Source organism: Telopea speciosissima, chromosome 8 (assembly GCF_018873765.1).
Source record: "Telopea speciosissima isolate NSW1024214 ecotype Mountain lineage chromosome 8, Tspe_v1, whole genome shotgun sequence".
In the NCBI taxonomy this organism is placed as follows: Eukaryota; Viridiplantae; Streptophyta; class Magnoliopsida; order Proteales; family Proteaceae; genus Telopea; species Telopea speciosissima.
The window spans coordinates 61,310,592-61,371,539 of record NC_057923.1 but is presented as its reverse complement, the minus strand read 5'-3'; the positions used below and the strand labels follow the sequence as shown (position 1 = coordinate 61,371,539).

The following is a 60,948-nucleotide window of genomic DNA, read 5'->3' as shown; positions in this document are numbered from 1 at the left end:
TGCCTCCAATAGCTCCAAGTGTTAGACCACTCAGAAGTGTCCATTTGGGATCATTTATGGGCTAGGAGAATTTCAAACCACATCTTAGATGTGTTCCAATTCCAAATCCAAAGAAGAGTAGCATGGAAGTGGAAGAACTTGCAAATCACATTCGGGAGATCCAAGAGCACGTACGAGCCCATTTCCAAAGAACCAATGAATGTTACAAAGAAGCTGCCGATGCCCACCAAGGACATGTGAAATACTAAAATTTGAGGAGGATGACTTATTCATGGTATACTTGTGATAAGAAAGATTTTCTAGTGACACCTACAACAAGCTCAAGTACAAGGAGATCGGTCCATATTGCATTCTCAAGAAAATTAGACCAAATTCTTATCATGTTGAGTTGCTCGACGACATGAATATTAGTCATGTCTTCAACATCTCTGATCTCTACTCCTATGTAGTGACCCAAACACTTCAATGACAAACTCAATGATGAGTTCTTTCAAAGTTGGAAGGGGGGGGGGGGGAGAAGGGAATGATGCCCTCATGATGTGCTTAACTCTCCCCTTCCTCAACATCTCTTTTCCCCCTTTTCCTGAGAGCCTCCAACAACTCTTCCTCCCCCAAATCTAATGTGTTATATTTTTTCCCCTTTAATATGTATGGTAATTATTTTGATAGTCAATTTTGAGTTAATTACATTGTAACCATCGGGAGTGGTATTGAGCCACATGGCAAGTAATGAGGTCAAAACCAAGATAAATGAAAGCACTCCTAAAATAATGAGATCAAGACCAAGATATATACAATGGTAAATTTCCTTGTATTTTATTAATGACTTATATGTATTACACTATTAATAATAGATATAATTTGTACTTCATGACTTTATGTGATAATATTTATACTTCATATATATATATAGAGAGAGGGATGGGTATGCTAGCAGCCTATATGTCTATCTCTCTCTTTCTCCCCTCCCTTTGAAATGACTGTCTTACCCCTCAAAGGAAGGAAAAGAGAGATAGACACATAAGGTGCTAGCATACGGTATACCGCTAGCATACCCAACCTTTTACCGATGCATTCATTGTCTATTAGACTATCTATTATAAATGCATTCATTGTCTTCTTCCTGCTCCCACAGCTCTCTCCCTTTGGCTATTAAAATAGACAGCAGCAACTGGCAATCCGAGGTTGTAGAGCTCTGCAAAGTCTCTGGTGATGAAGTTTTGACGCCATCCTGGAGCATCGATGGTCTGCCTACCAAGTTGTCGGAACAATGCAAAAACAATTCGGTGAATCCCAACCGTTGGTCGTGGGCTCTCGTAGGAAACAATCTCTTGCCCTGTAACACCAATCAAATAACCGCACAACAGTATTATTCTTCATATATATATATATATGTATACAAATAATCAAATATTTATTCTTAAACATAAAAATAATTAAATATTCATTTCCAAGAAAATAAATAATCAAATATCCATCCACAAGCATAATAAAAATAATATAAACCAAAGACTTAAAAGGGAAATCTTCATTCTTAATCACAAGAATAATTCAAGAGTACTTCAAAATCCAAATCACCAACACCAATTAACATCCCAATAGGGGTGCAAGTTTGGCCTTGTCAGCCGATCCCACCCTGACCCTGGGATTGGGTCAAGGTTGGGAATTTCTTGCCTTGAACTAGGAAATAGCTCTTGGAACTCTAATAATAAGCAACTTCAAGATTGCATTTCCAAAGTCGTGTTCAGATTCATAGAATGGCTTTATTTTTTGAAAAAGATTCTTTTTAAGAGCACCCCCCAACCCCCAAAAAAAAAAACAACGTTAACTGGTTGTGTGGTTTTCGCACCCAAACATAGGACCACGTAAAATTACTGTTCAATCCCCATTGATTTAAAAAATCTCATTCAGTCAAATGCTCTGCACGCACTCTTATTGGCCCCTCTACTGGTGCAAACGCTACATGACCAGACAACGATCTTTTACTTAAAAAAAAAAAAAAACCCTTTTAAGGAGAATAAATTTTCAGTGATAAGTAGCCCCATTTGTATCAATACTGATACGAATAGGCCGTAGCGAATTCATTCGGACCATTTTGACCCTCAAAGTACCGATAAAGAATTTATTGGACCATTTTGCCCTACGTGATTCTGTCTCAGCCACATGGAGAGCGTGATCGAGATTCCAGTATTCCACTGTGATTATTAGATGGGCTTGGGTCTGACACATTCCACAATCGTGAAGCACTTTAGAGTTGACTGGCCCAATGGGCCTTTGATAGGAGATGATTAAACCCCAAAAACAAAACACCTACTTGACCGGCCGATGAATTGGCATTTCGGTAAACACCACTGGATGACTGGAAGAACCAATGTCTTGCACAGGTAGCAGTGCAAGTCATTCTAGCGGAAAAAAATCTTCTCCAATTTCTTAAAAGTGGAGTGCGGTGTAATTCGGGACTGAGAGCTCGACACGTGTAAGATTTTAAATCTATCGATGCCAAGCTTGAGAAGAAAAAAAAAACTGGATCAATTGAATTCGGCACCGTTGGATTTAACATTTTCCACATGTCAAACTCTCACCCCCAAACTGCAAGTAGGGCTGCAATAGGGTCGGAAAACAGCAAGTGGAAAGAAGAGGGTTGAACCCAAGACCTCCCAACAAGCAATGGGCTTTTATGCACCACAAACTATGAAGTGCGCTAGGCAATTGTTTATCTGGATAGTAACTTCTATTTTTCAATAAATAAAGAATTTTCTTCAGGACCAAAATCAGGGTCAAATTAAGGTAAAAAATCAGGGTCAAAATTAGGGTTGGGCTGAGCCCAAGGTCTCAACCCTGACTCAGGGCCAGGAATTTCAGGCCCTAACCCGTCCTCAGGGCCAGAAATCTTTAACCCAGGCCCTGTTAGGGCTCAGGTCGGGCCAAGGCGAGTTCGGGCCGACAGGACCAAACTTGCAACCCTAACTGCAAGCCATTCTACCTATACAATATTTTTTTTATTTTTCAAATCTAATAAATGCATATTCGATTAAAAAATTTGGATTTTTAATAAAGTAACCTAGGTTTCGTTTGATATGCATTCTTGAAATCTATTCTAGGTCAATAATTCATTCTAAAATGATAAAAACAGTATTTGATATGCATTCTCATTCGTAGGTCCTACAATGCACTAGAGACCGTGGCCCATCCCTCATTCTCCTTCTTACTTGATTCACTAATCATTAGACATGTAAATGGGAAGGCCTTGTGTTTTCTCATTTGATTCAGGTAAGCACCACGAGCATGGTTTTAGGTATCGGGATGAGTATCATATTGATGGTGGTATTTGAAATAGGATTTTTATTCCCTGCTGTAACTGCAGCGCTGCTGTACTCATCGTGCGGCGTTGCATGTGCCATGTGTGTCATGTGGGGCTTGCTGGACACACATGGCACCTGCAGTGCCGCACGATGAGTACAGCAACGCTAAAGTTACAGCAGCGGATTAAAGTCCGTTTGAAATAAAAGAGGGGGAAATGGTCCAACAAAAAAAATTATTTATCGGTATTTTGAGGAGTAAAATGGTCCAATCGATCTGTATCAATATCAATATCGGCAGTGACCGATATCAATGCACTAACACCCTGAACACAAGATGGCGGATCAAACCCAAATGTGGGGTAATTGCTATACAAGCGACGATAACACAAACAACCTCGTGAAAAACCCTTTGCGCAAAAGATAATAAATTAAGCATACCAACAAAAACGGTGGATCCATCCAAGGCTACGTTACCAAACACCGACCCTACAATAACTTCTTCATAAAACGCATTTGCTATCTTTAAGGTAAAGTGGCATTGTCACAAAAGTCAAAATGTCACAAAACATCTATTCTACCACGTGGACAAATGATATATCAATTCCGATTATTGAGGGAACATAGTTTAGAGATTAGCCGACCATATATCAAATTTCAAAGTGTAATTCATTAAAGGGAGAGGGTTGGATATGCGGTTAGCTTTCGGTAAGCTAGCAGGATACACCAATCGCATAGCTGGATATAGGAGGGGATGAGGGTCTTTCCCAAAAGGAGAGGAGAGAGGATGATACATGCTAGGCAGTTTGGCGATGTCTTGAGCCTTTTCCCTTCATTTAAATATCCCCGTTTATATTGATAAACATCCTTAATTTGTATGTCCATGCATGATTAGTTGCAATCAACATGTTTGGGTATATATATCCATACAATTGTGCACGAACAAAGTGATAGGTGTCTAGTGTGTGGTTTTTTATGATACCATTATAAAAAAAAAATGTTGCGTTGTGTCATGGGTTTAAACTCACATTGGGTGTGTGAATGTGATGTGTGTTGTGTATATCCGCTATTTCACGATTCTAAAAATTGATTAACCTTTTGAGATTGGTGTGTGATTTATGTGATATTATTAAAAGAAAAACATAGATAGACATTGTCTTTCCTGGTCTTGTTCTTGAAAAAAACATGAAGAAAAAACAACCTACAGAACAACTAAGAAGAAAGATATTTTGTATGGGGACTGTTGTGATAAGAACAACTGAGAAGAAAGATATTTTGTGTGGGGCCTATTGTGGTACCACGTCTATTTTATCTTATTCGTTGGTAGGCTATCAAACCTTATCCATCTTATTTATATGGTTGATCAGTTTACCTACCTAAATTCGTCGTGGTGCCTTCAGGAATGTTAATCACCAACCTGCAATGCAAATAGAAAACCTTTTAGTACTATGACGAAAATAAAGCTAAGAATATTCAAAATAAATTAATACGAAAAAATCCCCTTCTCAGTAATGTGAGGATATTTTGTTGAGGTTCCATGCAGAAAGCAGAAGTAATGATTTCACAGGAACGAGAACAAGGTTAACTACCTAAAAAAAAGGAATAATTCATTTATGTTTGGATTCATAAAATACCTTCATAAGTTTTAATATTTTTTAAAATATCTTCAAAGATTCTATTTTCTTGATTATAAATATAACAGCAAAATTTCGTCCCTTCCATGATATCTAACATTTTTTTTTGGATTGGAGAGAGGGAGAGGGAGGTGGGTGGTGGAAGAGTCGATACGGTGGAGGAGACTAGTAGGAAAGATATATTAAGTATATAAGACCGACATATATAGTAGCATTTTCAGATTCCAAATACAGTTCGTCAAAAGGTCGCGGTAAGGGGATGAGTCGGTTCCCAAATGGATGAGTCTTAACCCTCCAGTGGGCCACCCGGCAACCTCACCCTCATGACGATATCTCTCCCAATATTGAACCGATAGCGGTGCTCATTAGTGTTTCCTACGCGCATAGCCTCCGCTATGGGATAGGAAACAAGTTCGGATCTCAGTGTTTTCTATCCATGTAGTAACCTCTGTTGTTTTCAGACTTGAACCCATGACCACTTGGTCACAATGAAACAACCTTACCATTGCATCAAGGCCTCCCCTTCATGACGTGCATGGATCAATCCATATTATTTCTTTAAAGACGGATGTTGGGTATATTGCTAGTTTTCCAAGAGCTAGAAGCTCAACCAATAAGAGGGAGTAATGGGAGGGATAGGGGGGATTTTTATAAGGGATGAGCAGAGACGCAGACACACACACAGTGCTTGACACAACGTTAGCGTGTCCAATCTTTATCCATTCCTCAAATATCTAACAATCTAAAATTACTTTACAGAAACAAAAAATGGACGCCATGTTAATCTATCAGGAGAGGGATCAATAGTCTTATCGGATATCGAATAATAGGATACAAGAAAGGGATTGGCGATACACTTGCCAATCTACAGCAATTTGGTTATTGGCCCTGCCTTGAAAGGATGATTTATAAGATCATACGTAAATCAGTCGGAGGTGAAGGGAGGTAGAACGACCAGTGAAGGACTAGATCGATAGAAAAGTGAGTTCTTACAATTGGCATTCAAGACAGACTATTAATGTATTATATAGGTGGGGGCAAAAGAGTCATTTCAAAAAGGAAAATAAAGATAAACGCAACAGGTCGGCGGTAGCGTGTCCAGTCTTTTCCTTAAATCTCAAATTTACTTTATGGATAACGTACTGGGAATACTTTGTCCTTTTTAAGAAAATTCTCTCCGAACCAATCGGAAGTCGACAACAAAATTCGTAAAGTAAGGCGGTATTTGAAATACTAATGGCGGTTTGGATCTCTGGTATCTCTATATAAATACATGCACAAACCTGCGCATTCTCCACACTACACTGCTTACAGAAATCGTAACCTGCACAAAACCACCTAAGGTAACCCCAAAACCTCTTTCTCTCTCTTTCTCTGTTCTTCTTCTACATTTTCTTTATCTGGAAGAAAGAATCAAAGAAGAGAGAAAGAGACACAGTTCGATAGAAACCAGAAGCTCTGAAGCGGATTTCAGAAGAGATGAGATCCTCAATCGACTTGGATTTATTGGGTAAAATTTATTTTTCCTGAGTCTCTCATTTCCTATCGTTGATTTTTCTTCTTCACATTACTTTACTCTCCTGTAGGTTCTCTGAGAAATTTACGAAAGTCCTCCCCTTGGCACTATGGTCTGTTTGGAGGTGAATGGGTTTATTTTTATTTAGAAAAATAAATAAAATCCCTTGTGGTCTGAGAAGTGATGAAAACTTATACCCAACTGGGATTTAGAACCGCTTTCAGTAAGGTATAGCCATTGATTTTGATTTTCTCACTAAAAACGTCTTTGAGGTTTGGAATTCCATTGAACAAACTCTCCTTAAACTTAGGCTTTGTGAAGGTAAAGCTTAAAAAGGAAATTGGGAGGGGAGGGGAGGAGGTTCTCTGAACAGTAGCTAGAGAAGCAAACCAATATGATCACCAGTTGGTACGTGCAGAGGATCCATTCTCCTGAGAACGGTTTTTACATAGGAGGGCAGTGAGATCATTTTGAGGAAGGAAAGAGAGAGAGAGAGAGAGAGAGGTCGGGTGTCAACATACCCTTCCTGGCGGCTGAGAAAATCTTTCCCAAAAAAATAAAAAAATGAAGAGTAATATGTGGGGGAGCTTGGCTCCTTTGTGGGGCCAATATGAGCTTCATGTTGAAGCATCGATAGGGCAGGCATTTTCAGCCTTCCATGGTTGGTGGGGGCGGTCATTTCGCTTGCCTTCATCTGTATCTGGGCACAAACGTAGATCTCCCCATACCAACCATTTCCCCAAATAAAAATTAGGGCCAAAAGTTTTATGTATAGATGTGCACCATGCTTGGACGCATGGTCATGCACACAAGATTTGGATGAGAACCAATGAGAGGTCGAAGTGACCAAAACACAACACCCCTATTTGACAAATGGTTTGATCATCGTATGCGATCGTGCATGAACCCCTTCCCCGAAAAATTAGTAAAGGTTAGAGTTGTTTTGTGTTTTAACATGACGTTTACAAAAAAAGAGCACGCTCACTTTCGCTACTATAAGTTTTGGGAGGAGCAAATGTACACAATCTTACCCCCACTTTATGGAGAGGCTATTTCCAAGTTTCGAACCCACAACCTGATGGTTGCAATAGGACAACTTAAACATGGAGTTTAAAACAAATAATAAGAAAACTATTGTGGATACTAGAGATAGCACTGCGTAGTGAGAGTAAATAATACAAGAATTACTTAATTTAAAAAACTTGAATTTTCACATAATGAATAAGACCTTTTTCCTGCCCTAGTTCCTACATGTTTGTCCTAAGAAACTTTTCCTACGCCCATTTTAAATGCCAATAATTTCCATGTGATATCTCAGATTTGAACAATTTTTGTTTTTTAGCAGACAAACCCTAGTTTCTGATCAAATATCAAGTTTCAACTCTATAAGGGCTTTCTTTTACCAAAAACAAAAAATTCTATAAGGGTTTTCCAGGTTGCAAAGCAAAGTGTTGAATAACTAGGGGCTACAAGAGACTACATAATTGCTATTGTTGTCTAGTGGGCACGTATTAACATACATAGAAATGCATGTAATATTTGATTGAATCAATCTCTAAGATCTTGACATGTTGCTAATACAGATCATTACTTCTTTATCTAATGGCTAGAATAGCCACATCAGCTGTTCACATGGCAAAAGACAGTGGAGGTATGGGAATGAATTCCTGCCATGAGTGTGTAAGAACTACTTTCCCTTTTTCTTTTTCTTCTTTTTTGTGCTTTTTTTTTTTTTTTTTTTGAGTAGAGTGGAAGAGGAGGGGGGGGGGGGGGTAGGATTATTGAGTAGGGTAGAGTAGAACTAACCAATGCAAATATTCTCTTAGGTTTGGTTCACTTGGGCTTGGAGCATCAGGGTCTACCATAACCTGCAAGACAAGTAAAACCACATAAAATTCATCTCATTAATAATCTAAGAAAGAAGAGAGAAGATGCAAAGACAAAATAGGATAATAGTGGAAATATCAAGATATGATTTGCGTGGGCTGCTTTGTATCACACAAGGTTCTGATAAGAAAGGATTTGTGTAAAGAATCAGGAAGATCAGAGAAATGTTTTCTGATTAAAACCCATTTGAGAAAATATCAGAATTCAAACACAATTGACAGAATCAAAATGAAGTCTTATAGGAAACAGTGCATAAGAGACATAAGAGGAGCTTAACTAGGCCAACACAGTTCATCTTTAGGGATTTGTCTTCTCAACATAAGATCAAGTGGGGTTCTTCAAATAAGGGTATGGGTAGGTTTGAAGCATCAAATAGTGTAATTAAAAGGGTAGGAAAATGGCATGCAAGAAACTTTGGCTGTATTCTATTCCTTGGTTTTTGAGACTTTGTATCCAAACCTTGTGTAACTCATGTCGTTTATCTAAATAGAATTAAAAGGGATAGAAAGAAAAGTAATTCGAAAGAAATACCAGTGTGTATAAAATCCGAAGGTCATTGCCACCAATCTCAACCCTAGGTTGGTTGACCACAGCTGAGGGCCTGAGATCACATCCATTTGCTACCTCTCTACTATTGTAGATTACTCGAATTGATATTGATCTGTTGAAGTGGTCCAACACATCACCGATCACTCTACTAACAACCAAAGGATCCCTTTCTCTAGGCATGATGATGAACACTGAGTACTATATCAAACCTACTATATATCAATTTGTTTATTTGATATTAGTTAGGGTTGGATCAAGGTGGAACTAGAATAGCAGAGAGAGGACAAGAGAGAGAGAGAGAGGGAAAAAAAAAAAAAAAAGAAAAAAGAGAGAGAGAGAGAGAGAGAGAGAGAGAGAGAGAGAGACTAACTTATGAGTATTGGAAAGGTCTTGAGACGTGGTGTTTAAATATAGGGTGGCATCTGCTTTAACCTTTATTTCATGAATAGGAATCTACTTTTTTTGTTTTCTGAATCCCTAATCCCAATCTGCTATAACCGCCCTTAAAGCTGAGTGGGCCTGATATTCGGGTTAATCATTTGACTGGGTATTGGGTGATAAGATATCTCTCCTTTCCTCTACTTTGTTTCATGGATTTTAGGAGAAGTACTTAATTAAAATTTATCCTTATTCTTTAATATATTCTTTATTGATCTTTAACAAAAAAAAATAAAAAAAAAAATAAAAATTTGTTCCTAAATATTATATGTAGTTATAGTTATAATAGTAGTTCAATTCTCTGCAAAGTTTGATGTGAAACATTATGCTCTTATTCATATCATCACTACAGAGGACAGTAAAGCATTGGAGTCACTTTCTTGCCCCAGCCAATACTAACATTAAGTCTACATTTCAGTGACATATTCGATTAAACATCAGCAATTACATAATGTTTTACTCATTCAGTCGACGTCGCCTTCGCATTCGCCTTCGTCTTCATCTTTGTGATCTTCATGACTCCATGCCTCCATGTTTGTTATTTAAAAACTTTATTCCATTATTTGTATCATATCATGAATACAGAATGTCTTAAGCATCATTAATCCACAATTCTTTTTCACCAGGATTGATGTTATTCAGAAAGAACTTTTATATATGCTTATTAGATATGATTCTAAGGTTAGCAGACAAAGGGAAAATTTAAGAAACTTCATGCTAAGCAAAGCAGGAACAACAGCTGTAAATTGGATTCAGGAGTCCTGGTGCTTCGAACCAACACGTGGTGAATTCCTCCCCTCTCTCAATTCCCTCCCTTTGTCTGCCTGATTTTCGCACTTCCCATGAGTCGAACACTTGACCATCTTTCTCTGATACCATGTTCGTTATTTTCTTCACCTGAAAGCTTGAACTGTTAGGGAAAAGCAGCATCAATGTATACATCAACAGAAAAATTGATTTCTTTGATTAGAGACAAGGACTTGTATGTTTTGATTAGTTCTTTGTCACCTTACCTCTATAAAATTTATGCTATTGACTTGACAAGAAAAATCAAAATCTGCTTCATAGAAACATCTAATTCTAATCAAAATATGTGTGTTGGATCATGCAGGTAGGTCTGTGTCAAATCAAATGAATATGATAACAACTGCGTGTCATCCATATGCTGCAAGTCCAAAATTAAATCCTCATTTTTTATCATTCAGGGACAGCAAATCCAGCATGAGGGTTCAGCAAATTGAAGTTGTCGGATCCATAACTGGAGATTGTGCTAATCAGAAAAATCCATTTTAGGGGATTTTTAGCAATTCAGCCTATATATGCTTTGACTGAATTTAGCTGGATGACCATTTACTTGACTTTAAACCCCAACTGATGCATTGGTTTATTCAAATCCAAAGAAGGCAGTGCATCTCCTGGGAAAAGCAGCATCAATGTATACATCAACAGAAAAATTGATTTCTTTGATTAGAGACAAGGACTTATATGTTTTGATTAGTTCTTTGTCACCTTACCTCTATAAAATTTATGCTATTGACTTGACAAGAAAAATCAAAATCTGCTTCATAGAAACATCTAATTCTAATCAAAATATGTGTGTTGGATCATGCAGGTAGGTCTGTGTCGAATCAAATGAATATGATAACAACTGAGTGTCATCCATATGCTGCAAGTCCAAAATTAAATCCTCATTTTTTATCATTCAGGGACAGCAAATCCAGCATGAGGGTTCAGCAAATTGAAGTTGTCGGATCCATAACTGGAGATTGTGCTAATCAGAAAAATCCATTTTAGGGGATTTTTAGCAATTCAGCCTATATATGCTTTGACTGAATTTAGCTGGATGACCATTTACTTGACTTTAAACCCCAACTGATGCATTGGTTTATTCAAATCCAAAGAAGGCAGTGCATCTCCTGTATATATTTGCGCACATATCCTATTTAACCATTCAACCTGTTTAAAGATTTTTTTTGTCAGTTAAACATAAGGCTTATGTTGATATCCTGGATTTGGGATATTGTTCAATCTCTCGTACGGGTGCATGGTGGTGGTGGTGGTGGTGGTGGTGATGGTAAGACCATCGGGAGAAGAAGAAGGGTTTGCAGTTTTGTTTTTATTATGAAATTACTGTTTTACCTATCAAATTAACCCTTTGTGCATTAAAGAGCAAGAGTGAATGCAATTTTTCAATTTTGAAATTGAGAGAGTTTTTTTCACTCAGAGAAGAAGGGTTTGCAGTGTTTTGTTTTTAACATGAAATTACTATTTTACATATCAATTTAGCCCTTTGTGCATTAAAGAGCAAGAGTGACTGCAATTTTTCAATTTTGAAATTGAAAGAGTTTTTTCACTCGGAATTCGGAATTAGTGATATTTGATTTCTTTTTCACTTGAATAAGATGCAAAATCAAATCAAACAACTTTCCAAATAAAAACCATACTAAATCTTTTTTTTTTGTTGGGTATAAAATATCATACCAAATCAGGCTCAAGTAAAAATGAAATAATTTTTCCATTTGTTCAAATTTGTTGACTAATGGAAACTGATAATCCAAACATGATTGAACTTGCTTAATTGAGAAAACACTGGCCACCCATGGGTCCAAACATGCCCATAATTTGGTAAGACATTTGCCTCTCTCTCTCTCTCTCTATATGGCAACTGGATAGGTATAGGCAATTAGGTTTTGAACTGGGTTTGGGTTGAGAAATGAAAACCTAAGTTCTTCCCATATAGGTTTGAGTCGAGGACTTAAGTAAGTCTGAAACCAAACTGATCAGACCCAGATAAGAAGGAATCAATGAAAGATTTTAAATGTGGATGGTTAAAGTGTATTTTCCTTAAAAAGGCAAAAGGTGAATACAGATTAGGTCATTTTAGTCTTCAGGCGAGTTCAGGTTTATTTTTTTAAACTAAATTAGTCCTGTCTTGATTGAGCTCGACCTCCATCTAGTTCACAATCCACCAATTTCCCTTTATCAGAAAACAAAATCCAATTCCCAACCTAGGCCCACCGAACTTGCCCACCCCACTCCTTCTTTTAAAGTTTAGTAAAAAGAGCTAAACCTAGCAAAAAGGAAAATGGGATGTGGGCCTGGGGGGATGCTAATGGACCTAAGGGATGATGATCCCTTGCATGGTTTGTAATCTCGGGATTGGATTGGTCGATTCTTCTGAAGCGGATCTGTATTGGCCGAGGCCGATCCCAAATTTTGATCAATCCGATACCAATCTATTGGTACGATTCAAGGGTAAAAAAGTAATAAAACCCAATTTTTTTAACAAAAGCTGGGGGATTTTCGTCCGATCCAGACTGATCCAAAGTGATATGGTATTGCAAGATATTTTAGAAATTGGTTTTTATCACAAGAATTCTTTGGCTCTTCAGTGAGTCCTCTTTTGAAAATAGGAGGCAATCATCTACAAAAAGAATGTGAGAACCCGATGAGCTCCGACGACTAATCTTAAAGCTTGAAAAGGGACAAATGCTCTCAGCCTGAATTAGGAGGGAGGAAAAGATTTCTTGGCACACAATAAAAATGTACGAGCTAAGAGGACAGCCCTGGCGAATGACCCATTTAGGTTTTTTATGTTGTCAATAATGTTGCCACTAACCTTGATAAAGAACTCACTTGTTGTGACACTGCAGAAACCAATTTATCCATTTATCGGCAAAACCTATTTTAGATAAAGTCTTCTCAACGAAAGACCATTCTACTCTATCAAAAGTTTAAAAAGATCAAGTATTAAAGCCATGAGTCCCTTCCTACCCTTAAAAGAGTGCATGTGATGCAATATCTCATGCGCAACATAAACATTGTTAGTAATAGCATGGGAAAGAATAAAGGCGCTTTGTAAGGAACTAATAAGAGAATTAAGAAAAGGTTTAAGCCGATTAACCAAACATTTTGAAATGATTTTATACACAATAGTGCATAAGCTGTTGGGTCTAAGATGACCAACTTCTTGGGGTTGTGCTGTTTTGGGATTAAATCTAGTATTGTTTGGTTAAGGATCTTAAGCATATCACCATTGTCAAAGAAATGTTGAACCCTTCGAACAATATCCTCCCCAACTGTGTACCGGTTCAATTGGTAAAACATGTCTCAAATGCCTTTTGGCTTTAGGCTTCCTTGATGAAAAAATTGGATAAATATGTTAAAGCCTATGTAAGTCCGGATCTTTATCCCCTCAATTTGCTTGCCCCTCAATTTCCCAAATTCTATCTAATAGGGGCGGAAATGACTACCTTAACCCCCTGCCCGAGGTGGGGTCCACCTCCTTCTATTAGAGGGAATTGAGGAAATTGACGGGCAGATAAATTGAGGTGATATTTTTCCATGTAAGTCCATGATTGATATATTTGACTTTTTTATGTTTTTATCTAAATTAGCATATTTTGAAAATATTGGGATTCACATGTGTGGTGTTGCATATCAAAATTTGACATATTGATACATTTGAAATTAATTTATTGTGGTATCAATAAGTTGTGACATGCATGTTAGGCATTAGGCCTCCATGATATAAATTGAAATAATCATGTTGGAGCTTATGTAAGATCATGTGCTATGTGAATGACCTGTGCTAATTGGTATATTTTGGTATTTATGGTATTCACATATGTTGTTTGGTGCCTATTGATGAACTTAAATGAAAATCATTTTGAAAATGATTAAAATATTATTATCATGGTACTATTGGCCTTAGTAGCTTGTTATATGATTGGATTATTTTCTTGTTCTATACTATAAGTCCATGTTTGGCTTTAGACATCTTATATTTGAGTTGATATTATTGTGATGTTTATATAAGACCATTGTTTCGACAAAAAGAAGCATTGATTCGTATATACTTGAAAACCTATGTGTGACCAATTTTGGCCTAAGATTTGTTATTCTTATGGGGGATGTTAATTTCTTTTTTATAAGACCAAGTTTTGGCCTAAGCTTGACTCATCTTATGGGGGATGTTCCTTTCCTTATAAGGCCAAGTTTTGGCATTAGAGTGATTCATCTTATGGGGGATGTGTCTTTCTATATAAGTCCACCATCGGCCTTAGTAATCTTGTGCTTAAATGGTTATTTTCTTCGATTATTATGTAAGTCCATCCTTGATTTGAACTCTTTTATAATTGAGTTCATGATTGTGGCCTTAGATATCGTGTTTAATTTGGATTGGAATTAATGTGATATCTATATATGTATACGGTTAGCAATCTAAATATATTTATTTGTGATACAAGATGGTATCTTGTGCTTATTTGGCATTCCTACTTAAGTCTAGTTTTGACCTAGCAATCTTGTTTTTGATATTTGATTTATCTTATTGACTTACTATGTAATACCAATTATGATTTTTGAGTTTTCTATTCTTAAATGGTTTATCACGTGCACTCTTAATTATAAGACCATGTTTATGAGTATATTCTGTTATTCAATGGTACACCTCCCTGGTTCTTTTCTTTTTGTCGATGACAAAGGGGGAGAAAATTGAGAATTTGTGAGCATTAAAAGCTAACAATGTGTGAGAATATATGTATGCTTAAAAAGGTTTATATTGGCATAAATATATGTGGCTATTGAGACCCAAAGTTTGTGTTCTTAAATACAAATCATTTATGCATATTCTATATGTATATGTTATGATTGCTTTTGTCAAGAACAAAGGAGAGAAAATGTGGTGAATTGGTATAAATTTTGATTAAATTGTATATATCTTGTTGAAGCAAAAGATGCCATGAGTACAATCAAATTAATGGTTTTCATGTTTTTGTGATTACATTCTCTTTTGCGTATGAAAAAGCTATAATTAATGCTTTTCCTAGTGTTTTATAGATTATACGGTTCCAAGCATTGAGAAACGTATCCGGCCTTGAGCCCAAATATTACACTAGAAGATTTCAAACTGCTAAAGAAATTGTGTCATGGATTGGTGAAAGCTCAAATTGGAAGATCAAGTCAAACCATCTATGATGATTAATCAAGCAGCTCGAACCAGAAATGGAAGATTTATTTTAGTTTGATTGAATATATTCTAGGTGTTGTATTTCATCTTATAACATCTAGGTAATTTTAGGATGTAATGATCTCAAGGCTCAAGTTCAACGAATCACCTATGGACTTAATCTCGAAAACCTAAGATAAATTTAGCTCGTAGTGTAAATTGACTAAGTTAACATCTATCATAAAACTTGACTTAGCCCTATGGTAACATGAATGGACCTTATTTTGATTCACTTTGCAAGGTATGAGAACCTATTGCAAAATATGTCCAAGCTAGTGATATACTTAAAAAGTGAAATAGGTCATTTACTACATTAACAACCAACTGGCTTCGAGTAGAAGAGATAACTGATTTGTTTAAGAGTGGACGACCGGTACATGATCCATTGGTTACCGAGAGCACCCTTATACAGATGGATGCAAGGTCCATATTATCCGGACTATGTCCGAGAAGTGTTCTTTGCAGTCTACATGGTAGCGGCTGACCCACTTAGAAAAGCAGTTGATCGAAGTTCATAAAATAGATCAGTTTCAAATTATAATGGCTAGTTTTTTTTACCGTTGGAATATGGTCTATAAATGGTGGAATGCTCTGAGTTTCAATAAAAAACTTTGGCAAATATATGTAAACTTTGTCGGGTTGACATTGTAAAATATTCCACCACCTATGTGCTTCAATTTGCAAATCTAATGAGCTATTGAGAAAAGAGGCTGAGATTCAAAAGCTTGAACTTGCAAATCAAATCAGTAATTGAGCATGAGCCGCTGAGCAAAGGGGATCAACACATGCTCTTAATTTAAACTTGTATATTCACATGTAAATAGATAACTTATGGTTTGGCCTTTGAGTCATTGTGAATCATTTTTTTGTGATTATGTTGGTGACGGGTATTGAGACCCAAAACCTTGGTTGAGTATTCTCCTACTTTACAAGGAGAGTGTGTATAGGTGCCGCTCCCACCACTATAAGCAGATTGTGATCTCGAGGAGATCTGTGTGCATGAGTTTCTCTTTCTACAAGGAGATTTTGTTAGTGAAATTCCAACCTGATGAGAGTTTTGGGAGAGGACGTAGGAAGTTATTGAGGCTGTGTCGAACCACTATAAATCTTGTGTGTGCTATCTCTTCTTCTTCTCTTATCTCCATTATTTGTTTTGTTGTAATTAACTAACATCAATAGGAGATTTGAGATAATTGATTGCGAAGGGTCTTGAAATAAATTTTGAAGTTGAGATTTTATTGTGCATTTCACAATCAGCCCTTTCTTAGCAGCGTTTTCCCCTTTAATGACATTGATGGATAAAAAAGAAGAAATATTACTGAGTTAAGAAAAAAAATATGAATAGGACATTTGATATCTCTGATAGAGTCTTTACATGATGGTAGGTTTGGGGACAAAATTAATAAATGAAAGCGCATAGGATCTTTATCCTCTCAATTACACTGTTCGTATTTGCTCAAGTACATCTAACAGATGAGGCAGAAATAACTATCCTACCCCCTGCCCGAAGTGGGGTTTACCTCCCTCTATTAGATGTACTTGATGGTCAAATATGGGCAATGTAATTGAGAGGATAAAAATTCTTTCAAGTTACCCAACCTGATTTTAAAAATAATAATAAAAAAAAATTGAAAATTCAAGGTAACATTAATTTTCCTTAAAATGAGAATAATTATTGAAATTACAAAATTTGCGGTGCATTTGCTGGGCAAGTACTGCTGTGGCCCAATTGTATTTAAGTCATCACATCAAGCATATTCATAGTCACACCAAAATACCAAGTGGTGTGGTAAAAGGACACGTTTATTTTTTTCAATGGAACCAATTATGTAAATGTCAGTAGGTCCCTGACCCTGGGTCTCCCTTGTTGACTTCGATTTTGCTCATATCATGGTTTTAGTGTACGGTATCGGTATGGGTATCGAAAATATACAAAGCCGATATAATATCGATGCGGTATTAGCGTGGATTGGTTGTATCAGATAAAATTATTGTTAAAATTTTTTAAAAAATAAAATTTTTGACTATTTTACCTCTTATCCGTACCATGCTACTGATACAGCATCAATATTAGTGACTAGTAAAATCGATACATATCACCCGTATCAAACAATACGATACCGATACTTAGAACTATGACTCATATGGGCCAATTATTTACCCATTATACTTATATTATATGAAATTCAGAAACTAAAGGGATCCCATTTCCCTTCATGCTGTATCATAAATGTGTATCACTTATTGTTTTGCAAATTCTATTAATTCGCAAAAAAATAGAAAAGTGATCGAGGCAAGAGAGGTTTTATGGATGATTTGCTATAAAACCATATACCATCCGGATTGGAAGTTCTATTTTGGAGCAATCCAGCTCGCCCATGATCTTTCGTCTCCCTTCTCTTCATTTCCCCATGAAACTAACCTTCTCTCATGTACTCTTTTGGGCAATAATAAAAATCTTCTAGATTTTTCTTTATTGGGACACCCACTTCAATCGTGGATCTTGCATTAAGGCACATTGGAGCAGTTCCCTATGTCTTGGACGTTACTTTCATTAATCCATTCCTTATATCTCAGGGGTATGATTATCTTTTTACAAGTCTTGTAATGCTTATACAAGACCACCAATTTAGTAACAAATCAATGAATAGTAAATTTTGATTCTCCAATCGTTAGTTTTCTTTGAATCTAGAAGAGTTCTCCCTTGAAACCTTGAAGAATTTTCATTTCATTCTAGAAGAGCATAAATTTTCTATTTCACTTGCATTCTAGAAGAGTTGCAAGACCTTGTTGGAATTGCAATCATCCTAGAAGAGTTGCATTTCAACCACATATCTTTCCATATTCATTTCTTTTTATTTTCAGAATTTTATCTTTGCTCGTGCACTAATATCATTAACCATTTTGAGTACCATACAATGTTTTTTTGAGAAAATATTTGTCATCAAAGACAGAATCCCAAATGATTTTAGCCTAATAGGCAAAACCTCACCATTCCCCAATAGAACAACCTCATCATTACTCAAAAACGGGTGTTTTGACGGCCCCACCCCTAATGAAAGGCAGAAACCCCACCCCTTATGATGCCTTTGTATGTGCTCTCATTGGCCCCATCCGCATGCAAGAGCCACTGCTCCTCCATAGAGAACTTTTTTCCTAAAAATAATAACAAAAACAAATACAACAACAACAATAACAAAGAGATCGAGAGTTTCCCACGCTATCAATGTGGAGAAGAATTTGTAAACTATACTAATAGGTGTCCAGAAAAAGATATCAATCATAGGGTCCACAGTATCAGATTAATTAAAAAAAAAAAAAAAAAAGGCATAGAAGAGGGAGTTTCTATGATAATAATAAAAATAAGGATAAGAGATTGTTGCTTGATCGTGTAGCTGTTAACGATACAAAATCCCTCAACGGCACCAAATCTCTCAAATGTACAAAATCTCCCAATATGGTAGGAGATCTGGCTCTATTGCTTGATGGGTTGTAATTGCCATTTAAATGGCTGTAGATGTCAATCCTCTCACATATATAAACCTATATTTAATGATATATAATGAATCTCCCCCAAAAAGATAAGAAAAAACTGGAGATTTCTCTCGTGGATGTAGTGCTTCCAAAGAAGCACGAACCACGTAATTCCTGTCTTTCACTCTTCTCTCTTCTTCTCTTGCTTTCTCTGTGTTTGTATGAGACTGTGTTTGATTCAGAACATGGTATCAGAGCATTTTCGAACTGGGAAATCATCTTGAAATTGGTTGTTTTTTTTTTCTGGTGCTGTCTCCATTCATTGATCTTCTGAGAAAACTCTTATGATCATTCCATTATGGGTGATTCAGAGATGAACAAATCAACTACCAATCCGTCATTGGATGTGGGTAAATCTGGCTCTATGGAGATGGGAAGCCGGCTTACTTCAATCTTTGCTCACTGGCCTCAATTATATGCCATGGTCAAGAGCTGTTTCAATCGCACTTGAAGGTCGTTCGAAGTTGGGGCATATCAATGGCCAACTCAAGGTTCCAGATTCTACAGATCCAAAATTTGGTGATCGAGTGGCAGACTAACGATCATCTTGTTATGACATGGCTTTTCGATCAATTCCATGGAAAATCAAGTCTATGAAATATTTGCTTACTCTGAATCTGCCAAAGCTCTTTGGGATTCCTTGGAATCTATGTATGGGAATGTAGATAATGTTTCTCGGTGTTTTTGAGCTCCAACAAGAGCTGGTTCTCATACTACCCAAGGACCCGATCAGTCTTTTATTGAACAGTACCTGGGTATGTTAAAAAAACAACGGTGGGATGAACTCCGCTAATACCGTCCTCTTGCTCAGACGGTGGACACTTATATTTAAAGAGAAGAACAAGATCGCATTTTTTGTTTATTGGCCAGCATTCGGCCTGAGTATGAGGATCTGAAACGACAGATTCTCATGGCTGCTGTCCTTCCTTCCTTCCTTCCTTCCTTCCTTCCTTCCTTTACTACTATTTGTGCCACCATACAACGAGAGGAAACCCGGAGGCGTGTGATGACCTTGGCTCCCAAACCTATTGGAGAACAAATTGAAACTTCTGCCCATGTCGCCAATACTAATGGAGGTCGTTTTTGTCTTCTACAAAGAGGGAGAGGAAGAGGACGTGGTTCCAAATTCCACTGTGAACATTTGTGATAGGGACGGACACACAAGACACTGGTGCTGGAACTTAAATCCTTATTTACGTCCTAACAAGGAGTCTAATACCAAGGTTGCTGCCCAAACTACCTCATCATCTGACATACTACAATCTCTTGGGCAGATGTCACTTCAACTGAAACAACTTATGCACACCAGTAATTCTTCCACATCTGCTCCTGAATCTGCAAATATGGCCCATTCCTCTAGTAACATTCTTGCTTTTTCAGCTTTATCTAAGAAATTTTTTATACTTGATTCAGGTGCTACCAATCACATGTGTTGTGATTCCTTATTTTTATATAATTATTGTGATTCTAGCTAATTGTCGCTCCTCCATTACTGTGGCCAATGGTGCACAGGTGCCAGTCCAAGGAATTGGCTAAATTGACCTTTTTTTTAACTACTTTAGATATTTTGTTTGTTCCTTCCTTATCTTCCAACTTATTATCTGTTAGTAAGATTACTAAAGAGCTGGATTGTGATGTTATTTTTTCCCAAACAAAGGCAATATTTTAAGACAAAACCACTGGTAGGAAGATTGGTGAAGGACGGTTCCAACAAGGTCTTTACATTCTTGATGTTTCTAGTAAAGCCTTAGTTGTTCGACAAAGTCAAGAGGATGAGTCTCAAATATGGCATAGGCACATGGGGCACCCGTCTGATCGAGTGCTTCACTCTCTTAATCCTTCCTTTTTATTTAATTCAAAACATTGTGAAACTTGTCACTATTCCAAACAACATAGAAGATTACCTTATTCTAATAGCACACACATTTCAAACACTTTATTTGAAAGATATTTTGTGACCTTTATTGATCATTCTGATGTGTGGGGTACTACTCCTATTGATTCTGATAATGGTTTTAAATATTTTGTGCCCTTTATTGATGATAAATCTAGGACTACATGGTTATATTTATTAACATCCAAAAGTGAAGTTTTGCAAGTTTTTCAAAATTTTTGCAATATGGTTCATAATCAATTTAATACTCAGAATCAAAATTTTGCGCATAGACAATGGAACCGAGTATACCAATAAGCCCTTTGAGGGATTTCTTGCTAGTCTTGGAATTGTTCACCAGACCTCTTGTGTCGAGACTCCTCAACAAATTGGAGTCGCCGAACGGAAAAATCGTCACCTCCTCGAAGTGACCCGCTCTTTTTTGTTTTATGGTCATCTTCCCAAGTCTTACTGGTCAGATGCTATTCTTACCAGTTGTTATCTAATCAATCGCCTCCCAAGTAAGGTGATACAAAATAAATCTCCCATGGAGATTTTACTTGGCCGCCCAATTAATCTAAGCCATCTGCGTGTCTTTGGTTGCATTTATTATGTCCATCTCCAAACAGGTAGCAAACTTGATCCAAGGGCCCTAAAGTGTGTTTTCTTAGGCTACTCTTCTGTTAAGAAGGGATACAAATTCTATGATCCATCCACCAAGAAGATTTACATTTCTCGTGATGTTAGTTTTGATGAAACTCACATGTTTTTTGGTGGTAGGAATCACATTCAGGGGGAGAACACTACTACTACTATTGTTAACCATGACTACAGTGACTTGAATATTGAATGTGCTCCCTTACCCCTTGTCACAGAGCAACTTGATGATAGAAATATTACTGCGCAGGTTGATGATACGCCTACTGAGTAGGTTGAGCAGGTTAATACGCCCAATAATCAGGTTGAGTAGGTTAATGCTCCCAATAATCACCAGCTACCAAATGAAGTAGTGCTAGCTCCTATACCTGTTCGCAGATCAACTCGGGTGACTCAACCCTCAACTAGGCTAAATGATTAAGTCACATATCACACAATTGCATTTCCCATACAAGCTTATATTTGCTATGATAAAATCTCTCCAAATTTTCTTCCCTTTCTAACAACTATTGATACTCACAAAGAGCCTGTTAGCTTTACTGAAGCAAAAAACTCCTCTGTTTGGGTAAAAGCCACGGATGATGAACTCCAGGCCCTTGATAAAAATCACACCTGGGACATCGTTCCATTACCTAAAGGAAAAAGCCCTGTAGGTTGTCGATGGGTCTACAAGATCAAGTACAATAGTGACGGCTCCATTGAGAGATACAAAGCCCGCTTAGTTGCCAAAGGGTACACTCAAACCTATTGCGTTGACTACAAGGAGACATTTGCTCCTGTTGTAAAAATGAACACAATCAGAGTTCTAATGTCTGTAGCTGTCAACTGTGGCTGGTCTCTATTTCAAATGGACGTCAATAATGCATTCCTGCAAGGCGACCTAGAAGAAGAAGTATACATGGAAGTTACCCCAGGACTTCATCTTAAAAGTCAAGCTGGAGACGTATGTAGACTCAAGAAGGCAATATATGGGTTGAAACAATCTCCTCGTGCCTGGTATGGAAAGTTGAGCTCGGCCCTCATTAACTTTGGGTTTAAGAAAGGTGAATCTGATTCTTCTCTGTTTATTAAGAGAAATACCAATGGTATTGTTGTTGTTCTTGTGTATGTTGATGATATTGTTATCACGGGTGATAACCTTCATGAAATAGGAGCCCTGAAGCAACACTTGAAGGAAAATTTTGATATTAAGGACTTAGGAAGACTGCGATATTTTCTTGGAATTGAGGTAGCAAGCTCCAGCAAAGGAACATTTATCTCCCAACGAAAATATGTCTTAGACCTGTTAAAAGAAACAGGTAAACTTGGAGTCAAACCTGTTGATTCTCCCATGGATTGTAGTAGTAAGTTCGTCAATAATACTACTCCGTTACAAGATGCTGGCCGGTTTCAGAGATTGGTGGGGCGTCTGATTTATTTAACTATTACCAGACCTGATATCACATATGCTGTTAGCTATGTGAGCCAATTTATGCATGCCCCTACTGAAGGACATATGGAATTGGTTGAGCACATATTACGATATTTGAAATCCTATCCCGGAAGAGGCACTTGGATGCAGAAAAATGGGCACACAGATGTTGTTGGTTACACTGATGTCGACTGGGTCGGAAACCCTACTGACAGAAGGTCCACTACTGGTTTTTGTACCTTTGTAGGAGGAAACCTGGTCACTTGGAAGAGTAAAAAACAAAGTGTCGTGGCCCGCTCTAGCGCCGAGGCTGAATACCGGGCAATGGCATCAACTACTAGTGAATTGGTTTGGCTTAAATTATTATTGAAAGAATTGGGCATGGGGAATCCACATGCTCCTATGAAATTATTCTGTGACAATCAAGCTGCAACCCACAACTTCAAACCCAGTCTTTCATGAAAGAACTAAGCATATCAAAGTTGATTGCCACTTCGTTGGAGAAAAAGTTCAGGATAAAACTATCGAGACTCCGTATATCAGAAGTAAAGATCAACTTGCAGATATGTTCACCAAAGCTCTGCCAAAGGGAATCTTCCAGAATATGTTGTCCAAGTTGACCTTAGAAGATCTCTTCACCCCAACTTGGAGGGGGAGTGTTAACGGTACAAAATCCCTCAACAACACCAAATCTCTCAACGGTACAAAATCTCCCAATATGGTAGGAGATCTGGCTCTATTGCGTGATGGGTGTAATTGCCATTTAAATGGCTGTAGATGTCAATCCTCTCACATGTACAAACCTATATTTAATGATAATGAATTTCCCCCAAAAAGATAAGAAAATCTGGGGATTTCTCTCGTGGATGTAGTGCTTCCAAAGAAGCACGAACCACGTAATTCTTGTCTTTCACTTTTCTCTCTTCTTCTCTTGCTTTCTCTGTGTTTGTATGAGACTGTGTTTGATCCAGAACAGTAGCTCTGCACTATCACGGAGGCCAATGAGAGTACGTGTAGGGGCATCAATACGAATGAGATTTTTTATTTCAAGAGGGATTAGGCAGTAATTTTGCGTTCTCCTCTGTGTGGGCAGCATTCTAATAATAATAATAACAATAATAGAACAAGATTGCAACGATGCCAGTATGCAATTTTCCTCACATGAATTTATTTTTTGGGCAAAAGTTCCATGCCCAGCTCCATAGTCATGCCCCCCTCTCACAATAGGGAGATGAAATAACCATATGCCCCCCTTGACACATTATAACCTCTTCTCGGTCCGCCTTATGTGGCCATGCATGAAACTCGCCCCCTTTTTTATGTTTTTATCATTTTTTCACTTGATCTAAAATTATGAGACCTATATGGATGATATTTTTTTCAAAACATCCATTGGTGTAGCATGCAAATTCTTGAAAGCATGAGGAACCCTCTCCATAATAATAAGAATAATAATTGGAATAATAATGTCTACTCTTTACCATCTACCATTAACTTGAAGGTTGGTTGTTGGTATATTAGAGTCCATTTAATTAGAAATGAAGTGAAAATAACCAAAATTAAGAGTGAATCTGATTGTACGTGGGAGTGGTAACCAGGAACCATTTCTTTTCTTGTCTTTTAAAAGAAATATTTAGTGGAGAAGGACCCAACTAGGAAGGTTTTGTAGTAATTACAGGAAGAATATTCTCTGTGCCGCAGTGTAGGCTGTGCTAGGCATATGGGCTTGTCACTCAGGGGGTAAATTGGTCATTACGCCCATCCTATGTGCCTGGGCGCAGCTTGCGCTGCAGCACAGAGAACAACGCCCCTTACATAATGTACTCTTTGACCCCCCTAACCATGAAGAAAAACGCCAACACAGCTAGCAATGCTAAATCAGGGGGGAAAAAAAAAAAAAAAAAAATCACTTTATTTCTAATCAAACACCCAATCTAAGCTTCTTTTTCTGTTTCACCGTTCACTTTATTTCTAGTTAAAACGAGACCCAATGCATCTGGAATCAAGTTCTGTTCTCAAGTCTGCTCCTCCTGATGGATCTTTCATCATTGCACTACTTCCTGTCAACCAGAAATCTCTAGTGCGATCTTGAGCAATGGCCAATGGCAGCCAATAGGCATGTGAGTTGAAAGGCATTGTCTTTAAAGTTGAAGCAAACTTGTATGGAATCGATCCTCTCCAATTCTTCTTCCCACTTCTACTGTGACAAGAAAGCAATAAAAGGGTGTACCCAGTGCACTTCCACCACTGAGGTTTAGGGAGGGTCATAATGTACGTAATCTTACCTTTATTTTCATGGAGAGACTGTTTTCAGATTTGAACCCGCGACCATTTGGTTATAATAGAGCAACTTTTACTGGTGCACCAAGGCCCACCCTCATTGCAGCATTATTTTGGAGAATTACATACATATTATTTACCAATGAGACACTACATCAAAGAGATTAAATTCATCAAAAACTAAAGATTGAAAAATATTCTAAATCTAGTGTACCAAACTAAGCCTATTTAGACTGACAATTTATTAGCTTGCTTTCGTGAGGTTATTAATGTCGCTGAGAAACTGGCAAAACATGCAACAACAACAATGTCTTCAACAATTTAAGATGCTCCGCCCTTTTTTTTTTTTCTTCTTTTTGTTTGGGTTGCTTTTCTGCTGATGGCGATGTCGAAGGTGGAATAGCAACTCAAAGGTGTGTATTCTCCCATTCTTTTGTTTTTTGATATTAAATATAGTCTATTTGTTGATTCTTAGCAATAAACAAATAAATAAATAAGTCTGTTTAGTAAGATGTTTAGCACGTAATTCATATTTGTGAGAAGGTGGGCCTGAGATTACAAGAGAGATGTGGTGAAAAGGGCTATATATATATATATATATATAGCTTTACGTTTAACCATAAACATGGCTTTAAATAGGATTCAAGTCCATTGAAATGTGTTACAATGCGTAGTCAAGTTTAGTGTTCATATGAGGGGGAAAAATCAGCAATTTGGATCCTCTGCTGCCGGGCAGCCATGCGGCCGGCATGCGGCCTCACACCGGCCTGTGTGGCGCAAAATTACCCGGCAGTAGAGGATCCGAAAATCAGTAGCCAGATGCATACCTCGTTTGGATTTATGTAAACCATCTTTTAGATAATTGATTTATTGCTAATTCTACTGTATTTCATCTCCAATCTGATGGTGTTATGGTTAGCACAATCTACCTAGTTTTGGATTTAAAAAACTTAAGCTCAATTTGGTGAATATCATGGTGGATTTTCTGTCCGAAAAGTATGAATTCAAAACATGGACAACAGTATTCCAAAAGGAACACCCCTTCACGTATCACTGTTTATGTGAAAAGATGATAGATATGTCATAAATACCTCTTCTGTAGATTCCAAAAGAAATTCCCTTATTTGCCCAAAATTGTACACGAATAATGTATAAGAAACTATACACTATTCAGTCTTCATAAATATGTCCTCTATTTTGAGAGTTGTTGAGAAAGAAAAATTACTTTTATGGGAAACAAAAATATAATTAGATTTGTGGGTTGGACAAGCATTAGTTGTTTTGAGAGTTGATGAGAAAGAGAAAGTCCTCTGGTAAGAAACAAAATTATAATTAAATTTTTTTTTTTTAATCTTTTTTCTTTTCTTTACCCTACACCACCAGCACACAGAGTCCTGATACAGACAGGAAATCCGCCGTATAGGACAAATTCCATTGTTATTTTCTTTTCCTGACAAGTCTCTGAACATGGCCTTATGTCTTATCCAAAAAACAAAAAAAAGAGAACATGGCCTGATGTTTCTGAATTTCATATATACTTGCCTATGTGTCGAGATTTGAATGGCACATTTAAACTACAGCCATAAAATTGTTGTGGTGAGGAAAAGTGCGAAAGTGCGAAAGTGCGAAAGTGCAAAAGTGCTCTCTTTTTATGGATATTATAAACAATCACATATTGAAGGATGTTCAATAATCCATTGGTGTAATATGTCAATTAGGATCAAGGTCTTACCAAAAAAAAAAATTAGTATCAAGGCATTGATCTAAGTATCGGTATCGTATTGTTTGTATTGGGCAATATGTATCGATTTTGCTAGTCATCGATATCGATATTGTATTGATACCATATCGGTAGTATGATACGGACAAGAGATAAAATGATCAAAAAATTCATTTTTAAGAAAATTCAAGGACATTTGTGTCTCATATAACCGATCCAAATCGATACCGCATCAGTATTGTATCAGTTTTATGGGTCGTCGATACCCATTCCGATACTATGCACTAAAACCATGTATCAAGGAGAATAGGGAGAGAGGGAGAGTCTTAAGTAGGGGATTTAAAAATTGCTTTCCTATCAATTTGTTTTACATGTTAAAAAGAAGCTAGTAAGTAAACACAGGCTTAGGTACACTTTGTTCTGCTAAGTACTGCCACAATGAAAATGAAATTTAAATCAGATTTCATCATCACTAAAATCCATAAAGGGTGTACCTAGTGCACGAGACTCCTGCAATTGTGGGTCTGGAAAGAAGAGAATAATCTACGCAACCTTACCCCCACTTTCCACAGAAGCTGTTTCCAAACTTGAACCTTGGTTGCAATGGAGCAACCTTATCATTCTCTAAAACCCATGATTAAAAGTTGGGAAAATATAGCCTCCCATGATTCTTCTGCACTCTCATTGGCATGCACGTGCGTGGAGGCCATTCTCCCCCCCCCCCCCCCAAACGAGAAACACTTCCCCTTAAAATTAATGATTCTGCTAATTATTAGTGGCAAATATAATCTAGATAACAGTCTCAAATAATATAAATCACAATGTACATAATATATCAAAGCAGTCTAATAATACTATGAGAGTATGACAGGTTATATAAAACTAATCAAATTATGTTTAATAAATTTTAGGGAAGGAGTTTTCTGTCCGGGAGTGTGGCCTATGCTAGCCCGCACTCCTATGTGTCTTTCTCTCTCCTCCTTAAAACAAGGGGCAGAGCTGTCTTTTCATAAGAAGAGGAAAGAGATAAACTCATGAGAGTGTTGGCGTAGGCCACACTCCCGGACAGAGTTCTTTTTTTCCTAAACTTTTATGAAACATTAATAATTGTTAGGACCCCACCACACTCAGCTTAATTTGGAACAGAAAGGGTGGGTTGTGAATTGTGATTATAATACGTTAATTGTTATTACAGGATTGAGAAAAGTAGAGGTTCCAGTTGCTGATGTCAGTTGTTGATGAAAGAAAAAAAGTTAAAAGAAGAAGATGCCACCCTACAATATATAAAGATCTCCACTTCTCAAGAGCTTCCATGATCAACCCAACTCCCCATCACTCCTTCACCTTGAGCTATCCCTGCATGAATTAAAACTACTTCTTTCTATCTCTCTCTCTCTCCCTCCCTCTTCTCTGTTTCTCCTGTTCTGTTGTTACTCTTTTTTTTTTTTTCATCTTCTTTCAAGAAAAGCTAGAGTACTACAATTAGTGTTTATATTATATATAATATCATGGCTAGGGAGAGGGATCCTTTGGTTGTAGGTGGAGTGATTGGGGATGTATTGGACCTCTTCAACAGATCCATATCTATAAGAGTAATCTACAACAACAGAGAAGTAGCAAATGGATGTGACCTCAGGCCCTCAGTTGTTGTGAACCAACCAAGGGTTGAGCTTGGAGGAGATGACCTTCGGACCTTTTATACACTGGTATATATATATATATATATATATATATATATAAATATATATCTCCAAAATTCACACCATATCTTCATTCTTGAAACCAAACCAAAAATTGTCACTAGTTTCCAAAACCCCTAAACCACCAGTTTCTTGTTTGTATTTTAACCTAATATTTCAGATCTACCAAAAAGAAAAACCTCATATTTCCTTATATTAATCTTCCCACATGAGTCACTATCTGAAACCTAAAAGAACAATGACTGGCCAGTTTTTGGTGCTCCTTTCAAGTGTTACTTCTTATGGTCTACTAGATTTGGTATAATAGTTTTAAGAGTCAGAAGTGTTTTAATTCTCATATTCTTAGATGGGTTTTAATCAACTATATCTTTCTCCCTGAAACCCTAAAAGATTAGTTGGTTTGGATTCTCTCTTTTTTTTTTTTTTCTTGTTTTGTTTTGATAGGTAGGCTTGGTTTGGATTCTTTGATCCAAAGCAGATCACTTGAAAATTATTCCTTTACACTCTTTTTCTACTTAGATGATCAATGACTGGTGATTCTTATGTGGTTTTACTTGTCTTGCAGGTTATGGTAGATCCTGATGCTCCAAGCCCAAGTGATCCAAACCTCAGAGAATATTTGCATTGGTTAAATTCTCTCTCTCTCTCTGCTAGTTTAGTTTGCTCTCACAATTGTCTACACGATCGATGTAACAGTCACAATTTATAACTGTCATTTCCTCACCACCTAGGATTTTTTAATTTTTCTTGAAAACCCTATCATAATTGAAAACTACTCTATATAACTCCAAGTTAAAGGACGGTTTTGTCCAATGGAATATCAAAACCTATAAGATGATTAGTGGGGAAAACAAAAAAGAGAGAGAGAGAGAGAAATTGCCTTGATCTATTAGGTAAAGAAAATTAATTACAAAACATGTAAATCTACTTTGTTTTACAATTATTTTGTTTTGTAAATCTACTTGTTTTGTAATTTTTTTTCTTCCTTTTTTTTTTTATAGGTAGGGGATGTAGGATGTGAACCAGGAGACTTGAACTCAAGACCTCCTGATAGCAATGGGCCGGCCTTTACGCACCATTAGCTACCAAGTGTGCTATGCACTTGACCAAAACAATTGAATAACGATCATTTTAACAACTATAACTGTAAATTAAAATGTGACAAGAAACATCAAAACTCATCAATTTTGTCAAAGAAACCGAGGATTTTCATCCTTGCAAATGCGGTGCACTACTCAGTGCACCACACTTATGAATTCAACCGTAAAAACATGGGCAATGGTGTATTTTTATCCTCTCAAGTGTTGGGGTGGACGATTGTGAATTCTTAAGTACAGTGCACAGCGATGCACTTGAGAGAGGATATATTTCTAGAAAGCGACAAAAGAAATAGAAATTAAAACCCTGATCCTCCACCGTACTACAAGGTGCACATTCTGCGGCACAGTAAAGACCACATGGCACACATGTGCCCCTCACACCTTGCCGTACAACAGAGGATTTTTATTATAGAAATTGGGAGGAGAAATTATAAGATCAGAGAGAGAGAGAGAGAGAGAGAGAGTACACTGAAATATCTGCTTAGGAACTTCTCGATTCTATCGATCGTCTTCAAATGAACTCTGCCTTTTTCGGTCCTCGTTACTCCTAAAATGAAGAAAAAGTAGAAGATAATGAAGTAGAAGATCAAAAGTGATTGTGAAAACAAGAGAGATTAATAGAGACAGATGGAGATATTTTTTGGGTTCAAGTGTGAAATTCTTTTGAGTAGAAGCGAAGAGAAGCTTTGGGTTGTGCATGTATGTAGGGATTGATTGGAAGGTACCGACAGATCCAAACTGCCTGTCAGTATCTAACAGGTATTGCAAAACCTCTATTCCTTTTACCAATTCTGTTGTCGACTTTTCATTGGCTCTCAAAAATTTTTATAAGTAAAACTCCTTTATCAATGTTGGGTTCTCAGCCTCTCACCCTCTCGAGGCAACCACGTCTGTTATTTTTACCATTTATAAGAGGAGGAAGGGTATTTATGAAAACAAAATAAACATGTGATTGGTTCTTAGATGGATGATCATATATAGAGGATTTTGTTCCTTTCAAGGGAGCCCAATACGCCCAAGGTGCATCCAGCCGTTGGGTTGTGCTACACACATTCTTAGGCGTGCACCGAGATATGTGTGGCATGACCCCACCATTGGATGCCCCTTGGGCACTCCCTGGGCACTGGGTTCCCTGGAAAGGAGCCGGATCCATATATAGAAGGAGATTGGATCTATCTAAGGAATGAGCTGGATTGACAACATGTCAAATTCTAATTCGATTATTAGCCCTTCCATGTATTGACATACCCTCCTATATTTTCTATCCACCCACCGTTGTTCGTAGTTTGTATATTCTCCTCCTCATAGTCCTAGATTTTTGTAATGCAACGGTTCAGGTTCAGTTCGATTTACATTTGACAAAATGCAAATCAATACCGAATCAGATAGGAATCAGCTAAAATTAGAATCCTTTTGTATTCAGTCTGGTTTTATCAGTTTTTATTTGGTTTTCGTTATCCGGTCTACATGTAGTTTGTAGTGTCGGGTATTGAAAAAAAGTTTATAATTCTGATTTGTAATGTATTTAATTTAGGTTTATGTATTGTTTGTTCATATTCGGTTTCACTTTTGTATGTTTTAATTTGTTCCTTTCACACTTAATTTGAGAGCATGAACAAATAAGTTTAGAATAACTAAAGTTTACATTCTAACATCATATTTAATTTAGGTTTATGTATTGTTTAGGCATATGGTTAGTAGTAAATTAGATTTCATTGGGTAGAGATTTAGAATGAACGTACTATGGCGCCTTTAGAGAGTTAGTAATTTGATTAATTGAGACATGACCCATTAGTTGAGAATTCCCTAAAAAAGATAGAGAGAGAGAGAGAGAGAGAGAGAGATAAGAACATTAGTTTCATTCCTAGTTGACAGCAAAAAGTTAAAGCTGAAATTTCTTCAAGATCCATGGAACACCTGTAGATTTCTTCTTTTTTTGGTACGACCTGTAGATTTCTTCTTAAATTAGGTTAATTAATGTAAATTAATTCAAGGATTTAAGAGAGCTTTGGGAAAAACCAAACATCCATAAGAAAATTTAGGGCTTTCTAGGGTTATTTTTATTTTAAAGCTAGTAGCATTTGTAGAAAACGGATACTTAAAACGATGCAGAAAACGAATGAATATCACAAACAACGATCACACAAGTTTAGTAAGATTGTCTATGTCCATGGTGAGATGGGATTGCTTTACTATAAATGGAGAATAGGGTTACAACCGCTCGTCCTCACACCTCTCTCAAATCTATTATAGAGAAAGAAAACCCTCACGAATATATAGCAAAACTCTATATAGGCAATTTATTTAAAATACCCATATAGCCCTAAACGTCCCTTTGGAATTAGCCACTAATGCAAGGAATAGAATACAAAACATTTTACACAAAACATGGTTATCTTTTTTCTTCACTGTATCTACAAAGTACAAGCTCTACCACTCCTCAAATACTTTTTGCTACTTCGACGTACAACTACTGCCACCAAAAGAAGGAAAAAAAGAGAGAGGCAATATATAAAGGATCGAGTTCCTCCACCCACGATGAATGGGATCCCATTCACTGAGGGGCATGAGAGGGTAGAAATAGGTATCGAAAGAGTATTTGGAACATACTAAAACCCTAGGAAGGGTTTGTGAAACCTAAGATGATGGGTGAATCGTCCTCTATGAGTGAAGGAAATCTTTGTCTTGATAAGAATTTAGAGGAAAACTTTATCTTCATTTCCTCACTCATCTCTTTATGAAAATTATTGTGTTTTCTGTTTATGTACTAAATGGCTCCCAATTTACATTGTAGGTTGGTGACTGATATTCCTGAGGGTACCACAGCGAATTTCGGTACGTAACTGGAACATTTATATATTTATATAGAGATTGAAAATGGATGGTATGCTTTGGACTTGTGCTTGGAAATTTGCCTTTGCCAATCAGCATTTTAATACTGTGTTTCGATAATTTGCTCTGATATTAAAACAAACCACATAAAAAATTTAAAGTAAGCAGTAGTGTACATTAAAAAGGGACCGAATTAAGTTATAGTTATCGGAACTAACCCAAGTCTGTTGATTCTTATGTAGTTCTAGTTAGGGGTGCGAGTTTGGCTCCCGTCTTGGCCCACCCTGAGCTCGAACAGAGTCTGGACTGAGATATTTGGCCTTGAAGGCGGGACACGGCTGGAAATTTCTGGCCCTGAGTCAGGGTCAGGCCAGGGTTGAGGTCTCGGGCTAAGTTCGGCCTAACTCTGTTTTAAGTTATACTATAAAATATATATTGATATAAGATATATATATTATAAACTTTAAATGTCACCCACATTTTGTTATATAATATATTATATATGAAGATAATAAGTGATATAATATATTTTATTATAGTGTTATTTTATGTAAAATTGATAATTTTTTCTCTAGCCCATTTCAGCCCATGCATTTCCTTCCCCCTCCCCATGATCAGGGCCAAACAGGGTCAGCGCGGCTTGACCCTGAGGGCGGGTCAAGGTTGGATTTTTAAGGCCCTAAGTCAGGGTCGGGTCGGGTCTAGGCCCAACTAAGGGGACTCAGGGTTGGGCTAGGGTTCTATAAAGCCTGGCCCAACCCGACCCTGTTGCAGCCCTAGTTCTAGGGGTACAAAGCAGGGTTTTAGTAATCATCAGCGGATACCGATATGATATCATTCAGATAGGCTGTATCAGTCTGGATTGGCTTTGTTTTCATTAAAACATCAAATTTTTTTTCATTGTTACTTGTCTGTACTGATTCACTGATACGAAATCGGTATTGGTGGTCTACACCGATACCAATACAAATCGATCGATCCGATATCAATTAATCAAAACATGGTACAAAGTAAGATAATTTACTACTACTGTTTTTTTTTTTTTTTTTACCAAAAAAAAAAAAAAGATAAAGTTATTTCATGGGGGTATTAATATTTGGTATGAAGGCTTGCGATCGAAATCTGGCCTCACCTTTATGTTGCCAGGCTTGATCTTTTTGTCTTTTGCACAAGGGGCTGTTCATGAACTAGTGTCTCTATGTTTCCTTAACCTCAAATGATTACCACGTCGATCCAGGGCTTGCCCTGGTGGTTCACTACTCTGTTGGAAGATCTGCGTCAGGAGTTTGATCGGTGGTTCAAGTCTCCTTAGCGACACCTAGTCCACATTTATTTGCTTTTCAAGTGGAACCTATGGGTACCATATTTGACCCTTTGTGGGTCCTCTCATTACCTCTTTATGGGGCCCTGATGGAATTGATGGTCGATCAGCCCTTGAATTGCACCCCCAAAAAAAATTGATTACCACACATTTGGGTCCTCCTTCATTCCTTTCTGTGCTGGTGGTTTTGAAAAGGTTCATAAGGTTGCCATCATAAAGAATATGACTAGACAGTCCATGTAGTTTTGTCCTTTCCAAAGCCTGTCCACATCTTCTCCATTAACTAGTTGAAGATCTTTCTGGTTGGAATCATGGTTTTAAGTATCGGTATCGATGGTGTGCCCAACTTTCTCTCATTATCTAAACTAAACAAGTTTAGTTCCATAGATTCTTTTCGCTATTCTATTCTATTTTTGACCCTATGATTGGATTCTTGGAATAATGAATATCATCATTAACTCCAACCCCTTATTTTATGAAATCATAAATACTCTTATATATCTAATCCAATCTGAAGGTAACATCATAAAGGTGAAGAGAAAAGAGATTCTCTCTAATATATGTGCCTATTCTCTTTTTTTTTTTGATAAAACCATTCACAATGGGTGAATGGAGAAGAGAAATTGGATCCCTCTAATTTATGTGTCAGGTCTCACAATAAATCCCAAAGTAATTTTAGGCCTACCCTTACCTTCTCCAATCTAAGCCGCATTACTCTTTCTTACTAGCGCATGCAAAAATCTTTATTTTCACATGTAATTGACACCTTAAATAATTATCTTTCAAGTTACTATTTCTAAATTTCGTCTTATGTGATTATCTTTTTTTTTTTTTTTTTTTTTTGTTGGTGTCTCTCTTTTAATTTTGTCACTCATCAATCACAATATTCTGAACCACTTTTAAAATCTAAACCAATAAATCAAAATCTTAGTGAATTTAAAATATGTATATATATTTTTTGGTGAGTAAAATATGTATATATTAATATAGTTTCACAACTCAATCCATCATCCAATGCAACGTACTTGACCCAATACACCTTATTTTTTGAACGAAGAAATCCCCTTTGACCAATATTTACTACACCCAATCACTACTTCTACTCTAGTTATAAAATTCAATTCCCTAATCACAATCTTACATGAACCCTCACATGTATAATTGTTTATGTCACATAGGAGCTTTGGTTACTTTTATGTAAAGAGAGTGAGAAAAGGTGGGATACCTTATTAATAATGTTCCTTTTTAGGAAATAAAATTAAGTGGAAGATCAGCTTGTTTATGTTTCTTTTCCATTTTTGTGTCAACGATGTTCGAACGTAAGAATATCCTTAATATAATAGTAAAAGTTATGTGATGGGAACTCGAGAAAAAAATCGATGGCTGGGTACATCTATTTGGAAAATTATAGTCTCCATTTATCTATTCCTTCATTTCTTCCATTACATCTAATAGGGGGAGTAGACCCCACCCGGGTAGTGTGTTCGGACTAGGGATAAGATGGTCATTTCTATTTCCTATGAGATGTAATGGAGGAAATGGAGAGACCGATACATGGAGACAATAAAAATCCCATTTATTAAAAGACACCATATGTAAGATATTCTTATTATTTATTTTCTTTAATGAAATGAAAAGAAAAAGAGTCCAAATGTGAATTTTATTTTAAGGGGAAAGTTATAGGATATTATAGTAATAATTTTTTGAAATTAAATAGATAATAGAGGAAGGGGGTGTCTATCAATAGGGAAAAAGAACTGTGTCCGGGAGTGTGGCCTACGCCAGCACTCCCATGAGTCTATCTCTCTCCTCTCCATATGAAAAGACAGTTCTGCCTCCTTGATTTAAGGAGGAGAGAGATAGACACATATGAGTGTTGGCGTAGGTCACATTCCCAAGAGTTGAGCTCCTCTCCAGGGAGCATCCAACGGTTGGGTTGTGCCGCACACATCCCTAGGCATGCACCGAGATGTGTGCGGCACAACCCTACCCTTGGATTCCCCCTGGGCACTCCTTGGGTGCTGAGCTCCCTGGAGAGGAACTGGATCCCACTCCCAGATAGAAAACTACTTCCCCTATCAATAATACCAATTTTGGATGCTAGCTAACGAGTATGAAAATGATAAGAGATGGGTATCTAGTGGGTAAAATTTGTTTAAAGAAAAGGACTTAAAAAATAAAACTAAACAAAACAAAAAAACACAACACAACCTTTGTGGCGGGAGCTGGAGGTCCAGCCCCACTAAACAATAGCAAAAACAAGGGTGGAATGGTCATTTCACATGTAAGGCCCAGGTGTGAAATGACCACCCCTGTTTTTGGGGTGGTTTCAGAGCGCTGGACCATCCAGCTCCAGCCGCGGCTGGACTGGAGCCAGGTCCGTGGGTATGAGGTTAAAACACCATTAAACTTGTTATCCACTTATCAACAAAAACCCAACCCTACCCTCTGAAGTCTGAGCCAGAGCACGAGTCTGCTCATCATCGAAAGCAAAAGCAGGTGCTTTGCTCTACTTTTCTAACAAGTTCGTTAAGTGAAATGGACCCATAGGGGTAAATGAATTCAAATCTTACTACCTATAATTAGTGTAGTTACAATTATAACTTCCCTAATTTTTAATGGACAAAATTTGTCACATCAGTCTTTGATTTCTCCAAATCACTTCTTGTTTAAAACAAAAAAACCTTAAGAATAAGACTAACCTTACTTTGTGCTCTCAACATCAAAATAAGACTTGACTTACCTCAAGATTTTATAAGTAATTAAGGGATGATAAAACCTAGCTTAAGAAATAATCTAAAATTGCTTTTTAGTGAGAGGTCCCCACACCTCATGGTCGGTGTGAAATGGGATGAGGTAGTTACCCCTAGCAGGGGAGAGAGACACTAATTCTCTTCTCCATGGAACAAGTTTTCTGCATGATAATGATGATTTTGTTGGAATTGGTGTGTCAATCAAACCCACTTTATAGATAATAATACCCTACTATTTTTTTTTTATATGGTGATTGATTAATTTTTAGGGCAAGAGATTGTATGCTACGAGAGCCCTCGGCCATCGATTGGGATTCACCGATTTGTTTTCGTACTGTTCCGGCAACTTGGTAGGCAGACCGTCTATGCTCCGGGATGGCGTCAAAACTTTTATACTAGAGATTTTGCAGAGCTTTACAACCTCGGATTGCCGGTTGCTGCTGCGTATTATAACTGCCAGAGGGAAAGAGGTACTGGTGGAAGAAGATATTGAAGTAAATATAACTATACACTTATATTTATATATCTATGCCTAAAAAAATGAACAATTGATGTAATATGTAGAACTTATCTAGATATAAGATTAGCTATACTGAATCTATTTGGTATTGAAGCTCTGCAAAAGTTTAATTAAACTAATTATCTTAGCAATCCTTCCTTAATTTCAGATTTCAAAGTACATTGCTTCGATGCTTTCACGAATGTTACAAATTCTATAAAAAAAGTAGAAATTCGAGGAAGGAAAAATAGATCCTGATACATCCAAGATTCACTGAACCAGTCAGCGGCTGCCACGTGTCACAAAGCGACCTGCTTCAAAACCAAGGAGAACCAACCGGGGGTCCCACCCGGGTGCGGCCTCTCACCCAGGCGTGGTCTCACACCCAGGCACGGCATCGTGGACGCAGACGTGATGTACACAGACACCGAGGCCGCTCATCTATGACCCAATCGTGTCACTGCAGACTTATGCCACCACCAGGACTCTAAGCCACCGCTTAGAAGTCACGTCACCCAGACGGATTCAAGCACCAATGACGTTATCACCACACGCGAGTATCTATCCGCCAAGGATCTTGATACCACCAGGACACTCCCTCCCGCGGGGAGATGGCCAATCAGGATAGAGCCCTGCTACCCAGTGCCTCTATCCACTCAACGGCACACTCGCCATCAAACTGGGACTCTCCATATCATCATACTCCACTATAAAAGGAAAGGTACACCACCCTCAGGAGGGGAGGAAAAAGAAAAGAACTCATATTGAATTCTACATTCATCTGTTTGCTCAGGAGATCTAACTTTGGCATCGGAGAGCCCTAGGCCAGAACCACACTGGTTCTCTCTGGTGACCCCTTGGTCCTTTTGCAGGTGACGGCACTCGCAGGACCGCTTGGTGATTTCTTGACGCAATAGATTGGCACCGTCTGTGGGAACGATGTTAGCCATTACATCTACTAGCTCGCTTCCATATTCATTCAATGGCACGAAGGAAGGAAGACTACCTCCACCAACAACGTAGTGAGGAATGGATCACCACCCCCAGAGTACTCTCGCCACAGAGCCAATGACCAGGACCATGTCCCTTTGGAGGAAGAGATCCCCCTTAATGACCAGTTTGTGGTCGACGAGCCCAACAATGACGAGGCAGACGATGTGGTAGTGGAGGTGATACCTGACACCAATGCACCAGCAACTGCAGGTCAGATCAACGACTTGCAGCGACAGATCCTTGATGAACGGCAACTCTTTCGAGACTACTTGACACAGCGTGCGACGTCTCACCGCCGAAGGACGTCGTCGCCAGCAAGGGCAAAGTCCGTACCTCGATAAGAGCCAAACCCTAGGAGATCATCTCCCAGGGGCTTGGGACCAGAGAGACTTGCGCGACGGGCAACCCCCACTCCGCAGCCGGGGGAGCCTTCCCAGCGTCCCAGGAGAACAAGAGACCTCCCGCCACGGTCAGAACGTGGGAGGACACCAACCCCCAGGGGTAGGTTGCCTAGCCCTGAGAGATCGGTCCGGAGGTCTATGTTCGACGGTCGACTTGAAGAAGGTCACATACCATGACGAAGCCGGACCTACAGAAAGGAAAGCCCCTCACCTTTGCAACAAGGTTCATCGCGGAGTGACCATTCACCATCCGGCCAACACTCAAGGCGGGAGGGGACCTCCAGGAGAGAGTGTGAACAAGGTCGCAATGAACGTCCTGCCAGGCGTGAGGGACAGACACGGGATGAGGAGCTTGATCGAAGACTCTGTGACCTGGATGAGAAGCTGAAAGGGTTAAAGAAGCAGATCAAAGGCGAGACACATTCCATACCTGGACAACACCCATTCTCGACAGAGATCATGTCAGCCACGCTCCCTTCCAGGTTTCGACTGCCTACCTTTGAACTCTATAGTGGTATCACAGACCCTAATGACCACATCAACTACTTTAATGGCATGATGACACTGTATGGTGGGTCAGACGTGGTCTCCTGTCGGGCATTCCCTGCATCCCTCAAGGGAGCAGCCACATCATGGTTCTCCAGGCTACGACCGAGATCTATAGGCTCGTTCGCGGAGCTATGCGAATAGTTTGTCACCCTCTTCCAGAGCAGTGTCAAGCAGAAGAAGACCACCGTCAACCTACTGAAGGTGGTACAGAACCCTAGGGAATCTCTCAGGGAGTATGTTAGCAAGTTCACCAAGGAATCCCTGGAGGTTCGAGACTTGGACGACCAGACCCAACATGCAGCCTTGGCAGGAGGTATCAGGGACCTGGACCTGATCAAGGACCTGGCACGTCATGAGACTAGGGTTATGAAAGAGCTCTTGGAGCGGTGCAACGAGTTTGCAACTATGGCCGAGGTACTACAAGCTAAAATGAAGATAATCGAGACCAAGCCGCAGGACAATAAGAGGTCAGCATCTGATGATCGCAAAGAAAGTAAGAGGTCGAGGACAGAGCATCGACAAGAGAAAGGCGACCGCCCATCTAGGAGGACTGACCGTCGCCCAGAGAGAAGTGAGAGGGCAAGCAGCCCTGAGTTCACCCCATTGAACACCAACAGGTCCCAAATCCTCATGCAGATCCAAGACCGTGACCTACTCCGTTGGCCATGACCTATGCTAGTAGAACCAGAGAATCGAAACCCTAACAAGTACTATCTCTTCCACAAAGAGAACGGGCATAACACAGAGGAGTACTATCAATTGAAGAAAAGAGATAAAACAACTTGTAAGAACAGAAAGCTTGAACAAGTATATGAAGGGGAGATGTGACAACCGCTCAGGCCAAGGAGACAGAGGTCATGATGGAGACAAAGTAGAACCGAGAAGGGAAGAAAGAAGAACAGATCGAGAGAGTGACCGCCCAGAAAAGCAGAGAGATGCAACAAAACTTAGTGGCACCAAGGGACCTCCTATCCTCACCATACTTGGAGGACTGGGGCAAGAGTCCACCAGAAAGGCTAAAGCCCATGCCAGGTTCGTGGGAGTGGCAGAGAAGCCAAGACCGAGACGGTGATCTCCTTCTCGGATAAAGACCTGGAAGGACTAAGCTTCCCACATGAGGATGCCCTGGTAGTACAGGTGGAGGTAGCCAATCGACCTGTACACAGGGTACTGATAGACACAGGGGCTTCTGTAGACGTACTCTCCGTGGACGCCTATCGACAGTTCGGGGACGATCAGCTCAAACCAGAGCCCACTTACCTCTATGGAGTCTCAGGTGCCACCGCCTCCATCAGAGGTACCATAGAACTACCCGTCACCTTCGGGGTACACCCTCGATAAGTGACTATCATGGTGAACTTCATGGTTGTCAAGTCCGTGGTGTCCTTCAACGGCCTCCTAGGGCAACCATCTCTGATAGCCCTTAGAGGAGTCATATCGCCACTCCACCTGAAGATGAAGTTCCCCACCGAAAATGGGGTAGACGAAGTCCGAGGAGATCAGAAGAAAACAAGGGAGTGCTACGCCACCTTCATGAAGAAGAATAATGGTAACACCCGCGGAATGGCACTCTGCCTAGAGAACATGGTCAGTGACCAGAGAGATGAACTGACAGAGAGAAGAGGAAGACCAGTGGAAGACCTCATCCCATGGCCCCTCAGTAGGGACGACCCCTCCAAGGTCGTACAGGTTGGCTCGCTACTAAGCAAGGAACAGAAAGAAGGACTTGGACACCTCCTCCAAGCGAACATGGATGTCTTTGCATGGTCGACCTCTGACATGCCTGGAATACCACATTCCATAGCAGAGCATCGACTACATGTCGACCTAACCAAGAAGCCCATCCAACAGAATCGGCGTAACTTCGCCCTCGACCGACAAGCAGCAATCGAGGAAGAGGTCGAGAAGTTGAGCCAGTCAGGGTTCATCAGAAAGGAGAAGTTCCCAACCTGGCTCACAAACGTGGTCATGGTACCAAATGTGGTCATGGTACCAAAGCTCAATGGGAAGTGGAGGATGTGTGTCAACTACACCGACCTGAACAAGGCATGCCCAAAAGATGAGTACTCACTGCCCAGGATCGACCTACTGATCGACGCCACCATCGGCCATAAGATGCTAACTTTCATGGATGCCTACGTTGGGTACAACCAAATCCTCATGCATGAGGGTAATGAGTCCTACACCGCATTTCGGACAGACAAGGAGAACTACTGCTACCATGTCATGCCATTCGGGTTGAAAAATGCAGGGGCCACTTACCAGAGGATGGTCAACAAGATGTTCGAGGAACAGATCGGGCGTAACATGGAGGTATATGTGGATGACATACTCGGGAAAAGCATCCACGCCAACCAACACATGACCGACCTAGAGGAAGCATTCACAGTACTGAGGAGGAACCAGATGAAGCTAAACCTTGCAAAGTGCGCCTTCGGTGTAATGTTAGGAAAATTTTTGGGGTTCATGGTCTCAGTATATGGAATAGAAGCCAACCCATCCAAGATCAAGGCCATCCAAGAGATGTCACCTCCTCGAACAGTCAGGGAAGTGCAGAGGTTGAATGGAAGGGTCGTCGCCCTTTCAAGGTTCGTGTCACGGGCAGGTGACAAGTGCCTACCATTCTTCAAAACATTGAAGAACCTCCGAAGCCCTAAAGACTTCACATGGATAGAAGAGTACCAGAAGACGTTCGAAGAATTGAAGGAGTACCTAGAGAGCCCACCACTGCTTGGGCAACCAGAACCTAACGAAGAATTGTAGCTCTACCTGGCTGCCACCCCTATCGTGGTCAGCGTAGTACTACTGAAGGAAGAGGACAAAGTCCAGAGGCCCATCTACTATGTCAGCCATGTTCTGATCGATGCAGAGACTAGCTACACCAGGATCGAGAAGGTAGCCTATGCATTAGTAATCGCAGCTAGGAAGCTACGACCATACTTCCAAGCCCATACCATCACAGTCCTCACCGACCTACTTCTGAAGAAGGTACTCCACAAGCCAGACGTCTCCGCACGATTGATAGCATGGGCAGTGGAGTTAAGTGAGCATAACATCAGGTTCCAACTAAGGACAGCCATCAAAGGTCAAGCCCTGGCAGATTTCATTACAGAGTGTACCCTATCTGAGATCGAGCCAGAGATAGGGGAACCCAAGGGGAAGGATCGTGGATCGTGGGACATATTCATGGACGGGTCGAGTAACGTAGCAAGAAGCAGCGCTGGCTTCATATTAACCAGCCCCGAAGGATTCTGGATCTAATATGCTCTCTGATTCACCTTCTAGGCATCCAACAATGAAGTAGAATACGAAGCACTACTAACTGAACTCCGGGTGGCCAAGGCCATCCAAGTCATACACCTCTCTACCCGGAGTGACTCCCAGCTTGTGGTGAACCAGGTGAATGGAGAGTACGAGGCAAAAGATGATAGGATGGCATCATATTTAGCACGTGCTCAAGCATTGATCGAGAGTTTTATGAAGTTCGAGATGGTTCGAGTTCCCAGGGATGAGAACGCCGCCACCGACGCCCTATCCAGGCTAGCCAATGATGAACTCCAAAATTTGGCTAGTGCAGTCTATGTTGAGATCCTACATGAACCAACATATAAGGAAAAGCAGGTTAACGAAATTGATGAGAGACCCAGCTGGATGGACCCTATACTCAACTACCTCCTGAATGACGTCTTACCAGAAGACAAGGCCGAGGCAAGGAAGATCAGTATGAGAGCTGCAAAGTACACCGTCCTAGACGGAGTACTGTACAAGCGAGGGGCAACAACACCACTACTTCGATGCCTAGGACCCAAGGGGGCAGAGTACGCCCTAGCAGAAGTCCATGAGGGGATATGTGGAAGCCACATGGGCGGACGAGCCCTAGCCTACAAAATCCTCCGCCAGGGACTGTACTGGCCACATATGCAAGAGGAGGCCATACAATATGCCAAGAAGTGCGAGCAATGTCAGTTGTTCGTCCCAGTACCCCATCTACCTACCACCAAGCTGACATCAATCCTCAACCCCATACCCTTTGCCATGTGGGGGATGGACATCTTAGGAAACTTCACCGCAGCACCGAGAAACAGAAAGTACCTGGTCACCAGGATTGATTACTTCACCAAGTGGGTCGAAGCTAAACCCTTTACCAAGATAACAGAGCCAGAGATGGAGAAGTTCGTTCGCGATGATGTCATCTACAGGTTTGGGGTACCACAGATCCTAGTCTCAGACAATGGCAAACAATTCAACAACCCCAAATTTCAAGCATTCTGTCAAAGCTACAACATCAACTATTGGCTTGTATCGGTAGCATACCCACAGGCCAATGGTTGGTGGAGGTCACCAACAGAACACTGCTGGAAAGAGTCATGAAAAGGCTAGAGGGAGCCAAAGGAAAATGGGTCGCAGAGCTACCAAGCATTCTGTGGGTGTACCGAACTACAGTAACGACACCCACAGGAGAAAGCCCATTCCGCCTAGCATATGGCACTGAAGCATTGGCGCCAGTAGAAGTCTGCGCCATGTCTCATAGGGTTCTGCACTTCAACGAACGTACCTATATCGACGGACTACGGGCGATCCTAGACTTTATAGATGAGGTCTGTGAGAGAGCACTCCTAAGGAACGTCGCCTACCAACAACGTACTGCCAGGTATTATAACGCCAGGGTTGAGAAAAGGCTATTCCACTAAGGAGATCTAGTCCTAAGGAGGGCAAGTGCATCATAGCCACAGAAGGCAGGCAAGCTGTCAGTAACTGGGAAGGGCCTTACATAGTCTCCAAGCAAATACGTCCAGGGACCTACCGCTTGAAGACTCCGGGGGGCAAGAAGGTAGACCGCACCTAGAACTCAGAGCACCTGAAGAAATACTATCAGTAAGGGTAGTAGTAGCAATGGAAGCATTGAAGCAACACCGTCAGTAAAAGTGATAGTAGCAGTAGCAGTAACAAAGTCGGTTGTCAGCCATGATATACAATAGGTTTGTAATTTTCAAGGATAATTCAAAAAAATTTCATTTGAAGTAAATAGTTGATTTCGGATATACTTGTCTACTTCTCCTACTCGATCGGGTCACCTCTACAACACCAAGGTTCGATGACCACCACGGCACAATGCCACCAAGGTCCGATGACCACCAAGGCGCAATGCCACCAAGGTCCGATGACCACCTAGGCGCAAGGCCACCAAGGTCCGACAACTACTAAGGCGCAATACCACTAAGGTCCGATGACCACTAAGGCGCAACACCACTACCAAAGTCCCATGACTGTCAAGGTTCATAGGGCACCAATACGCAATCAACCACTAAAAGACAGTGCAATCAAAGAAAAGCAACAACGATCACATAGAGAAGTCATAATAGTTACAACTCAAGTTCAAAAAGAAAAGGTTCATGGACCTGATGTCTCTTGCTGGGTCAGAGGTGACCCACCCCTCCGTGGTCCCTTAACCCTATGGTCGTATCGAACTTATAGACGTCTTGACACAGCATCACCCCCTCAGGCAGGCAGTCTCCACCTCTGGCACTGGAACGCTCGCCACCACTGTAACATCAGGAAGCACCGCATTAAACTCAGAGAACCCCAGGACGGAGAAGTCATAATCGGGGGTCACCTCTAGGACACAAGTGGCTAAGTCCAGGATCCCTCCCTCATACGTCGGCTGAAGCTGTGCCTGATACAACGTCGAGAACGTCGGGGATGCCTAGAACTCAGCCACAACTCGCTCGCCTGCAGATGCCAGCTCTGCCTCATGACTCCCCCTCAATGCATAAAGCTCCTCCTCCAAGGCAAGAACCCTGGCCGAACTCTCGGCTGCACCGGCAGAGGTCACTTGAAGCTCCTCAGACGCCTCCAGGAGTTTCTCGGATGCCACCGCAAGCTCCTCCGACGCCCTCTGCACACGGGCCTCAGCCCTCTCACGGGCATCAATATATCCCTGGAGCTCCCTCTCCACATCACGCAAGGTACGTTGTATCTGTACCTCGCGAGAAGCGTGACCCTCCAATCCAAGCACCGCCTCAGCAAGACGATGATGGACCTACAATCAGCATGACAAGCGATAAATACTCTAAGTATAAGAGGAGCAATGAACGTGACAAAACCAAAAGGAATAACTCACCGAAGCCATATCATGGTAGAGTCTGGGCCAGACACGTGTCACTAAGCCTCTGCAAGGCTACTCTCGAGGTAGGAAGCCTCCCCTTGTCCACCCATTCCGGTGACACGTTGGACCCAGCCAAGGTCGAACCCTCCGGCACGCCCAAGGTGATTACCAGGGACTCATCCATAGCGGGAAGATTAGTGGTAGTACCACCGGAAGAACTCACCCCTTTCCCCTTGGAGAGGGCCAATGCAGAAGACCCGGAGGGGGCGACAATAGGAGGCGGAGGCACAGAGCCCGAAACACCATCATCATCAGGAGAAGTACAGGGAAGGAGGACACGCACACCAGAGCTCGTCACATGTGCCTGTCCTGGACCACCCTTTCGCTTCGCCCCAACAGCCACAGGCGCGAAAGAGCCACCAACATCTGTTACTCCAGCAAATGAACCACCCAAAGAAGCGGCCTTCTTCCGCAGATTACCATGGAGCAAACTGAAATCTGGACGCGTATCCACTGCGTGACAACATCAACCTAAGACCGCCCAACTAGTCAGATGACATACATATTAAAATATAAGCATGCAAATCAAGTACAAAAGATAGTGCTCTTACCAGGACTCAGCTTCCAAAGGGACAGGAAGGCCTCCGAGTCCAACTCTTGGACGTGGAATGGATCGCGACCCAGGCACTGCTTGAGGGAGTCACCCTCAAAATCACTCAGCTCAAGCCCCCGGTTGACCCTCTTGAGGTCAATGACTTCCCTAATAGTTCGTAGTGGGCATCGGGAGACCATGGCAAAAAAGAAGCGATCCCTCCAATACTTCACGTTGCGAGTGATCCCTGTGAGAAGCTCCAAAGAGGCATAGGGCCCCTTGAGCACGCGGCTAGCAAAGTGATGACATCCATGATTCCCCTTCTTCAGCAGATAAAAGTGGGAGAATAGGGGAACAGTGGTGGCACGCCCTATGCGGGCAAAAAATACATAGAAACCCAGGATCACCCTCCAAGAATTGGGCAACACTTGCCCAGGGGTGAGGTGCCAACGCTCTAGCACCAACTCGACAAAGCGAGGGATAGGAAAGCGAAGGCCCCAGAGGAAAAAGGTACGGTAGAGACAGATCTTGTCTGCACGGTGAGAGAAGGCATACTCACCAAGTCCGGGAATACGTAACTAGGGGTGTAAATGAATAGTCAAAATTCATTTTCGTATCCGTGTCCGTATCTGTTTAGCATTATCCGAATCCGTCCGAAAGCTAAACGGATGCGGATACGGATAGGCTATAGCTATCCGAAAAGCAATATTTACATGTAAACAGATAAGATATCCGATCTGTATCCGTGTCCGTATTTGTTTAGCACTATCCGAATCCGTCCGATAGCTAATCGGATGCGAATGCAAATGCAAATATAGCACTATCCAAGCTGAATCTGATCCGTTTACAACCCTATACGTAACATGACCTCAGCGGGAATGTGGAACTCTTCACGAAGGGAGACCAAGTCGGAAGGGGACAAGATACTAGCAACATGACCCAACATATCAGCAAGACCAACGACTGAGGACGCCGCCCCAGAAGGCCTACGATCCCTACGAGGACCAGAGACACTAGAAGGTCCCACACCCCCATCACTAGCACTAGGGGAAGGTACAGAGGATGGAGTACACACAGAAGAAGGCGATCCTGGGGAACGCTCCTCTAAAAATCTAACCCCGATCGAAGCAGGGCCAGGGTCATTAGGAGACGACATGAACGACAAGAGAATAATAGACTACTAACTCGAGAAAGCGATCTCCCTCAAAGAGAAGAAGCTAGCAAGAAAAATGAAATGAAGACCACCTGCAAAATATAAACAGCAGATCCATCACAGACAAGAAGAAGGAGAGTGGAGAAGCATGAGGGTCCATCGCACCCACGGGCGCGGCCTCACACCCATAGGTGTGGCCACACCCACAGGCGCGACCACCCCAGGCTAGGCCACACCCGCGGGGGCGGCCTCACCTAGGTGCAGCCCTGCATAAAAAAAATAAAAAAAGAGGGTTGAACTTACCTTAGGGGGAGGGCGATCGCACGGGGGGAGCAAACACACGACGACGCGACCACACCAAGGGCACGATCAAGTGACAGAGACCACCAAATGCATGGCACTCAAGCCAAGCACCACTCAAGTTCTCCAAGTAAGCAAGGCACTAAGTGAGCACAAGGCATGCACAGGGACCCAAAACCAAAGGAAGAAAAACCAAAAAGTTGACACTAGTCGGGGTGACCCAAGGATAAGCACATGGTGGGCACCAAAACGAGAACAAAAGACAAAAGTGCAATGCGAAAGAGAAATTCAAAAAAAAAAAAGCAAAAAATAACAAAGAGAAATGATGAGGAAAATGAGAAGTGAAAAAAGAAAAAGTGAAGAAGAGGGACATATATCTACAAAAAACAAAGCAAAAAAGAAAAAGAAAAAGTGTAGGAGGAGAGGTTTGAACCTCCAACCTCTCCTACCTCACTAACAGATTTACAGGCAAGCCCCACAAAGGAAGTTCATTCGCAGCAGACCCCTCACTATATAAAGGCATCTACTCTCTTAGACATCCTATCTCAAGAGAGTGGGGGGCAAATGATACATCCAAGATTCACCGAACCAATCAGCGGCTGCCACATGTCACAAAGCGACCCGCTCCATAACCAAGGAGAGCCAACTGGGGGTCCCACCCGGGCGTGGCCTCACCCAGGTGTAGCCTCTCACGCAGGCGTGGTCTCACACCTAGGCACAGCATCATGGACGCAGACGTGATGTACATGGACACCGCGGCCGCTCATCTATGACCCAATCATGTCACGGTAGACTTATGCCACCACTAGGACTCTGGGCCACCGTTTAGAAGTCACGTCATCCAAACGGATTCAAGCACCAATGACGTTATCACCACACGCGAGTATCTATCCGCCAAGGATCTTGATACCACCAGGACATTCCCTCCCGCGGGGAGATGGCCAACCGGGATAGAACCCTGCTACCCAGGGCCTCTATCCACTCAATGGCACACTCGCCATCAAATTGGGACTCTCCATATCGTCATACTCCACTATAAAAGGAAAGGTACACTACCCTCAGGAAGGGAGGAAAAAGAAAAGAACTCATATTGAATTCTACATTCATCTGTTTGCTCAAGAGATCTAACTTTGGCATCGGAGAGCCCTAGGCCGGAACCACACCGGTTCTCTCTGGTGACCCCTTGGTCCTGACGGCACTTGCAGGACCGCTCGATGATTTCTTGACGCAACAGATCCCGAACGTACCTGGAAATCCAAATCGATTTGAGTGTCAAGAAGAACTTTCAGATTGGGAGAGAAAGGTCATATCATGATCAGCCACATTCTTCTGCAAGAAATCTGCTTCGGAACTTCGATCGCGGATTGTGTAAATCTCATCGGAAGTGAAGAAGAAAAATGAAAACAGAGAGAGTGTGCGAGAATGCGATATAAGATTAGCTATACTGAACTTATATGGATATAAGATTAGCTATACTGAATCTGTTTGGTATTGAAGCTCTGCAGAAATTTAATTAAACGAGTTATCTACGCAATCCTTCCTTAATTTCAGATTTCAAAGTACATTGCTTGGATTTTGGATGGAATGCTTTAATTGATCAATATTGTGATTTCAACTTCAGAGACTGAGATTAGATAGGAGCGATGCTTTCACGAATGTTAGAAATTCTATATAAAAGTATAAATTCGAGGAAGGAAAAATAGATCGCGAACGTACCTGGAAATCCAAATCGATTTGAATGTTATCGAGAAGAACTTTCAGATTGGGAGAGAAATGAGGTCATATCATGATCAGACACATTCTTCTGCAAGTAATCTGCTTCGGAGCTTCGATCGCGGATTGTGTAAATCTCATCGGAAGGGAAGAAGAAAAATGAAAACAGAGAGAGTGTGCGAGAATGCGAGTTGGAGGGAGTTTTAGGGTTATCTGAGCCGTGAACGTGGTCTTGATTTGTGTTTTTGTGCTCCGAACTGGCCAATCATAATCAATTGGTAATGAAAACCTCTCTACTTTTAGCAAAAACGTTGTCGAATTTTCATTGGTTATAAGAGATTCCAACCCTGTTTTAGCAGTGCGACCCCACTTGCCTCGAGCGTTAATAATATTTGCTATCTGTTTTTCATTGGTTCCCAAAGAATCTTCTCTTATTTTATTTTTTAAAAATTCCCTCTCTTTTGCTCGAATCCTAGAAACATCATTTATGGCGGCTATCTTAAATATTTTAAATATTTTATCTTTTGTCACTTTAAATTTTATGGCGGCTATCTTAAATATTTTGTCTTTTGTCATTTTAAATTTTTTTGTATGACTTCTCAAATTGAGCAAATTTTCACTCTCTCGCTTTCCTTAGTTTTTTAAAATTGGGCAAATTTCATGGACACCCCCTCTAAGTAAGAAAAAGATTTTAGGGTAACGTACACATACCCCTTAAAATGCACCCAATATTCCTTGTAATCCCTTAAGCGGCTTAATAGTTTGGGTACCACCCCTTAATATTCCAAATACCACCATTGCTTTACACCCCAAATGCCACATAGGTTCAATCCTTTAAATACCACCGTTAGATGATATTTTTTTGATCGTTTTACTCTTTGCTTTAATTTCTTAAATCTAAAAAGACTTAAATACCCTCACTTATTTGTTGCCCTAAACTAATTGAAAATGATCAATTTAACCTTTGTTTTATTTTCATAAATGAAAAGACCTAATTGCCCTCACTTATATATTACCTAAACCTAATTTGAAAAGACTATTTTACCCCTAAATAATTTATTCTTAAAAACCCCAAAATGCCCTCATCTTCCCCAAATCATCATCTTCTTTTGCATATCCACCACCACCACCACCATGCTTCAGTTTTCCCAACCGTAAAGCTTTGTACACTTCGGTGATGGAGAGGAAAATCTCCTCCACCTCCACCTCCACTAAGGACTTTCTTCCTTCACCTTCTTCTTCTGTGATCAAAACAAAAAATGCCTTCGAGGCCCTTCAATCCAAACCCTAGTCCAAATCTGAAATTTTTGAAAACCGTCCGTCTTCCAAAACCCTCTTACTCCTCTCTGGTACGACTTGAGAAGAAAACGCAAGAGAGAGAGAGGAGAACGATAAACCTTGACGCCGAGCAGACAAATTGGCGAGATTTCTTGCATCCACAGTTACCATTAGGTACGGATTTCTCTCTCTCTCTCTCTCTCTCTCTCTCTCTCTCTCTCTCTCTCTCTCTCTCTCTCTCTCTCTCTCTCTCTCTCTCTCTTTCGCAGTTTGCTGTCTATGAGAATCGATTTTATTGATTTTTTCTCACCAGTGTTTGCTTATTTCTTTGATTTCTGTATTCTGTTTCTCCTAATCAACTTCACTATTCACTTTGAAAAAGCAAAATCTATATACATAGCAGGTTAACCTTTCTTTCTTCCTAACGTTTTCATGTCCTTCTCATTTTCCCTCATGACACTGCTTCTTGCTGAGAAGGTTAGGGTTTGAATTTCAACCTTAAACATCCCTACATTTGTAGACTTTCTTTAACTTTCTTATGTGGGTTAGAAAAGGGTTTTCTCTACGAAGAGAACCGTCTCTAGGTGGAGGTGGAGGAGATTTTCCTCTCCATCACCGAAGTGTACAAAGCTTTACGGTTAGGAAAATCGAAGCATGGTGATGGTGGTGGTGGGTATGTAAAAGAAGATGATGATTTGGAGAAGATGAAGGCATTTTGGGGTTTTTAGGAATAAATTATTTAGGGGTAAAATAGTCTTTTTAAATTAGGTTAAGGTAATATATAAGTGAGGGCAATTAGGTCTTTTCATTTATGAAAATAAAACAAAGGTTAAATTGGTCATTTTCAATTAGTTTAGGGCAACAAATAAGTGAGGGTATTTAAGTCTTTTCAGATTTAAGAAATTGAAACAAAGGGTAAAACGATAAAAAAATTGTCATCTAACGGTGGTATTTAACGGATTGGACCTATGTGGCATTTGGGGTGTAAAGCAAGGGTGGTACCTGGAATATTGAGGGGTGGTACGCGAAATATTGAGCCGCTTAGGGGGGTACAAGAAATATTGGGTGCATTCTAAGGGGTACGTGTACTTAAGATTTTATGCAGTCGTGGCGGGAGCTGCACGTGTGCAGCACTGCTAAACGACAGTAAAATCAGGGGTAAGGTAGTCATTTCATAGGTGGGTCCCACCTGGGCCCCACATGTGAAATGACCACCTTCCCTCTGTATTTGAGGTGGTTTTGGTGCTGCCCTGTGCAGCTCCCGCCACGGCTGCACAAGAGCCGAGTCCCTCTAAGTATTTAATATATAACGGACTTGCCAAACTTGGTCAAAATGGCAACCTTCCTCCTGTCGTAAAGCACAGTAAACACCCAAAGTTAAAATGTCCATTTTACCCCTTTAGATATCTTCAACCCCAAAACCCCATTTGCTCTTCTTCCTTTCTGCGTTTCTTCTTCTTCTTCTTCCGCCAACACCATCATCATCGCCACCACTGCCGCCGCCGATCCTCTTCCACCGCCTGCACCACCACCACCACCGCCGAAACCCATTTCCACCCGACCCTACCGTCAAATTCCAACCCCATCAACGTCGTCCACCTTCATCCCATCTCCCACACCCACACCCACCAAACGTATTCTGTCAAATCTAACGCCGATCCTCTTCCACCGCCACACCCCACCAACACCCACACCCACCAATCTATGGATCTCCATCTCCTAGAAAAAGCCCTCTTAGGCCTCTTCTGCGCTATCGTTCTCGCCATTAGCATTTCTAAGCTCAGTGGCAAGCGAACGAGGACAAGCAGTTCATCACAGTGAAATAAGTTCCAGACCATGGACACCCATCTTGCAAGTCATCACCAAGGCATAAAGACAGTTGCAGTGGAGCAGCTTTGCAAGTTCTAAAGCAGTTCATCTCTTTGCATGAGCATAGTGACATGGAACATGAATGGGAAGGTACAACCAAAATCAAAAACTCATTTTTGCTAATTCTTTTTCTTCTTTCAATTGGTTTGAAATAGAAATCTTAAAGACTATATCCATCTCTTCTGAGAAGATTTTTGTTTGATTTTTGCCTGAGATGAAGGTCTCATACCAGGATCTAGCAGAGTTTGTGGGTGTTGACAGGAAATTTGATCTACTCGTGATTGGTCTGCAAGAAGTCCCACGATGCGACATTGGTCGATTGTTGCAGGCAGCACTAGTTGAAACCCATCAAATCGATCCACCCAAGTTTTAAATGCTAATTAAACATCTGAGCAGCAGGATTGTAAGAACCAGGACGGAATCGGCGGATCTGGATTAGCTAACCCCATTCCAAAATCTAGGGTTAGGGTTGTAAGGGTATTTATGTAATATCCCTTTATATGTTCTCATATAATCCTACTTGTATTAATGCCCAGGCCGTGAGGGGCAATCTAGTAATTAGCCCATCTGACCTAAACCCTAGTTTTCCTATATATACTAGCTGGAGGCAGCAGTCTGGGTATTCCAAACTAGATACTCAGGGTGTAATGCTTTAAGCAACCTTGTGCTTAAAACCCTAACCCTAACAATCTTAAAGCATTATGATTTTTATTTCTCTGTGATCTAGATCAACTTTGGATTTCGGATCAACATTCGGCTTTGGTGATTGATCGTTTTTATTTTGAGAGATCAACGTTAGTACATCTCACTTTTGGTTTGTTGATCGATTTGCGTGATCGGCTTCGGCTTTGATTTATCATTCACAAGTGACAGATGATCGATTTGGTCTCAGATTCATTGTTATGATCGTGCATTTGATCATGCGGGTTTGATCGATTTGTGTTTTCTTAGCCTGTGCTTTGAAAATCGGACCTGCAGAAGGTAATAAGAGTTTTGTATTCTCAAAACTTTTGATCGATTGATTTTATTTTAATAAAAAAAAAAAAAAAAAAAAACCAAAAAGGTGGGAAAGCATTGATTGCTCTGGAAAGAGTTTTGTCATTATTCAAAGTTCATTAATTTCATTCACAGTCCACTTCTCTCCTTGATTTGATTAATTATTAAAAAAAAAAAAAAAAAAAAAGGAAAGGAGAAAGGGACAAGGAGACTTTGGATGAACGTTTCCGAATGCTTTTCACAAAGCACTGATTGTTACAAAAAAAAAAAAAAGGAGCCAAGAAGGGAAAGTACAGTTTTTTGCTTCGGTTATTATAACCGTACGGCATCATCAGTGATCAACACTTGCATCGACCAACATTAGTGTGCATGTTGTGAGCGTCGACACCACTGCAACTCCGCGATCTTTTTCTCCGTCATCTAAATTCAGGGTTCTCCATCTCAGGTGTGACTGTTCCTTGAGCATTTATTTTTTTTTATTTGAACTTTTGTTTGGGCATATAAACAAATCACTTAATATGGAGAAACACGCTGTTCCAATTGAGATGATCAAATTGGAAAGCTTTAGTGGCTCTGAGTTCAGTTCTTGGAAAAGGAGGACTCAGTTTGGATTGAAGTACCTCAATATTTTCTACACTGTAGTAAATAAATTTTCTGATTGTACGGACCTAACTGAAGCCCAATGGATAAGTGATGAGGATTTTTGCAAAGACTACCTATTGAACTGCCTGTCAGATAGGCTGGCAGAGACCTATAGTAAATATGAGTCTGCAAAAGAGATTTGGGAAGACCTAGAAGCCCAATTCAAAAAGGAGGAGGACCTATCAAAAACTCACTTGGTTGACAAGTTTATGGGCTTCAAGTTTCAAGAAGATAAGGAGATACTTCTACAAGTAACAGACTTTGAGAACTTGAGAACAAAATTGAACCAAGAAAACATCCCCGTTGTTGATGCATTCTTAGTGGGTGCAATTATCTTTAAGTTACCCTCTACCTGGCATTCCTTTAAAACTGAGATGCACAGAAAGAAAACACAAGTGGGGCTGGATGATCTCAAACGGTTCATTAGAATCGAAGATGAGAACAGAGCCAGGAATAACTTGGAGATGGTGAAACAACAACAGGCATCTGCCAATTTGGTTTCACAACCCAAGAAATATCCTAGGCAGTCCAAGCCACCTAAGAAAGAACCCCAACAGCTTGGAGGCCAAAAGCCTAATTTTAAAAAGAGGGGCAAGTGTCGAATCGTGGAAAGTGGGGTCACTATGCATCCGAGTGTAGGGGTCCTAAGAAAGGGAACACCGACACACCACGTAAGGAAGTTCACATGCGGTGGACAAGACCGAGCCTACTAACTTTGTTGCCATGATTGGCAAGGGTAAGGGGTTGGCCAAGACATCTTCGATTGGTGGTTAGACTGAGCGACTTGTCATGTTTGCAATAGCAAGGCCCCGCTCACCGATGTTGTTCAAGTAGCGTAGACCCACGTTGCAAATGGAGACGTCGTGGAAGTGGCTCAACAAGGGACAAAACCTGGTTCTCTCATCAGGTAAAATATTAACTTTGAAAAATGTTAAAATCTTTCCTGGTTTTGAAAAGAATTTAATTTCCATTGGAATTTTGCTTGATGCTGGCATGTCTATTACTTTTAGTAGTGGTAGAGTAACATTGTCTGTTAACTCCTTTTATTTTGGATGTGCTTATAATTTGAATGGTATGTGTAGGTTGAGTTTAGCTAATGAGACAATAAACCAGGTTAACCATAATTTACTTGATCCCAAAATACTACATTGTAGGTTAGGACATGTGAACTATAGGAAAATGCTCAAACTAGCTAAAACTCATAATTTACCATTAGACACTTCAATTAGATTTAACAGATGTGAAGTGTGTGCTCAAACTAAAATAACTAGAAAACCGTTCAGACCGGTTTCTAGGAGCACTCAACTTCTTGAACTTATACATTCTGACATTTGTGACTTTAAAAGCTACACAACTAGAGGAGGTCGGAAGTATTTGATAACATTTATAGACGATTTTTCTAGATATTGTCATTTATACCTGTTAAAATCTAAAGATGAAGCTTTTGAAAAATTTAAAATTTTCAAGAATAGGGTAGAAAATCAGTTGAACTTGAAAATTAAAAGATTTAGAAGTGATAGGGGAGGAGAATACAAATTGACAGAGTTCAAGGAATTCTCGTGCCTCTGCAGCATAATCCTTGAAACTACTCGCTCCTTACTCACCTCAATCAAATGGCATAGCTGAAAGAAAGAACAGGACGTTAACAGATGTTAAACTCCATGTTATTGACAACGTATGCCCTCTTGCTATTGGGGAGAAGCAGATGTTGATCGCAAATCACATTCTAAATAGACTACCACATTCAAAACTGACTTCTACACCTTATGAACTATGGCATAATCATCCCTGTAGATATGACACTCTTAAGGTTTGGGGCTGTATAGCTTATGTTAGGATACAAGACCCTAGGAGACCTAAGGTGGGAACTAGAACAAACACTTGTGTATATCTAGGTTGTGCAGAAGACAGTGCTGCAGACCGGTTTTTGGATCTATCAACCAATGTGGTGATAGAATCTAGGGATGCTATATTCTTTGAGGATAAATTTCTTAGAGATAAAGGCCTGACCTTGCCTGGTTTGACTGAAGTGGTTACAGAATCACCTTTGGAATCTGAACCAATTGTTTCTGACACTACTCCCACAATGCTCCTTGAATCAGAATCTAGAAGAGTATCTACTAGAGATCGAGTACCCAAGAATTTTGGTGAGGATTTTGTGACCTACCATTTAGAGGCTGATCCATCCACCTATAAGGAAGCGATGAGATCTAGGGACTCCCTGTTATGGAAAGAAGCCATTGATGAGGAAATGAGCTCTTTAATGCAGAATGAGACCTGGCACCTTGTTGATCTGCCTAGAGGGGCCAAGACAATAGGGTGTAAGTGGGTACTGAAGAAGAAACTTAATCCGGATGGGTCTATAGCCAGGTATAAAGCACGATTAGTAGCTAAGGGCTATAAACAGTGAGAGGGATAGATTATTTTGACATCTACTCTCGGTCCGCCATTTGGCAACAATAAGGATTCTTCTTGCCATAGCATCTATTGAGCACTATGTTGTGCATCAAATGGATGTAAAAACGGCTTTCCTTAATGGAGACCTAACAGAAGAAATCTACATGAACCAACCTGAAGGGTTTGTCATGGAAGGTTCTGAAAAAAAGAGTTTGTAAATTAAACAAATCTCTCTATGGTCTTAAACAAGCACCTAAATTGTGGCATGAGAAGTTTGACAAGACAGTAAAGAGCTTTGATTTTCAAACCAGCAACTCGGATAAGTGCCTTTATTTTTTGTCTGAGTCAAACAAGGTCGCGATTATTTGCTTGTATGTAGACGACATGTTGATTCTAGGTTCTGATCTCTCTGTAGTGAGTGACATTAAAGAAACCTTGTCCAAAGAATTCAACATGAAAGATCTTGGTGTGGTAGACACCATTCTTGGAATGAGAGTAAGCTTCAGTGAGCAAGGGATCACCCTTAATCAGACTCATTACATTGAGAAGCTACTTTCTAGTTGGAGATACAGTGATTGTAAACCGATTGAGACACCCTATGACTACAACAAATGGTTGAAACCTAACACAGGTGACACCGTGAATCAGTTAGATTATTCTAAACTGATTGGTAGTCTCATGTATGCAATGAGTTGCACTAGGCCAGACATAGCCTTTACGGTAGGCATGCTGAGTCGTTTCACTAGTAATCCTGGAAAAGAGCATTGGGATGCCCTATCGAGGCTGATGAGATACCTTAAGGGTACTCAAGGTTATGCTTTATGTTATAATGGACATCCTCCAACTTTGGAAGGATATTCTGATGCATCTTGGTGCTCAGATTTGGGAGACAGCAGATCCACTAGTGGTTATGTATTTACACTAGGAGGAGCAGTTGTAGCATGGAAATCCAAGAGACAGACTAGTATTGCTCTGTCATCTATGGAATCGGAACTTTATGCTCTAGCTTCTGCGGGAGATGAAGCAGAGTGGATAAAGGATCTGATCATGGATATTCCATTGAGGAGTTTTAAGTTAAACTCTATATCTATATTCTGTGATAATCAAGCAACAAAGACGATTGTGAATAACTCACTCTTTAATGGTAAGAGGAGACACATCAGGCTGAAACAGGCCATGCTGAATTATAGAACAGAACAAGGGATTATCACTTTGATTGATGTGAGATCGAAGGATAATACGGCAGATGCCCTTACAAAGGGATTGAACAAAGATCGAACATTCAAAACTACAGGGGAGATGGGGTTAAAGACCATTTAGTCAGGTCTTAACCTAACCCAATATTATTTTGAATTATTCGAATCTCATCTAGCCTTGGTAAGCATTCGGGACAGTTTACATGTTTCAGATAACTTAGTTAGGTTACTAAGTATGGGGGTTTGTGAAACCATTCCAAACTTGATGGTGTAGCAAATTTTCATGTGAAGTCTCCTTACTTTGTTATTCCACAAAGGAATATGAAAAATGTCTGATATGTTTCAATGATATTGTGCTAGTCTTTATGTCATTCCAAATTTGATGACATGTCTTTCATAGTATGGTGTACCATTCCAAATTTGATGATACAACATAAATCTATGACTGATATGACGAATACAGATTCCAAATGGAAACATGGTATGGTCCTTATGATAGAGACTATATAGGATCGAGTTCTTGTAAAGAAACTTGATGATGATGCTTATTGTTTTTTGATTTACCTTCAGCCATATATGAAATGTACTAAGTTCTTATTGTTGAACTAGATACTATTGTGCAAATGATTGAATTCATAATATCTTATGAAATTCATATTTGACAAATTACAGAGAATGGCGAAGATGGAGGAGAACGGTTGAATCTGGATCTCGATGAGGATGACTTACTTGATGAGTAAAGTCACATGGATTGCAAGGACTTTTTCTTTTGATTATTTCTTTTGGTTTAGCCACTTGCATGTGGAACTTCGGATTTATTGTTGGGTTTAGTTTTGATCTAAAACCCTAGTTTTATTTCTTGAAGTCTACTTATTTCTTATTTGATTTATTGGATTATTGATATTCAATTTATATTGATTCAATTACTGATTGAACAATGGTTCCTATACATGTGTAATGGATATATGTAGAACATAGGAGGAGATTGTAAGGGTATTTATGTAATATCCCTTTATATGTTCTCATATAATCCTACTTGTATTAATGCCCAGGCTGTGAGGGGCAATCTAGTAATTAGCCCATCTGACCTAAACCCTAGTTTTCCTATATATACTAGCTGGAGGCAGCAGTCTGGGTATTCCAAACTAGATACTCAGGGTGTAATGCTTTAAGCAACCTTGTGCTTAAAACCCTAACCCTAACAAGGGTTCCCTGTTCTTAACCCTTCAGCTAGAAAGAAATTTCGATTGCAGGTGGAGAAGTTTCCTGTTCTTGATTCTTACCCCTTCAGTCCAGTGAAAACGATGAAGAGAGAGAATGGTGTTTGTATTTGGGGTTTTACCCTAAAGGATATTAGGGGGGAGTTCACCCTGTTGGAAGGGTAATTTCGCCATTATAAAAAAGTTAACAAGGACTTAACTGCTAAGACCTAATGGAGTGGACTAAGCCGATATAAAATTTTACAGGGGGTGTTTGGGATATTTTGTCCAAGTTTGGCAAGTCTGTGACATATTGAATACTTAGAGGGGATGTCCGTGAAATTTGCCCTTTAAAATATGGGTTTTTTCAAATGCCTCCTAAAAATGCCCATTTGTTCAAATGCGAATAATTATAATCTCCAATTCGCTACTCATTCCAATTTCCTCAAATTCCTCACATAGGAGCGGAAATGACCATCTTACCCTGCTTTGGGCAGTGTGTTTGGGTAGGGGGTAGGGTGGTCATTTCTGCTCATATGTGAGGAATTAGAGGAATTGATGCGCGCAACGAATTGGAGGGGATAAGGATTCTCCAAATGTACCCTTATAACTTTTCAAATTACAAAATCCTCTTTACTTTCAAAACACTGTAACACTTTGGTCCAGTCCATTAATTTGAGAGGTTAGACGTTAGTTTCAAGAAATCTAATGACCAAAATGCCCTTGTGACAAAAATCCCACCAAAATTAAATAGTAAAGTGACCAAATTTGCCCCATCTTCCCTATGGTTTAGGGTTTGATTTTCACCATTTGGGGAAGATGAACCCTAAAATCAATTGATTTTTCGCTCTTCTTTTGCAAATCTCCTTCTCTCAACATACTCAACATATCATAATCACTCAAGTCCTGCAACCCCAGAAGAACAGCGGTTTTCTTTAAGCTCTCAAATGTAAAGAGACCCTTCTCCGCATCCTAAGCAAACGGAACCCACTGCAGAGCTCCCCAACAATTCCTTCTGCGCCTAATCTTTCCTCCATCGATGGAAAGAAATCTTGAAAAACTACTTTAGCTGGTCCTGCCATTTGTTAATGAATAATATATATCAAGTGACAGCTAGGAGGTAGAACTATATAGCTTGTAAGGTTTTCAGAAAATGGTAGATGGAGAAGTACTAGAGAGCAATGGGTCTTTAAATAAGAAGAGAAAAAGATATGGGTCTTTAATAGAATGGATTGATGTTGGCTTTGAATTCATATGTTCTTAAGTCCTTTCTTTTTATGAATTCTTAAGTACAATGCATTACCAATTGCTTTAAATAGCTGTGGTCAAGTGCATAGCGCACTTGGTAGCTAGTGGTGCATAAAGGCCCATTGCTATCATGAGGTCTTGAGTTCAAGTCTCCTGGTTCACACCCTACATCCCCTCTTACCTATCCAAAAAAAAAAAAAAAATTTCTTAAAATAATTTAATTTCTTATATTCCTACCGTTATTACTTTGTATAGTATTTTCTCCTTTTGTTTTTTTGGTTGTTGTCATTTGCGCTACCTTAGTTTTTCTATCGATGGGCCAAGGGTGTCAATCGGTTCGGTTTCATGGACTGAAGGTGTGTTTCAAAATCGAACCGAGAATCGGGGTCTGGGTGGGCGTTAGATTCCCCAATAATCCTCCTCCAACGCATGCTCAGGGACCACTCGCAAGTATAGTCTACTCCGCAGTATGTCGCACGCGAGGAGACTCGAACCCGTGACCACCTGTTCTAATACCAATTGTAGGATCAAGTGTTTGCCAATCCCTCAAAAGACGCCTTGCGAGGGAAAATGCAACTTTATTTCCTTATTGCAAACAGGTCAGTGCGCATTGCTTAGTCTGAGCCGAGGTCTGGGCGGGCGTTGGATTCCCCAATAGTCGGTTCTGGAATTAGATACTGAATCCAAACCGATAACCTACTTGGTTTGGTTCAGTTACAGTTCCAATTCGATTCTCCAATACAGTTTTATTTTGGGTCTAAATCCGGTTTCAATTTGGTAATACAACTCAATTCCTAATTGGTTTACTAAACTGTTCTAATGTTTGGTTTTAAATTCCCAACAACATCTGCTGCTGTAAATCATACAAAATACAAATGCCTATCTTGTAATAGTATCTTATGCCCCTGCAACAATGATCTGCCTTATGTGTCAGTGGTGTATTTGAAGCTGATGGAATTGAACTGAGAATAAGGGACACTATTTCCTCTCTTAACCTTGGCTTATTGATATTAGATGCACTGTGATTGTTGCTACTGACATCATATCATGTTTGTTGTTGCTGGCTGTTTATCTATGCCCCTTGGTCCTGATATTTAGCTTTGCGTTGTGATATTAGTGTGGGACCGTGGGTCCCTATGGAGGTTGAGAATCGAGAGAGACAGAGTCGCAGCGTATAATAGACTTGAAGTAAAAGTAAAACCATAAAATGTAAAGGAAGAATAGTGAAATACAAAAGGTCATATAGTGATATAGGATTTTCGCGTATCATCCATTGTTTCAGAGAAGGCAATACCCCAGCGGA

At 40.0% G+C, this 60,948-nt stretch overlaps 2 protein-coding genes across 2 annotated transcripts; one reads left to right on the top strand and one right to left on the bottom strand.

Moving 5' to 3' along the window:
* Nucleotides 1-1,109: 1,109 nt before the first annotated feature.
* Nucleotides 1,110-9,148, bottom strand: LOC122671367 (protein HEADING DATE 3A-like). Its single transcript, XM_043868530.1, has 4 exons — nucleotides 8,868-9,148; nucleotides 8,256-8,317; nucleotides 4,676-4,716; nucleotides 1,110-1,336 (listed from the first exon to the last, which is right to left on the bottom strand). The coding sequence occupies exons 1-4, from the start codon at nucleotides 9,063-9,065 to the stop codon at nucleotides 1,110-1,112; spliced, it is 528 nt and encodes a 175-aa protein (XP_043724465.1). The 5' UTR covers nucleotides 9,066-9,148.
* Nucleotides 9,149-28,316: 19,168 nt separating this feature from the next.
* Nucleotides 28,317-37,007, top strand: LOC122671881 (protein HEADING DATE 3A-like). Its single transcript, XM_043869351.1, has 4 exons — nucleotides 28,317-28,514; nucleotides 29,074-29,135; nucleotides 32,403-32,443; nucleotides 36,784-37,007. The coding sequence occupies exons 1-4, from the start codon at nucleotides 28,317-28,319 to the stop codon at nucleotides 37,005-37,007; spliced, it is 525 nt and encodes a 174-aa protein (XP_043725286.1).
* Nucleotides 37,008-60,948: the final 23,941 nt, after the last annotated feature.

Bases quoted from the DNA above. Each gene is read 5' to 3' on its own strand.
- LOC122671881 (XM_043869351.1), top strand. From the start codon at position 28,317: ATGGCTAGGGAGAGGGATCCTTTGGTTGTAGGTGGAGTGATTGGGGAT. The intron at 29,136-32,402 runs GTTAAATTCTCT...TTTACATTGTAG, and splicing joins CTCAGAGAATATTTGCATTG to GTTGGTGACTGATATTCCTG. The intron at 32,444-36,783 runs GTACGTAACTGG...ATTAATTTTTAG, and splicing joins GGGTACCACAGCGAATTTCG to GGCAAGAGATTGTATGCTAC.
- LOC122671367 (XM_043868530.1), bottom strand. From the start codon at position 9,065: ATGCCTAGAGAAAGGGATCCTTTGGTTGTTAGTAGAGTGATCGGTGAT. The intron at 8,318-8,867 runs GTATTTCTTTCG...CTTGTCTTGCAG, and splicing joins TTCGGATTTTATACACACTG to GTTATGGTAGACCCTGATGC. The intron at 1,337-4,675 runs GTAGGTAAACTG...TTGGTGTTACAG, and splicing joins AGGCACCACGACGAATTTAG to GGCAAGAGATTGTTTCCTAC.